This window comes from Blennius ocellaris (assembly GCF_963422515.1).
Source record: "Blennius ocellaris genome assembly, chromosome: 7".
Lineage (NCBI taxonomy): Eukaryota > Metazoa > Chordata > Actinopteri > Blenniiformes > Blenniidae > Blennius > Blennius ocellaris.
In genome coordinates, this window is record NC_137656.1 from 1,284,150 (window position 1) to 1,339,149 (window position 55,000).

The 55,000-nt window shown below is 45.8% G+C and overlaps 3 protein-coding genes across 5 annotated transcripts in view; 2 read left to right on the forward strand and 1 right to left on the reverse strand.

The window, feature by feature from the left end:
- ift81 (intraflagellar transport 81 homolog) overlaps positions 1 to 8,335 on the forward strand; it is an 18,038-nt gene extending 9,703 nt beyond the window's left edge. The window contains exons 12-19 of one of the 2 annotated variants that reach the window (XR_013936678.1): positions 575 to 703; positions 2,532 to 2,621; positions 2,793 to 2,879; positions 4,594 to 4,665; positions 4,795 to 4,880; positions 6,173 to 6,218; positions 7,188 to 7,421; positions 7,519 to 8,335. Coding sequence is in view for 1 of the 2 variants with exons in the window: in XM_080499073.1 (XP_080355199.1) it covers positions 575 to 703; positions 2,532 to 2,621; positions 2,793 to 2,879; positions 4,594 to 4,665; positions 4,795 to 4,880; positions 6,173 to 6,218; positions 7,188 to 7,370 (693 nt within the window). In the remaining variant the exon portion in view is untranslated. Of the gene's footprint in view, positions 1 to 574; positions 704 to 2,531; positions 2,622 to 2,792; positions 2,880 to 4,593; positions 4,666 to 4,794; positions 4,881 to 6,172; positions 6,219 to 7,187 lie in introns of both variants that reach the window. The other variant, XM_080499073.1, reaches the window with a different exon arrangement.
- Positions 8,336 to 10,149: 1,814 nt separating this feature from the next.
- Positions 10,150 to 40,590, forward strand: bmp2k (BMP2 inducible kinase). The gene is made up of 16 exons (XM_080499914.1): positions 10,150 to 10,930; positions 17,813 to 17,931; positions 19,002 to 19,107; positions 19,910 to 20,052; positions 22,813 to 22,934; positions 23,892 to 23,973; positions 24,892 to 25,024; positions 25,244 to 25,347; positions 25,431 to 25,510; positions 25,590 to 25,738; positions 26,802 to 26,959; positions 27,042 to 27,152; positions 28,862 to 29,079; positions 29,875 to 30,044; positions 30,696 to 30,815; positions 37,569 to 40,590. The coding sequence occupies exons 1-16, from the start codon at positions 10,777 to 10,779 to the stop codon at positions 38,987 to 38,989; spliced, it is 3,390 nt and encodes a 1,129-aa protein (XP_080356040.1). The 5' UTR covers positions 10,150 to 10,776; the 3' UTR covers positions 38,990 to 40,590.
- A 100-nt stretch (positions 40,591 to 40,690) lies between these two features.
- On the reverse strand, positions 40,691 to 51,590 carry paqr3a (progestin and adipoQ receptor family member IIIa). Of its 2 annotated transcripts, none has more exons than XM_080499082.1 (7): positions 51,395 to 51,590; positions 46,579 to 46,804; positions 46,061 to 46,223; positions 45,440 to 45,595; positions 42,744 to 42,929; positions 42,071 to 42,161; positions 40,691 to 41,975 (listed from the first exon to the last, which is right to left on the reverse strand). In XM_080499082.1, exons 2-7 carry the CDS (start codon positions 46,770 to 46,772, stop codon positions 41,821 to 41,823), a joined length of 945 nt encoding a protein of 314 aa, XP_080355208.1. In that variant the 5' UTR covers positions 46,773 to 46,804; positions 51,395 to 51,590; the 3' UTR covers positions 40,691 to 41,820. The 2 variants fall into 2 exon arrangements, with proteins under 2 accessions (XP_080355208.1, XP_080355207.1); XM_080499081.1 differs by lacking the exon at positions 51,395 to 51,590 and adding an exon at positions 47,574 to 47,739.
- Between the last annotated feature and the right edge of the window lie 3,410 nt (positions 51,591 to 55,000).

Genomic DNA, 55,000 nt, shown 5'->3' on the forward strand with positions numbered 1-55,000 from the left:
ATCTATCTATCTATCTATCTATCTATCTATCTATCTATCTATCTATCTATCTATCTATCTATCTATCTATCTATCTATCTATCTATCTATCTATCTATCTATCTATCTATCTATCTTTAAAGATTCCTGTGTTCCTTCATCAGACCTTTAGTCACATAATGACATTATGACGATGATTGACTTTGAACCTGCTGATAAAAAGTGAAATATTGAGTGGAATTTTTTTTTTAGCTTTGTCCAATCCACTTTATTTATGTAGCACATTTAAACAACAAAGCATTTCCAAAGTGCTGCACATGAGACTGCACATAAAAACAATCAAACTAAAACAATGCAAATTAGCTCCAACACTTAAATAAGTATAAAACCATAAATAAAATTAAAAACAGATTAAAAACTACAAACACATTAAAAAAACTACAAATAAGAATAAAACAATTTAAAAGAAAAATAGAAATATAGAAATATAAAAAAGCTTAAAAAGCAATAAAATACTAATACTATCTAATACTTTAGATAAGTAATAATTGTGATTTTTCTTCTGTGTGTTTTTTGTTGTTGTTTGTTTTCACAGGAGAGCCTGGAGGCGGAGAAGGGGATCTCTGGCTACAGCAACACGCAGGAGGAGCTGGAGAAAGCGTCGTCCATGAAGAGCGAGCTGGACGAGAGGAAGGGCCGGACGCTGGACGACATGTCTGAGATGGTGGTTACACAACATGGCCGCGTTGACCACATCACGTTTATTCTTGATTTTTCTGCACTTCTGACCTGGTCGGTTACGTCTTTGGCTACGATGCATTTCAGCTCTTTTTTTTTTTTTTTTATCCCCCGCCGTGGCCGATAGGCCCCGAAGGGGGATCTTGAAACAGTCTCCGTACGTCCGTACGTCCGTACGTCCGTTCGAACGTTTCTACCTATATCTCGGCAACCCCTGGGCCCACAGTGACCAAACTTCACACGTGGATACATCTCAGAGGGGGAAGGGATACTATGGTGACCTTGACCTAATTTGCATATTAAGTAGGTCACAAAGTGCTTAAAAACACATTTTGGGCTCTGGAGGCCTAGGTTTTTGAGCTAGGGCTCTGACATTTTATACACACCTACTAGTGTATTTTCATATAAACATTTCTCCTCATTTCTCAGCAGTTCCAGGGCCCACAGTCACCAAACTTCACACATGGACACTCCACCTGGGGAGAAGGGGCACCATGGTGACCATGAGCTAATTTGCATATCAGGTCACAGGGTCACTAAGTGCATAAAAAACACCTTTTGGGCTCTGGAGACGTATTTTGACATAGCTTATGAAGAAGACCTTTCAGATTCTACATAATTATCTACTAGGACCCATGGAACACCCTCTAGTGTACCAAGTGTGCTGCCTTAGAGCTGCTTTGTGAGAAAATATAAAGCCCTCCGGCGGGGGATTAGCCCAGCAACGGCCTTCTTGTTTTTTAAAGGGATTGATTCTTTTTTAATTCTTTATACGTTCAAAATAAAGTTTAATTCATTGATTTGTCACATGACAATGTCAATATAGCCATCGGACCCCTGTGTCAGACTCCTGTCTCACGAGCTGGACCAGCAATGCAGATATTTTCAGTTTACATACCAGAAATACATTTGATTATCCTGAGCCTATTGAGGTTTCTTGTTGTTAAACACTTCATTCTAATACATGTTGTAGAGATAATATAAAGCAATGATATTCAATCTGCTTAATATGAATCGATGGAAATGTGCAGTGTGTCGCTCCAACACTCACACATCCATCGGGAAATGTAAAGTACCGGTTCTGTAGTAAAGTACGTGGATATTTGACGTGGTCGTTAAGCATCCATGTCGTATTCGTGTCGCATTAAGTATTCAGCTCGCAAAAACACCGCGACGTTTCTCTTTTTTCTTAACCGACGTGGGAAACATCCACATTCTGCAGCTGAGAAAATGAGCAGACTCGTCGTCGTTCGTCACTTTAACATCCTCCGCCTCTCGTTCTTCCACGAATCCCTTCTCAGTCGAATTCAAATTCAAACTTTATTTCTATAGCCCTTTACAATCATCCAAAGTGCTTCACAACAAAGCTAAAACAACACATTAAGAAATAAATACGAGAATAAATACATAAAAACAAAAAAAAATAAAAGACAGGTGCGGACTAAGTCGCTGTTCTAAGTCACAAAATTCTGTGTAAATCAATATTTTTCTTCACTTGCTTGTATGCACAGCGCTGTGCTAACGTTTTAGGCACGTGTGGTTTTCAAAATCCTGCAAAGCTTTTGAAAATAGAGTGTATCAGTGAACAGAATGCAAATCTTTACGTCTGATGGTAATTTGTTAATAAACCAGCTATTACATGTGTGGAAGTAGAAACAAAACTTTCAGAACAATAGTCTGGAATTCACTAAATCGCCTTGCTGGTCATTTCACAGTGTAAAGTCCTGTTTTTTTTTTCACCCTCTATCTAAAACTTCCAGTTACACTTTCAATGCAGCGTGTGATTTTTTTTCTTTCTGCTCTCGTCCTCACAGGTGAAGAAGTTAAACTCCATGATCGTGGAGAAGAAGTCGGCTCTGGCGCCGATCATCAAGGAGCTGCGGCCGCTGAGACAGCGCCACCAGGTGAGCAGCGACGCGTTCGCCTCTCAGGCCTCCAGGCCCGTCGTCGGTTCTGAAGGAAACGCCAGCTGCGATCCGTAGTGTGGATATAAAGCTGAAACGCGGCTGTTGAAAAGGGCAGTTTGTCACCAAATCTCATTCTGTGACCTGTGTTTGGCGTTGCCACGGCAACAGGAGCTCAGCCAGGAGTACGAGGAGAAGAAGATGCTGTACGAGAGCTGTGCCGCTGGTCTGGAGAGCAACAGGTCTCAACTGGAGCAGGTAGGCTGCTGCACTGGAGGCTTTGATGTCTTTGATGTGTTTTATGTCTTGTTTATTGCTTTACCATCTGATTGTTTTTATTGCTTAACTTTTTTTTTTTTTATTATTGTTTTTATTGTTTTAATGTTTTTATGTTGCCTCTTATATTTTTATTTCAAGTACAGCACTTTGCCTCAGCCACGGCTGCTTAAAGCGCTTTATAAATAAAGTTGAGTTGAGTTGAGTTGAAACATCTTCGTATCTAATTTATGTTATGTTCTATTTATCTGGATTTTTTCTTTCTCTCTTCCGTATTACTTCTGTTATGTTTATTTATTTATTTATTTTTAATTCTCTTGCATCACTGGTGTCCCGGGTAACTTTCTGGGTTTTTAAGGCAAACTAAGCCCTGAGTTCTGCCATTTTTGACTATAGATATGGTGAAAACAAACAACAACAACAACAAAAAGGGTGAACTTCCAAGCACTGAATGCACAAAATTCACCTTTTGCACTGAAGCTGGAAACCGAAATAAACCATTCATACGTCCAGTTTATATGTAAACAGAATTATTGTGAAACTGAACTGCGATCACGTTTTAAAAGATTTATTTCCTCTTTGGATTTCTGTGCTGAACTGTAAACGTCACTCAGTCCTGCTGGGGTTTCAGACGTCCATCTTTGCTTTTCCGCCGCTTCAGCCGTCCTCAGAGGACTTTTACCTTCACGTTCACCAGCGACGGCTCCGTCCAGGTCCTTAAAGCAGATGGATGAATCGTCCCCCGCCTGATTGATTGATTGATTGATTGATTTGTTTATTTGTTTATTTATTTATTTATCTATTTATTTATCTATTTATTTATCTGTTTATCTGTTTGTCTGTCTGTCTGTCTGTCTGTCTGTCTGTCTGTCTGTCTATTTATTTATTTATTTATTTATTTATTTATTTATTTATTTATTTATTTATTTATTTATTTATTTATTTATTTATTTATCTATTTATCTGTCAGTCTATTTATTTATTTATTTATTTATTTATTTATTTATTTATTCATTCATCTATCTATCTATCTATCTATCTATCTATCTATCTATCTATCTATCTATCTATCTATCTATCTATCTATCTATCTATCTATCTATCTATCTATCTATCCATCCATCCATCCATCCATCCATCCATCCATCCATCCATCCATCCATCCATCCATCCATCCATCCATCCATCCATCCATTCATTCATTCATTCATTCATTCATTCATTCATTCATTTATTGATTTATTCATTCATTCATGTATTTATTCATTTATTCATTCATTCATTCATTCATTCATTCATTCATTCATTCATTCATTCATTCATGCATTTATTCATTTATTCATTCATGCATTTATTCATTTATTCATTCATGCATTTATTCATTCATGCATTCATTCATTCATTCATTCATTTATTCATTCATTCATGTATTTATTCATTTATTCATTCATTCATTCATTCATTTATTCATTTATTCATTCATGCATTTATTCATTTATTCATTCATGCATTCATTTATTCATTCATTCATGTATTCATTCATTCATTCATTCATTTATTCATTCATTCATTCATTCATTCATTCATTCATTCATTCATTTATTCATTTATTCATTCATTCATTTATTCATTCATTCATTCATTTATTATGTCTTATGCTCCAGTGACACAAAAGTTCGTGTCCTTTCTTTTGCAGGACGTTAAGGCACTGAGAGACGAGACGGCGCAGAGAGAAAACCAATACCATCACATCAACTCCACGTCGGCGGCAAGTCATCTGGAAATAACGCTAAAAACAATCCGCCGTCGGTTTTTTTCCCCCCCCAGTTGTGATCAGGTCCATTTCTAGTTTCTGCTCCGAGGATTATTCGCCGGACGTTTCACTCTTGTGTCGCAGATCGTGGAGATGCAGATCCAGCGGGCGGCCGAGGAGACGAAGGCCTACGTGTCGCCTGATCCGCAGGAGAGGAAGAAGACCATCAGGTGGCGCTCTCACTCCACAACCACCAGCTTTTTTTAATGAATTCATTCATTTTTCCATATCACATCGCGGCCGCTTTGTTCTGTCATGCAGCAGAACACACATCAGCCAGAAACTCATCACCAATATTTACATTATAACAGTGGTTTTCATCCTTTTTTGAGCCAAGACACACTTTTTTCTTTGGAAAAATCTCAAGTCACACCTCCACCTAAAACTCTGTAGCCTCTATTAGATAGATATATGGATAGATAGATAGATAGATAGATAGATAGATAGATAGATAGATAATTACTTTATTCATCCCCGAAGGGAAATTGTCTTGTTGCAGCAATCTGGTACATACGAATATTATAAAATACAATAGAATATTAATAAAAGTAAGAAATAAAAATATAACAATATGTGGGTATAAGACATAAAGTAAAACACAGAACGGAACATGGGCACTTAGAAATAATCAGGAGATAAAAGCAAGATAAATAAATAGTAAGGTGCAGTGGCAGAGCCATTAGAAGTAGGCATTATATAATAATAATAACAATAATACAGATAATAACTGTGTAATAGTGTATAATACTCGTGTATAGTACTACTAATAATGGTAGCAATAATATAACAATAACTATATATATATATATATATATCAGTAATAATAATAATAATAATAATAATACCAATAGTAATAGTGTACATATACATATATAAATATATGTATATGTACATGCAATATGCCATATGAAATATATGATATAATATAAGTATCAATGTAATTGAGTCCAGGTGGTGATGATTGAGGCTCTGATATAAAGTCAACAATATAAAGTCTTTCTCATCAAAGTTTCATCAACAGGAATCAAATAAATACAGAAACAATGTCTTTTTTTAATAGTGCCTCCGTCAGTGTGAAACCTGGACCTGATGGATGAAGAGCTGAGATCCTGGTTCACATTCTTCCTTTTCAAAAACTTCTCCATCACTGTCACTGACACAGTACTTTGATACAAGATGGTAGCAGGAGGTGGAGATGAACCACACTGACGTCTGTCACTTTACATTTCACCGGCAAAGTTCTGTGCTGCCCTCTAGTGGTGAAGAGTATTTATACATCATTACTCTGCAACACACTGTCGCTGTGAGAGCAAATGTTTTTTTAGAAAAAAAATGTGAAATGTGATAATTTCCCACGACTCACCTGACGAGATCTGGCGGAAACACCAGTGTGGTTGAAAAACACTGCGTTATACGACATACGAGCCTCAGATGTAACTTTTCCACTTCCTCTGCCTCTCAGGGACGTTTACATGAAGAACATTTCCGACCAGGAGCTGCTGGGCAAGGTGAGGAAGAGAGGAGTCCCGAGTTGTGGATGAAAAACGTCAAGACTTGACAAAAAAAAACGTCTTTTGTCGCGTGAAGAACTGGATCAGGCGTGTCGAGGACATTTATTTATCTCACAAAGTATTACAACAAAGACTTTATCAACCACAAACACTTCAATGTCACATAATAATAATAATTATAGTTATAATAATAGGTTTATTAGTGCCTTTCAAAACGCTCAAGGACGCTGTACAAAATAAAAAAATGCAGTTAAAACAAGTTGAAAACAAAAATGTTTGCAGCAGTAAAACAAGACATTTCAGGTATTTGGTTTGGCGTGAACTTCTCGGGTTAATTCCTCCCGACCAGAAGGTCCCTGGTTCAAGTCCCGGGACTTAAAGAAAGTTCAACCCGCCCACCGTGAGCCCTTGAGCAAGGCTCCAGGAATCCTTCCAAAGCTCTGGTGTTCTACTGTTTACACGTGACAAATACAGGAATTTCTTTCTTCTGCAAAATTAAACAAGTGTAATTAATAATGTGAGTTACTTGGACGACAGCAGGTAAAGCTAGTGGAGCATTTTATTCTGCAAATACTTAAAAAAAAAAAAAAAAAAGATCCACGTTGAGAATTAAACATTTGTCTTCTCGCAGATTTTTTTGTTTTTTAGAGTTCCTTCATATTCACCTCCAAAAAACAAACAAAAAAAAAAATACAAAGTTATTCAATTAGTGGAAATTAGTTCGGGATTCTTCTCTCGGGAGCCGTTTTATTACGTAACGAGATTTATTTTCTGTCTCGCTGGTAGTTGGAGTTGAAAAGCTCGTGTCGTGAATCACGTCTTCAGGTGTTAGAAACAATCAGCGTCTAAGAAATCTTCTGATTTGACAAAACGCTATATTAATAATAATAATAATAATAATAATAATAATAACCGTCTCAGTTGTTGTTGTTGATTTTGTGTCTCTCCACCTGCGCCGAGCTGCAGAAGCTGCGCGAGGAGCAGAAGCTGGTGAGGGAGAACTACGGCGAGGACATGGAGCAGATGGCGCTGTGGAGCGACCTGCAGCAGCTCCTGGAGTGCAAGAAGCTCTGCTTCATCCAGGAGCAGGACCAGGTCTCCGTGGGCCACGTGGTCCAGGACCAGGACAAGGACATGCTGCTGCTGTGAGGCCGCGACTGGGGACCAGGCCCAGTCCAGTCCGGTCCAGGTCCAGTCCAGGTCCAGTCCAAGTCCAGTCCGGTCCAGGTCTGGGTCCAGGTCCAGTCGAGTCCGGTCCAGGTCTAGTCCAGTCCAGTCTAGTCCAGGTCTAGTCCAGATCCAGTCCAGTCCGGTCCAGTCCAGTCCAGGTCCAGTCCAGATCCAGTCTAGATCCAGCTCACATCCAGTCCACATCCAGTCCACATCCAGTCCAGATATAGTTCACATCCAGTCCAGATCCAGTCCAGATCCAGTTCACATCCAGTCCAGGTCCAGTCCTGGTCCAGTCCAGATATAGTTCACATCCAGTCCAGATCCAGCCCAGATCCAGTTCACATCCAGTCCAGGTCTAGTCCAGTGTAGTCCAGTCCAGTCCAAATCCAGTCCAGATCCAGTTCACATCTAGTCCAGATACAGTCTAGTCCAGGTCCGGTCCAGATCCAGTTCACATTCAGTCCAGATCCAGTTCACATCCAGTCCAGTCAATGTCCAGTCCAAAGTTTCTAGCTTCTCCTTGTTTTTCCTCCATTAGAATATTAGATCCTAGGAGCTACATTCAGAATCTGCTGTGTCTGTGTGAGCTGGACTGGCTCCGCCCACACACACGCCCATCTGTGGGAAGAGGAGGAAGTACTTCCTCTCGTGGCGCCATGTGCCAGAGCAGAGCTGCCTGATTGTGGGAGGAGTCAAAGGGGGAGGAGCCTACCTTGATTGTGATTGGCTGAACCCCCCGATGACACTATATAGGGTTTGATTTCTGATTGGCTGCTTGGACCAACACACTTTTTAAAACCTGGAACGAGCCGGAGAGAGAGAGGACACACTTTTTAGCAGCACAAGACTCGAATTCGGACGATTGGAATTCCAATTTAAGAATTTGAAGGGATTTTTGCCGCTTCGTAACTAAAACGGTTCTTATTGTTTCAACCTGAACATCTCAGCCAATGTTATTTTTCTGTGTTTCTATTAAATCTATTTTCTTTTGACTCTGACTCGTGTTTCATCGTCTCATAAATTCCCAATTCCGATCTGGATTTGTTCCCCTTCGAGTATTTTATAGCGAGTATATCGTGTAATGTAACAAGACAAGTGCAGTTTAGAAATAAGGAAGCCTCTGAAATGTCCAGTTTAATTTAGAATCATAATCATTTTAATTGTAAAAAGATGTTTTTATCGACTAACGACGCTCATTTCTGTCCCCACGGACTCGTGTCGTTCAAAACAAATGTCTTGATGAAATTTTGTCACATTTTATTGAAGAATAAGACAAAGACGTTTTATTTCAAAGGTTCGTTCAACTTTATTGAACAGGGAAAATTAAAAAAAACTATTCTGGACCACAAATCACTCCATATTTCATCCTGTTCACTGGTGTTACTGTCTTTAAATGACTATCAATTCTACAAAAAAAAAAACATAAATATCTAATAAAACAGGATATAGAGATCATATAAATCAACTCATACCTGGAGAGGGGATTTAAAATGAAAACATGGTAGAAACAACACAAGTCATTTTGTCTTTTAGGATGAAAGGCTTTGACACGGACAATAGAATTAATTATTATTGGTTTATTTATATTTACTGACTATTTTTCTTGATAATTTTGATTTTTATATATCTATATTTGTAGATGTGTACATACATAATTACAGGGTTTTGTTTGTGTTAGAAAGAAGTTGTGACATGTTAGTTTCGTCATCATTATTGATTATTGTGTCGATTCAGTTCGTTCATTTGGTGGTTAGAGTGACACCTACTGGCAGAGAAACGTCATTACTGATTTCTGGTGCTGAGCTGTTCAAATGGATGTTAACTTAACTTCTATTTGAATACCTTCTCGTAATGAGTGATATTATTCCATATTTTTCTCATACAATTCTGGTTTTCTATTCAGTATATAGTCTGTCAGTCTCTTTAAGATAAATGTGTTATTGTTCCAACGGATGTAAGTTACTGTACTTTCTGTAAATATCTGTTAATTTACAATCGTCCTGGGAGTTCGTGGGGTTGTACTTTCTAAGACCGGTAGGTGTCGCTGTTGGCAAGAGCGACGTATCAGTTAGTCAATCTGGAAGTTAGTGTTTACAAGAGTTTGTGTCCTGTTTAGATTTAAGATGTTATGAATGCGGTTTGTTATAATAATTCTGTGGTCCATTAGTCCAATGATTGTTTGTCGTGTTTTGATATTTTGTTTTGTATAATCTAGTTTGTTAAAACCAAAATATTTTTTCTTCATTTAAATAGATGTGTTGATTCACTGAAGGAGAATTTATTAATTGGTAATTTTGGTTAATAAATGTCTGTTGGCGAAATTGAATAATTCCAGATAGTTATTGTGTACTTATTGTGATATTAGCTTCTCGTTAGTTAGTTTATATTTTGTAAAGAGACTGATCGGTTGGTCATTAGTCCCTTATTCCGGACTCCTCCATAACTTTAATCTTTCTTAATATATTACAAATTCTTCTAACCAATAAAAGCATTTCGTACTCAAAGCGTTTCACTGCACGTTATACTATGTATAATTATGTGTGACGAATAAAAGCCTTGACTTGTGGGGCACTAGCCACCCTCCATACTGTGTCACTAATCGTCCCCCATACTGTGTCTCTATGGCAGTATGCCGTCTCTCGTCCTCAGCCAATCACAGAGGCCGAGGGGGGCGGGGGGGGCTCGTGCAGGTTAGGTTGTCCCTCTCTCCGGGTAAATAACAAACCGCCCGCCGTTAGCAGAAGTGACCCGGATCCAGCCGAGCAGGAGTCCCGGGTCTGAGCAGGACTCCCTGGGTCTGAGGCCGGACCGAGCGGCACCGTTGAGCGGGGGGGGCGGAATTTTTTTTTTGGAGGTGGCTGGTCCGGGTCGGGGGGAACGCTCCGCCGCGGGCTCCCTCGGCGCGGCGCCTCGTTTAGCGGCTAAAGCAGCTAGCAAGCTAGCTCCGAGCCGCGGAGCTCCAGCGAAGTGGACCAACAAAAGTCCCGGACCCGACAAAATACCCGGATCCGGACAAGTTCCGAACGGGTCCGCTCCCGTCTCGTCCCGGTCTGGACCTGACCGGACCTCTGCTTCCAGGGCGGGCGTTTTGGAGGAAACTCCGTCCGCCGCCTCGAGCTCTTCCTTCCTTCCTCTTCGGGAGGCGATGAAGGACTGACCACCCCAGTCCCAGAACCAGGACCAAGGGGGCCGGGACGAGGAGCCACCAGGAGTTTGGGGGGGGGGGGGGGCACCAGTTGATGTCCTGTCCCGTCCACGGACACCGAGCACGGCCCCCACCCCACCCCACCCCGCCCCGCCCCGCCCCAGCAAAAGCCGCGGAGCATGCGGGGTCCGTGAGGACGACTCCGGATTAGCGTGGCGGCCTGTCAGGACGTGAGACATGAAGAAGTTCTCCAGGATGCCCCGGTCGGAGAGCGGGGGTCTGGGAGGGGGGTCCGGCGGCGGCAGCTCCGGCTCAGGGGTCCACAGCTACCTGGGCAAGGTGTTCGCGGTGGGCCGGTACCACGTGACCGTGGAGGAGCTCATTGCAGAGGGTATGTATACACACTTAATAATCATAAACACAACAAGTCGACATGTGAGTCAGAAACTAGTTAAATATTGATTCTAGTAGAATAAATGAAAAAAATCCACGTCAGTTAGATGAAACCGGATCAAAGTTTCCAAAGGGGGGGTTCACATTGGGATAGTCCACTTTCATTTGGTTCAGGTTTGGTTCACATTAGAGGCCGGATCAAACCTCCTTTGGGGGAAAAAAAACCTCAAGCAGTTACACCGTTTGGTTTGGGGGTGCTGTGGCCCAAGACAAACCCTGACCAGAGAGGAAGTAAACAAACAAACAAGAAAAAAACAAAACATGGCTCATTGATTGGTCTGGACCTGAAGCCTGTGGTGGCTAGGCTAATTAGCTCGATTTCAGTGAGAGTCTTCCTCTCGACTCCACATCTGAACGTGACATAATTTACAACTTTTTGCCTTTCTTTGTCTGTTTCCTCTGATTTGTTAGCATTTGTTTGTTTTACTACCCAGAATGCATTGTGCAATACCGCCCGCCAGAACGATTGTAAACAAACCGAGACGCAGCATTTCAAGGGGACCAGAGATGTCTTGTCGACTCCGGTTCAGAGTTCCTGGGAGATTTCACGTCGCAAAACAAATTTTTTTTTTTTTTTTTTTTTTCCCCGAGAAGACACTCTGGTCCGGATCAAACGCGGTTTTCGGCAGTCGGGGTCGTCAAAGCCTTCGCTAAATAATCGTTTTTGCAGACTGTACGAGTTGAGTCTGAGTAAAACATCGTCGATTCAGGAAAAATAAAAGAGAGACAGACTGGAGATGCCAATTTTTTTGTAAAGAGAGCTTGAAGTAGGTACTTGTACACATGTACTGGCGTTTGACGTTAGCATTCCGATGTCGCGCGAATAACTACGTCATTACTGCTACATTGCTACGTCATTACTGCTACACTTCTATTGGTTTTAGCCGATGTCTTCCCACTGCAACGTCTCCCACGATCCGATCTTTTGTCCCAGGAAACAAAAATGGCGCCTTGAATCAATTTAGTAATAGAGTACTTGTATTACGCTGCCTAACTGCCCATACAGCTGTGTTGTTGCCCCCCCCCCGGGGGCGACAACGGTCCTCCTCCTGTGTCAACATACAGCTTTGTGATGTTCCCTCGTCCAGCGTGCTCACACACGTTAACGCCGGTCTGCTTTCACGCACACGGCATAGACGGCTTCTTCTTCTTCTTCTTCTCCTCCGACAAAAGGAAAATACACACCTGTCGTAGGTTTCGCTTCTTCAAAAAGTATCTGGAGCCAAAAACATAAAGCTTTTTTTAGCTCTTTGACTGTCGGGGCTCCTGTTGTCAGACACGTTTACAGATTTTATTCTTTTATTGAAGAGTCACGCGTGTCACCTGCAATCAGTGTGAAACACACACACACACTGACTGGAGGCCGGTTTAACCACCAGCGACTCGCGGTGACCTTTGATCATTGTGCGTCAGGCTCATAAAGTCTCTCATTCCTCTCACCTTGTCCGTAAAGTCGATCCCACATCGGATCAGGAAAGTAAAGTGCTGTCGGTTCTGTAACACGGAACAGAAGAGAGTAGAAGTACTTTATTGATCTCTGGGGAAAACGATTGGCCCAATGGAGCCGGCTCTCTAACCGTCCACCGAGGCCGTTTGCTCAAGGGCACTTTTACCCGAGAATCAAACCCATGACCTTCCGCTGGGAGGACGACCACGTTACTACCTATAGCAAAGCAGAGTTTATAAACAACAACAACAACAGAGGATTCATGGAAGATGAGATATTCAAATAATACCGACTGATTTCAGTCGTTTCCATGTAAACGGAGATCGTTTTCAAAATGTCGACGTGAAACTTTTCTGAAACGAAAATGCAGAAACGAGTTTTAATGTGGCACTTTTTTTCAGCCCGCCCCCAAAATAGACTTGAGTGTTTGAACAAATATTGGACAGCTTAAAATAAAATCCACTGTGCAGTTTTGCGCCACCGGGACTTGGTAGCAGTTTGGAGATACGAGCGGCGGTCCAGCCTCAGGAGACGCTGCTCGTCAGCACATTGTGGTCATGTGACACTTCAAAGAGGAAGTTTATTAAAAAAAACAACAACAAAAATGGGCTTAGAGGAAAACACTTCCCGTGGTTTGGTGTCGAAGTCATCATCCTTATCCTGAAGAACACACACACTGTGTGTGTGTGTGTGTGTGTGTGTGTGTGTGTGTGTGTGTGTGTGTGTGTGTGTGTGTGTGTGTGTGTGTGTGTGTGTGTGTGTGTGTGTGTGTGTGTGTGTGTGTGTGTGTGTGTGTGTGTGTGTGTGTTGCAGAGGCCTCTGACTTCACTTCCTCAAACACAACAGAAAGACTGACGACTCTGTGCTTCCACTTCCTCTTTTCAGTGTTCAACTCAATATTTTCTAATCGGAACACAGATCAGAACACTTTTAACCGTCACCATGAAGACAACACAACGCATTGACTTAAGGCCGATTCGTCCTCCACAAGAACAAGACGAAGGTTCTGCAGTGTGGAGTCCTGCAGAACAAAATGGCGTCGTTTCCCTCGGCGAGCTCCTTCTGGCCCAACAAACGAGTTTGGGCCGATTCAGCCGTCCTGCTGAAGTGTGTAGGAGCTGCACTGCCGTGTTCCAGCTCTCTAGTCACTATCCGTCGTATTTTAATCATATTCAGCTCCTAACAGCTACTGTCTGAGCGCCGCAGCTCGTTAAAATGCCGTGATGCACCTGAACGCATCACGGCAGCTCCTGCAGTGAAAACCGGACAAACATGGCGGCTTGGACAAAAACTCTTTTATTACTGAAACAGTGCAGAGGAATGTGTCTCTGACAGCACAGGAGGAGAGAAATAAACTGCAGTTGAAAGGTTAAAACGCCGCTTCAAAGAGGCGTGGCTGCTGTGAGGGGGCGTGGCCTGTGAGTTCGGCAGCGTCTTATCGGGAGTACGAACAGTCCTGCCCGAAAAAGCTTCTTTTTATTTTTTATTTATTTTTTGTCCTGGTCAAAAGTAACTCCCAGGTTCTTCAAAGTGCTGCTTGGAGATCAAAGTAACTTCCATTATCTGCCTACGACAAGACATTAGTGATAAAAAACGACTTTAGAAACTGAAAGCTGCTGCGTTTCGCTGGACTTTATTCAAATCCAAACTGAACAGAGCCGGTCAGAAGGTTTCTTTGATAAGGTTTGATGCTGCTTCCTGGCCTGGGGGGGGGGGGTGGGGGGGGAGCTCATTTACATTATTAGCATACTGTACTGGTGATGAATGGCCTCATTGTGCTCCTTTGTCTTATTCCAGCAGCGGAGAAAAGCTTGTACGACGCAGTTCTTGGTGCTGTCATGCAGCTTTTGTGTCTGTTCATCCAGCCGCTCCACATGAAAGCTTTCACACCACTTTATGAGCCCCCGATGTGTGTGTGTGTGTGTGTGTGAGAAAGTCCCCTTGTTTAATTTCCTGTACCTGCAGACTAAGGCTGGTGCTAAATGACAGGAAAGTACACACTCCGTGGGTCTCCTCAGGGAAGTTTGATTTAATTTGAACACACACGCACGTTTAGAGGAGGAAACCATAAAGAGAAGGAAAAATAAACATTAAAAAAAAAACGTTATTACACTAAAGCGCGGTGCAATCAGAGCTTATTGGGACGGACGTTTTGTCTCTGACACGAAATCTGTTCAGCAGATAGGACTTACTGGTCCCAGAGTGATCGTGGATATATCAGAGCCTTTTGACATTTCAGAACTTGTGTCAAAGGAAATGTATTATTTGCGGTTGTTCCGGACTATTCTGTGTGGATTAATGGCTCAATGACCAAGACAAACAACCACAGAACTGGACTCGGGTGGCTACCGGGGGCTATGCTAACAAAGGAAGACCACCGGCGCTCATTTGTGGGAATTGTACTGAGCCTTTGAACATCATTTACAAACTGTTTTTTAACTGTCAAACCTTTAAAAAAAAAAAAAAAAATAGCTGCTGTTGTAAGAACTGCCTTTGATGTGGTTAAGGGTCAATAGACAAAGAAATTTTGCGATCACTGACTTTCTGTACCCGCCGACACACAGGAGCAAATCAAAGAATGATGAAAATGTCATTTGTCTGAGGTTCAGTCTGTCGTCCTGCCAGCGTTCGCAGACGATTGTCATAATCACTTCAAACTCGTAGGAGTCGATATGGAGGTTAAACGGACTTCCTCCCTGGGTTCGGCAGACCTTGTTGGAGCTTTAATCTTTCAGTTACGTTGGCAGCCAAGAAACAAAAGCCTCGGCCGCATTAGTCTGTATAATACCGGATCTGCAGGATTTGCTTAATTGTCAAATCAAGAAGTCACGATTAAATACCAAGGAGTTGTTGGCAGAGAGGGCAAACCTGTGATTACAGTCTAATAGTCTTTTTGGTTACAACATTTTCTTTTAAGAAAACCTCAGTTTGGCCTGTTGTGTTTATTAATTGATTGTAACTTTGACTCGTCTGAGGTGAATGCAGACTTTCAGCTTGAATTTGAAAGCGATCCGTACAGTTACTGGATTTATTATATAGTCTTCTTGAGCGTAAGGAAGCCAAATACCAGATTCTACATGTATAATCTGTCAAAAGGGTTTTCTTTCATACAGAATCCCTTTTTGAAGAGCAGATATTTATGGAGCCGTCTGTGACCCCTGGTCTACATTTCCGAACGGGCTGGAAAACAGTTTTTGGAAGAACGTATCCTCTTATTTTCCACAATTGTTCACGTTGCCTGTCGGGAGAATTCCTCTGAATGTGGAGGTCAAAGGTCACGGTGATCTCATCTCTGGGAAAAGGCTGCAGTCACTTTACCCTTTCAGTCTCCTTTTACATAAAACTCAAGACATTTTCACGAAACTACTTTTTTTTATCCACGCGAGAAGCATCTTTATTGTTTAGTCGTGTCGTTGTTTGTTGATTAGGAGTAAAGATAGTTGGTTTTTCACGAAGTGGAACACCTTCAGAGAAAATTAGTGACTGTTTACTGATCGTTATTGACGCTCAGAGCCGTCGTCTAAACGTTCTTCAGACTGAACAATAGAGCGACGTGCAGTTGTTTTTGAAGGAGTTGCTCTTATCTTGTGTGTTCATGTGAGGAGGCGGGGGGGGAGGGGTGGAGGGGGGGGGGGGTCAAGGAGGAAATAACTCTTCCCCTTCAGAAGGATCCTCCAAATAAAGACGTTCTCTCTTCAAAGTAGATTTACAGCTGAGTGAAGCACTTTAATTTTAAACTACATTCTTCCTAACAAGGGAAGAGACGATCAAGTCCAAGAGCAAGTTTTAAAACGAAATGGAAACCAGAGAGAGAGAGAGGGATGGTGGATTTTGTCGCCGGTGACGTTATCCTTCGGAAGGAGCAACATCTGGACTCGGTCCACAGAGCAGCTGTGTTTTTCTCCTCCAGTCCAGATCTGCCACTTCTCCTCGTCAAACTGTTGCAGCCGCCTCTCAAATGTCTTCCAAGTGTGCAGCCGGGCTGCTCGTGTGCCGTGAGCTCAGTGTTTGTGGTGGATCACGTGTTTATCGCGATTACAAGACGAATGAACGCATGAAAAAAGGTCGTCCCGATCAGACGCAGCGATGCTGCGCTTGCCCCTGCCCGCCGGGTCGATGCGACTTTGTGACATCACAAAGTGTGTGTGGGGAGATTAAAGAGAGAGCCTGATGGAGGACGAGACGAGAGGCCGGAGCAGAACTGATGAATTTGATCAGCTTCAGATGGTAAAACGAGCTTCTCCGGTGCGCCTTTGGTCCTCGAGGGCTGCATTTCAAACCGCCAGTACAAGTAAACGTTTAACAGGAATGTCTGTAAATATGTTGCTCGCCACATCTCCGGCGTGGCGTCACGCTCTGACGGTCCAGGACCTGATGAGGTGACACGACTTAACGTGAACCGAACCGAAACCCTGGTTCAAATTCAACCGAGGGCTGCCGGCTTCTGTTTCTCATCCCTAATTGGTACAGACGTTTGCTCGCGTTCTTGTTTTGATCTCTTTTATCTCCCGTGGCTCCGGCTGCCGAGGAGATTCTTTATCGAAAGACATTTCTGGATCAAGGCTGAGGGAGAAAAGAAGCAGATCTCCGAAGTACCGTGTGGCTGGTTTACACTTTGTTATGAGCCCAGTAGAATTTGTCTCGTCATCTGCTTGTTCTGTCCTTTTCAATTCAATCTGGGCTCCAGTAACTTTTTCACCGTGACCTGGTTTGTTCGGCCCCGGCCTTCGGATTTGTGTACACAGGCTGGACTTGTGTGAATGAATGAATGAATCCATTCTGGCTCACGAGGTCGAACTCGCTTGTGCAGCTTGTCGAAATGTCGTACGGTCTCTTCTATGAAACCTGCAGTCTCTGGTATGTCCTAACGCCTCTCAGCTGCTGGAAGGTCGCGTTTACACGTTCAAAAGTTGCAGGCATGAATGTGATGTCGGTTCAGCGGGACACAGTTGTGCCGCGGTGTCTCTCCTGGTACCGCCGACCGTCTGTTCTGGACCACAGACGCCCACACAAGTCATTTTCTTTCAATACCTGTTGGTGCCAACTGCAGTGACGTTTCCCCAATATCACATCATGGTTTCTCTCTTCTTTCTTTTTTTGCAATTGAAAATGCAGCAAATGCTCTGGTTGTATTTGGCCACGTAGAGAAGAAAATGTAGAATCCCTATTATGCACTTGAGGTCTTTTGTTTATTTTGCGTGTATGGAATTTTCTGCACTGTGCACTTTCTCCCACGGGACCGTTCAGACTCACCCCAGTTCTGTTTTTTTGTACTGGTGGAGGAGGTTTTCCACGCATCTATTAGAGACTCACCAGCTAGCGGAACCCGCAGAAATGTTTGAACGCTAAATGTTTGTGGTCCTGTGTTCTCAGGGGGCTTCTCGGTGGTCTTCCTGGCCCGTACCCACAGCGGGGTTCGCTGCGCACTCAAACGGATGTACGTCAATAACGTCCCCGACCTGAATGTGTACAAGAGAGAGATCACCATCATGGTAAGGAGGCTCATCATGTTGTTTCCTGAATGACGAGATCATGAACCCCCCCCCCCCTGGACTGAAGACACAAAGTGGTCATGAGCTGCATGTTTGGACTGTCCACTGTGAGAGCAGGTTCTTTTTGAAGACCTCTTCAACACTATGGAGGGGTACGTCGGTACAGGAAGCCCACGGTCACGTCCCGGTGCTTCGGCTGGAGACGGACGCTCGTGTTTCCTTTGACCTCAAGGGGCCACATTATGTTAAATTCACTTTCCAATGCTTTTACAACAGTAATAATCATCCCCATACCTGGAGTGTCCCCCAGAAGAGGAGAAAGTGTGTCCTCTCTCTCCCCGGCTTGTTCCAGGTTTTAAAAAGTGTGTTGCTCCAAGCAGCCAATCAGAAATCAAACCCTATGTAGTGTTTAGCCAATCACAATCAAAGTAGGCTCCTCCCCCTTTGACTCCTCCCACAATTAGGCAGCTCTGCTGTGGCACATGGCGCCACGAGAGGAAGTACTTCCTACCTCTTCCCATAGATGGGCGTGTGTGTGGGCGGAGCCAGTCCAGCTCACACAGACACAGCAGATTCTGAATGCAGCTCCTAGGATCTAATATTCTAATGGAGGAAGATCAAGGAGAAGCTAGAAACTAAGTCACCATGTGAAATTGTTGCTGCTGTATAGAAGGCCACAATTCGGCAGCTCTGCTGTGGCACATGGCACCACAGGAGGAAGTACTTCCTCCTCTACGAGGTTTGGCGGGTTCCCTTTGTGCAGAATCACAAGACGTGTTCAAACGTAGATCAGCACTCGGTGTCAAGCTTCCCGATACACCGAGCCTTTGTAATCAGTTCAGCTGATGTCGTGTCGGCACAGGTCACTTTGCTTGCCGAGGTGGTCCCCCCCCCCCCCCCCCCCCCCTTGAAACCAGGTCGAAGCCCCCGGAGGACCAGCTCTCACAGAGAACGCCAGAAAGGAAGACTCTGCCTCTTCACCTCACTGTCTTTCTGTGTCGTAGAAGAAGAGCCGAGTACCTTTGAGTTTTACTGTCCTGACGGCTCTCGTGGTCTCGTTCCCTCTGCAGAAGGAGCTGTCGGGCCATAAGAACATCGTGGGCTACCTGGACTCCATCATCAGCTCGGTGTCGGACAGCGTTTGGGAAGTGCTGATCCTCATGGAGTATTGTAAAGGTATCGAACACGTTCCGACCGATCCGACAGATCTTCACCACGTCCACCGGAACCATCTGCTGGTTTTTTCTCTTTGGGCTTCAGAAAACATGTCTTGATGGCCTGTCTCTACACTAACCACACAAACCCACGAGTTGATGCTGATGTTTTTATTTCTAATGCAACCGCACGCACGCGTGTACCCAGAACCTTGGGAGGTAAACCGGTCAGCTCCTGCTCTCTGGCCTTCTTCAAGCTATAGATTCTCTCAGTATCTGTAAATGATAAATGGATCTCAGCCATACAAGCCGCTCAGTCCGTCCATTAGGGGCAGTGTGGAGTTCACTTCCACATTTTCTTACATCCTAAAGGATGTGTTGTGGACTGTCGTCGTTCCATTCCCATCACTTTATATCATGAACCTTTTTATTGACATAGATTAGGATAGAAATCATTTTCCGGGGGTGCATTCTTGAGCATGAACATTTTTATTTACATGAGCCTGGTCTTTTATTCTCACTTTATTCATCATTATTCATCATGAGTGAGAATCAGCAGCGAGGACCGGGAGCTTCTCCTTCACACTGTGGGGATCTTGTCTGATCCCGTCGCTACTGACGACACAACGCTGCCCCGGTTTCTCCCGGTGAAGCCGCCGTAAAATACTCCCCATGGGGGAAGTTGGTTATTGATCAATCGGGAGGAACCTTGTTATCAACCGCGAGTGGTGGACATGTGAATTATTTCAGTGGACTGTGTGAGTTGTTCTGCCCCGGTGCTGACTCCTGCCCTCTCCAACCCCCCCCCCCCCCTCCCGGTGCAGCCGGCCAGGTGGTGAAGCAGATGAACCAGCGGCTGAATGTTGGCTTCAGTGAGGCCGAGGTCCTCCACATCTTCTGTGACACCTGCGAGGCGGTGGCCCGCCTGCACCAGTGCAAGACCCCCGTCATCCACAGAGACCTGAAGGTGAGCTGCACCCCCCCCTTCCCGATGATGCTGAAATCCTTAAAGTCCCAGTGAAATGTAAAACACTACTTTGCAAAAAATGATAGTTGTGGTTCTACTTCTAAGGTTCCTCCGACTCTGCCCCACCACTGTTGTCGCATAACAAAGTTATTTGAATTTTGAATCTCCAGCCGACGAAGTCGGGGGAATCCTTCTTGGTGGGCGTGACGTCAAGAGTTGTGCAGATCTCCATCTGTTGTGTTTATATCGGCTTGTTTCCCTCTTAAATATCCAAGTTTTTACAGTGTTTTGAAGTTATAGTCGGTGTTTTATGAGCCTTGATGAAAGATTGAGCCTGGAAGAGACCAGGGAGGAGAAAAGGAGCACGGGCGGCGGGAGCTGCTAGCCGTTAGCTCGCGCGGATAGCTGCTACCTCGGGCGGCTAGTAGACGATCAAGTAACACCTGGACTCATCTTCAGTGATTCAGTCAGAAAAGCGCTTTGACATGATCCAGGAAGCCGGTCGTTCTGCCAAAAGTCAGGAGCCTCAAAGCCTCAAAGGTGAAAAGTGGCGGCTGCTGAGGCGAGGAGACGAGGACGAATGGAGGACGAAGCGTCTTCTGCTTCCTCAAACATGTTCCAGACGGGGTCACCGATGGCAGAACCACCTTCTGTGTCTTCTTCATCAATCACTGGGTTTGAAATGACCATGATGATGAAATCTGGTTAAATTCAGCCTCTTCGTGGTCAAAACTCTGATCCTCCATAATGTAAACACAACTTGGGCGTGTGCACAACTCGTGATGTCACTCTGTTATTGTCAGAAGCTCCGCCCAGCAGAGGAAATAGCAACGTTTATCGGCTATTTTCTCGCAGATTGCCGCGTTTTAACATTTTACCCTTCAGCCAGTTAGCAGGAAAATGTTCCTAGAGGCGACAGCCAGAGTGTTTTGGAGGTCGAGTTTTCATTTCACTGGGACTTTAAATTAGGAGGCAAACTTGACAAATGCGAACTGGTGCACTCTCGCTAACGAGAACATTTTGCGTGTGAAACTAGACGACTTATTGAGATTTTCAGATTTCTCAGAAATACCAGTTTGTCAACCTGTGTGGTTTGTACTGAATAGATTTTGTAGTTTCAACAGTTCCGTTGATTATAAACGCTGTCCTGGAGACGTTTTGACGGTTCGTCCGGCAGCAGTTCATAACGTTTGGACCGGATTCCCAGTTGACCCGGGTGGCAGTCGGCCAGAACAGAACGAACCCCGTTTTGCCGACGCGGCAAGGTTCGCCGCTAATTTTCCCAGCGTGGTTGAATTGTGCCGGCGGAGCCCCCGGTCCCCCGGTCCCCCGGTCCTCCGGACCCGGGGGCTCCCGAACAGTGCCGTCCCTTCAGCTTCCACAGGCCCGGCCTCTGTTTGCCGCTCGGCCTGCACAGCTTACGTAACGGTGCGGGAACACAAAGGAGGCCCATCGCAACCTGGCGGGGGGAGGGAGGGAGGGAGGGAGGGGGGGGGCAGAGAGGCCTCTTAACCCCGAGCTGGCAGCGCTCGCTACACCCACATCCACCACGTAAAACTGGGTCTTCACCTCCACTTGCAGTCACTACGGATGAGTCAAGAAGTTATTTACACCTTTAAAGTTTGAAGTCAAGTCGAATTGTTGTTTTTGAGGTCATAAATGTCTAATAAAGCCACTTTTAAAGTGGAGCTCTTGAGAAAATCACACTAAATCTGGAGTTAAGAGATTATTTTTGTGAAGGTTTATCGAGTACTAAAGTATTGCAACTGGCTGAGTCGTATTTTTCGCCACGTTAAAAGACTCTCCAGTCAAATCAAAGTGAAAGAGAAGTAGAAAGCAGAAGTTCTCGTTGTACTGCAATTCAGTTCAGCGATTATTATCAGCTGTTTTTAGTTTTAGAATTATGGTCTCTTGTCGGTAAATGTCGACTTCCCCCGTAAAAAAAAGTTTTATTAAAAACTTTGTTAGTTTTAGATGAAGGCTGCAGCTGTTTAAAAGAGCTTTGGGATGAAAAAGTACAAATATCATATCTTAAACTTGTAAACATTCAATCACTTGGAGGATTTTTAAAGCTTTGTTGAATTAACTTTAGATATTTTTGATGCTCTTTCTTTATTTAGTCTTTTTTGAAGACGTAAATGCCCAATTTTCCTTATTCTGAAATTCTTTTTTTTCTCCTAATTTCTGTATAATCTTGACAGTAAATGTCTGATCCGGCCTCCATTCCCCTTAATAAATTCTCTCTTGCCTGGTAGGGATTTAAAAAAAAACAATAAAACCTCACACAGCAACCTTGACAGAAGATTTCTCTTCAATATCTTGAATATTGAGCTGAAATCCAACATTAATAAGGATAATAATTGTTCATATCTCGGGGTGATGAAGATTCACACGTGTTTTATTGATTTATCACTGTAATGTTCAACAGGAAGTCATCTTTTTTTTCCACTACATGAAAAGTAAATTACAACCAGACTAGATTGTGTAGGACCAGACGGGACAAAGAAATAAATCCTGGACCAGGTTTCCTGTCAGTAGACCCTTAAAAGTGACGGAATCGGAACCAGAAAACAAAACAACTTGGTAATTAGATGAACGTTTGAATGTTTTCTGTGAGAACAAACACAAATATTCATGTAGTCAGTGGACTTTTTAGCCCGAAATGATTTCCGAATGTGGTAAATGAAAGACACCTGACGGTTTAACCTTGAAGTCCTCTGTCGGGTTGGTTTTTTAATTTGTGTTTGTGTTTTCTCCCAGGTGGAAAACATCCTGCTGAACGACCAGGGGAACTACGTGCTGTGCGACTTCGGCAGCGCCACTCACAAAGTGCTGCTGCCGCACAAAGAGGGCGTGAGCGCCGTGGAGGACGACATCAAGAAGTACGTTGACGGAGCCGGGGGGAGCAAGTTCAGGCCACTTTAATAAATAAATATAGATATTTATTTAACATATATCAAATATAATGCAGTATATAATCTATTTGCTGCGTCAAATAGACAGACGCACGTGTAAAACGTCAAATTAAAGCACGAACGGTCTGCTCAGTCCTTTCAAAAGAACGAAGGTTTTACTCCGTCCACTGGGGGGCGCTGTGACCAAAACACTGAGATATTTGAGAATTGATGGGTTTTTTCCCACCAAATTAAGAAGAAATAAAAATACATGTTTCTTCTTTCAAATGAAGACGAAAGCATCTGTGTCAAAAACTACAATTTAGAATTTTGAAGATATTTTATGACATTTTAAGATGTTGTTACTATTTTAAGTGTTTTAACTGTTTTTCTCTCTGCTCGTGGTTTTTTGGGTTATTTTTGTTCTTTTAAAATATTTTTTATTAGGAGATAGGGCAGAGCGACACGGCATCATCGTTTCCCATCCACAAGTTAAATAAACTACCTTTGTAGTTCAACAAATAAATAATAATAATTTTGAAGAGAGTGAAAAATTGTGAAGGAAAAGTTCCCTCTCCTTTGGTCATTTTAAAAAAAAATATTGTTTGTGAAAGACTTTGGACAAAACAAATAAGAATAATAAATTAACAGCAGAAGTAATGAAAGTATTAAAGTATTAATGATGATAATACAAACAGGCAGACTACATAAAAATGTAAGAAGAACAGGAAATGAATTGATATTTAAAAAAAGGAGGTAGTGATTGGAGAGAGTTGAGTGTTTTTTGATGTATTTTCAGTTTTATTTTCACACCGGCTTTTTATTACGGCAGAATTTAAACGATTTACCGCGACGACGGAGACAAAAGCTCGTCTGACTCGTATTATTCTCTCCGGACTGGAATGTTCAGTGTTGACGAGCCCAACCTGTCGCTCCGCCCCGCAGGTACACCACCCTGTCGTACCGGGCCCCCGAGATGATCAACCTGTACGCGGGCAAGGCCATCACCACCAAGGCCGACATCTGGGTAAGGCTCTGTCTGCTGCAAGGCCACGGGCAGTTGGAGAGAATTCTCCCCGATGAAGTTTAGAGGACTTTTCTTCTTTTTCTTTTAATTCACACAATGCGAAGACGACTTGAACAGAATAGAAAGTCGTCATTGTCACCAGTACGAGATTAAAACACGGCAGCCCATCTGTGCATCATAAAATCAATAAAAGCACAAACAAAAGCTGTTAAAATATGAAACTAGACGGATAAAACAAACAGATAAGAGTTCATTCCAGTGGTTCCTTATGCAGTATCGTGCACATTAGCTGTGTTTTTGTTTTTCCAGTAAAGTGACCATAAAAAAACTGTTTATCCTTGAGTTGGGGACCAAAACAGTTTGAGATATTTGAGAATTTATGTTTTTTTTTTCACTTTTTACCACCAAATTAAAAAATAAATAAATAAAGGCCTGTGTCGAAAACTACAATTTAGAATTTTGAAGATATTTTATAACATTTTAAGATGTTGCTATTTTAATTGTTTTAACTGTTTTTCTCTCTGCCCGGGGTTTTTGGGGTTATTTTTATTCTTTTTAAATATTTTTTACTAGGAGATAGGGCCGAGCGACACGGCATCATCGTTTCCCATCCACAAGTTAATTTTTAAAGTTAAAGTGCATCATAAAATCAATAAAAGCACAAATAAAAACTGTTAAAATCTAAAACAAACAGATAAGAGTACATTCCAGTGGTTCCTCATACAGTACCGTGCACATTAGCTGTGTTTTTGTTTTTCCAGTAAAGTGACCATAAAAAAACGGTTTATTCTTGAGTTGCAAATGAGGGGAATTTGTTGAAAACGATCAGAAATCTGCCAAACGAGCGGAACACTTTTCTCTGCGCGCGATCAGATGGAGGTAAAACGCTTCTCTCTGTGTTTTTCTTTTCCCCTGCAGGCACTGGGATGCTTGTTGTACAAGCTGTGTTTCTTCTCGCTTCCATTTGGGGAGAGTCAAGTGGCCATTTGTGACGGAACCTTTATTGTTCCGGATAACTCCAAGTTCTCCTTCAAGTTGCACTGCTTGATCAGTAAGTTGCTGGTCTGAGAGTTTCTACCTGCCGTGGGTCACTTGTTTGAGTTCCGCGCACGTTTGTGTCCTCTTCCACTATCTTATGATCTTCGCAACCCCTTTGATCCTGTTTGAACCGGTCCCATTCGCTCACTTCCTCTTGTGGTTACGTTGCGCAACAGCTCCACCAAGTGGACAGAAAGACACATTGCAATCATTATTATTCTTGCTTTCCCAGGATATATGCTCGAACCCGACCAGGAGAAGAGACCAGACATTTACCAGGTGTCCTACTTTGCCTTCAAGTTAGCCGGGAAAGACTGTCCGGTGCCAAATCTCTTTGTGAGTCATCAGATCAAAGCAGGACGCTCCTCCTCCTCGCGGCCCTGCAGACGCTAACGATCCCCCGAACGCTCCTTTTCCAGAACTCTCCCATCCCGACGTCGCTCCCAGAGCCGCTGACGGCCAGCGAGGTGGCCGCCAAGAAGAGCATGACGAAAGCCAGGTACTCTCTCGCTCTCTCTCTCTCTCTTTCTCTCTCTCTCTCTCTCTCTCTTTCTCTTCATCTGCCGGTGCTTGTGCAGGATCACGGACTCCGTGGGCCCCACCGAGACCTCGATCGCGCCCAGGCAGAGGCCCAAAGCCGCCAACAGCAACACGCTGCCCCTGGCCAACACCGTGACGCCCGTCAAGATAACGGTTCCCGCAGCGCCCGTCAGCAACGGACAGAAAGGTGGGAGAGGCGTGACGGACAGCAGGGGGTCTGGGGGGGGGGTCTCGAGTTCAAACACTCTGGAGGAAACCTGCAGAGGTGGAAGAGTGAGAGTCTCAGTGGGTCCTGGTTTACTGTGTCGGTGGTACGGAAATGTTCTGGAAAAGAAATAAATAGCAAGAGGCAAAATACGCGAAATGCAATAAAAGTACAGACGCGGAGGGTGTGGGGGAAAAAAAGAAAAATATGAAAAGATTCTAAAAACTGTCATAGTTTAAAATAAGTTGGGTAAAAGAAGAACGTGGGGACTTTTTTTGGTTTCCAGGTGCCGTAGAAGGAGTTTAAGGGTTTACGTCACATATCTGCAGCTTTTATCACTAAAAAGACTTTTTTTTTAAACTTTTTTTTACTTTTTGCACCAAAGAAAATCTGTCTGAAGACACAAAACATTTTTAACTTTAAAATGAAGTTTTGTTTCTGGAAAAAATAAAACTATCTTTGGTTTCATTGATGACCTTTCATAACTATAAAGTTCCTATTTTAAAGGGTTTTAATGGAAACAATTTTAGCAGTATTACCTTTTAATAAAAAAAAAAAAAAAAAAAAAAAACTTTTTGTAAACTTAATTAAGTAGAAAAAACAATTTATCGAAACAATTTTAGCAGTATTACCTTTTAATTAAAAAAAAAACTTTTTTTAAACTTAAATAAGTAGAAAAAACAGTTTATCAAAACATTTTTAACTTTAAAATGAAGTTTCGTTTCTGGGCGGGGAAAAAAATCAGTTTCATTGCCATTTTAAAGGGTTTTAATGGAAACAAATTTAGCAATATTACCTTTTAATTAAAAAAAATAAAAGTTGTCGTTGGATATTTTAAATGAACCCCCCCCCCACCAGGTTCAAGAGAAACATCCCGGGATATTTTTGTTCAATATTATGTTGATTTGTGACTTTTAGGGTGGGAGGGGGGGCCGTGGGGGGGGGGGGGGGGGGGGGCTCCAGATGTCGCATTACTTTTTACCATCCACTGCACACGTCTTATTGTGAAAACGTTTGTATGCACCCCCCCCCCCCCCCCCTGCAGCTCCCACTCCCGGGTCGGGGCAGCCGTCCCTGCAGCCTCAGGCCAGCAGCCAGCAGCACCGGGTTCTGCAGCAGCTGCAGCCCGGGGACCTGCGGCTGCAGCAGCTGCAGCAGCTGCAGCAGCAACATGCCAACGTGCAGCAGTTCCAATACCTCCAGGTACACGCACACACACACACACACACACACACACACTGCCCCCAGTCGCCTGTCCACTAACAGCTTGCCTCTGACCCGTCAGTACCAGCAGGCTGTGCAGCAGTCCCTGCAGCTGCAGCAGCAGCAGCAGCAGCACATGATGATGCCTCCTCTGTACCAGCAGCAGGTGGCTCAGGCTCAGTATGCAGCCATGGTGAGTCCCTCCACTGAACCCCCCCCACCCCCCACCCCCACCCTCCCACGCCCCCACCCGACGAATCTGCAGAGTTTGATCGAGTGACAAACGGAGCAAATGGCGCCGCAGCGTGAAACGCCACCGAGTGGAGTATTTTATTTAATAACAGAGTGGCCTGGATCTGCCCCCCCCCCCCCTCCCCCCCCCTGCTCCCAACGCTGGCAGCCCGTCTGGCTCGGCGGCGCCGTCGCTCCACGCCGGGAGCCAAGCAGATGCTTCCCAAACTTCCCAGCGAATCCGTCCAAGTTCTGCAGAAAACTCGTATTTACAGCAGCGACTGAATCAAACACACAAACACAGGTCCTCCAAAAAAAAAAAAAAAAAAAAAAAAAAAAATGTGTACCGCAAAGGGCGCCACTTTTTTTTTTTTTTATAGCTTGTTTCCGAGCGAACGCTCACCATCTGTTTTATTTCAGAGGCAATCTGCGCCGCGCCGCGCCGCGCCGCCAGGGGACGAGAGCACTTTACCAAGAAAAACTCTGCGTTCGACTCCAGACGCTTTCGCTCGTCCACCTTTTTGTTTTTAGACGTTCGGAGACGTTTAGCCAGTTTAACTGTTTTGATAAGATAAGATGAGATACGATAAGCCTTTATGATGTCACAAAGGAGAAATGTACTTGTTACATTCTGCTCTTAAGGACTCATGAGTAGAAAAGACAAGAAATGTGCAACCAGTTAGATAAGAATAGAGGAATCTTATATACAATGACTATCAAGAACTCTAAGGGCCAAAAGTATTTACAGTAAAAAGTAATAATAAGTCAAATAAATTAGGACTAAAATAAAAAAATAAGATAAAAATCACAAACTATAATAAAGTATAATAAGTTCTAAGGGGAGCAAAGTATACAGTAAGATGAAATACAAGGAAAATAAACTATGATGGGGGGGGGGGGGCAAAGTGTAGAATAAAAGTACAATAAACATACTATAGTAAAAAATACTAGCAGTGTTGGCAGTGCAGGTTCAGTCCTAACAAGTGGTCAATTAGTGACGTAGATTTAAGTGGCGCTTGTATTTATTTTTGGATTATTATATCAAATTTTTTTTTTTTTGCCTTTTTCAATTCAACTATATTTATGTCATTTCAAGGCACTTTTACTGAAAAGAACCCAACAATTCCATACGAGAGCTTTCCCCCTCCTGTTTTAAGGTGATTTTTCCATTATTTGATCATGTTTCCCCTTCAGAACCATTCCACTGGTGGTCTTCAGCCTTTTTTTGGACATTTTGAAGCTGTTTGTTGTGATTTGAGCTGTTTGACCCTTTGTACGTCTTCTATGTTACTTTACAGGAAGTGTCAGTAGCTTCAACTAGATCTTACCAGAACCACATATTTAAAGAAACTTGTGTCGTCTTCCTTCACTTGGGAATATCGGCGCGTGACAAAAAAAAAACCCCAAAACACCTCCCCAGGCCTTCCATGTTTCCCTCGGAAGGTGAAATGACTCAAGCCTGTCGGACGTGACGGTTCAGTCTGTCTTGTTTTAACTGTCGTTCCTCCACCCCCCCACCCCCCCTCCCCCACCCCTCCACCGTCTCTCCCCCCCCCCGGCTCCCAGACCAGAGCTGGACTCTCACAGCATTTTGTCACCAGTGCACCATAAAGTCAGCGGTCCATCCCTCATTCCCGTCCCTCTCTTGTCCCTGTCGTCCGTCCCTCACAGCTGCAGCAGTACCAGCAGGCGTTCGTCCAGCAGCAGCAGCAGCAGCCGCCGTCTGTCCCCTACATGTCCTCCCCTCTGGACTTCCAGGTCCCTCTGGGCTCCTTTAGCGCCGCCCCGCTCGGAGCGGGGCCGGCTCAGATGGGGGGGCCGTCCCCTATTGGGGGGCCGTCCCCTATTGGTGGGGCGTCCCCCGCGGAGCCTCCGTACACTAACCCCAGGTAGCTATGAGACACCAAAAAAAAATGAATACAATACGTGCAATTCACGAGTTCCAACATGTTTCACCTTTAACATTCTAGATGATGATTATTTATTTATTAGTTTGTATTTATTTTCACCAGTTTTTCGCGAAAACTATTGACCCAAATTGCATGAATGTGTCGTCATCCGAGAACCAATTGATCAGATTTTGTAGACGCTAACGGCTAACCGCTTCCCAATAAATCCCCAAAATCTGTCCAACATGTTTCACCTTTAACATTCTATATAGTCACGCAGATGATGGTTATTTATTTATTTGTTAGTTTGTATTTATTTTCACCAGTTTTTCGCGAAAACTATTGACGCGAGTTGCATGAATGTGTCGTCATCCGAGAACCAATTGATCGGATTTTGTGGACGCTAACGGCTAACGGCTAACCGCTTCCCAATAAATCCCCAAAATCTGCGGGGGGGGGGAAAAAAGTCCCATACAAAGCGGATGAGAGAGGAGATCGGCGTCTGTTGCCATGGAGACGCTCCCCGCTCAGTGATGTAACGTGAGCTACCCCGTTAGCGTCGATTTGTAGCGGCCACCATGCTAGTAATGCTAACTCGGTTCCGCAACCAAATGTTTGGCTGGCGAAGGTCTGCGCTCTACCGAGTGTAGCTCTAGTTTTCTATAAACGGCAAAACTTCACCTGAGCTTGGATTTACAGTTTAGACTTGTATTGTTTTGTTTTTGTTTTTATCCTTTCGCGGCTTGTTTCCTTGAAAGCTGTGAGAAAACGGCGCGTTTTGTCGACTCTCCGCAGCAGGAGCCCCCTGCTGGCCACGGAGGAAACGCCCCCGCCCCCTCAGAGCTGCGGCAGCGCGGTGGGTAACCCCCCCGACATGTCGGGCTGGAACCCCTTCGGAGAGGACAACTTCTCCAAGCTGACGGAGGAGGAGCTGCTGGACCGCGAGTTCGACCTCCTCCGAGCCAGTGAGTCGCCGAGAGAATCAGATCGCCTCGAAATACGACTCGGGTCAACGAGTACAAAGCAGAAGTACTTCGGAAGAGCGAAGTGACAGGAAGTGACAGGAGGTGGCAGGAAGTGACAGGAAGTGACAGGAGGTGGCAGGAAGTGACTGACAGGAAGTGACAGGAAGTAACAGGAAGTGACAGGAGGTGGCAGGAAGTGACTGACAGGAAGTAACAGGAAGTGGCAGGAAGTGACTGTCAGGAAGTGACAGGAGGTGGCAGGAAGTGACAGGAGGTGACAGGAAGTGACTGACAGGAAGTAACAGAAAGTGAATGGAGGTGACAGGAAGTGACTGACAGGAAGTGACAGGAAGTGACAGGAGGTGATAGGAAGTGAATGAAGGTGACAGGAAGTGACTGACAGGAAGTGACAGGAGGTGACAGGAAGTGACTGACAGGAAGTGACAGGAGGTGATAGGAAGTGAATGAAGGTGACAGGAAGTGACTGACAGGAAGTGACAGGAGGTGACAGGAAGTGACTGACAGGAAGTGACAGGAGGTGATAGGAAGTGAATGAAGGTGACAGAATGTGACGGGAGGTGAAAGGAAGTGACAGGAAGTGGAGCGCTGCCCCCCCCCCCCCCCAGTGAGACTGTGATGTCCTCTGAACAGAGAAGCCCGCCGAGCCTCCCTCCAGCCTGGACGTGGACCGAGCGCCCCCCGCCTCCGGACGCCCGGCGTCGCAGGACCTCTTCGGCTCCATTCCCTTCGTGGCCAACGCAGGCAAGTCTTAGAGGAGAGGCGTCTTAGAGGAGAGGCGTCTCAGAGGAGAGGCGTCCCGGGGAACCGGCGCCGTGGAGCCGCCGCCGGAACCTCGTCCAGCCGCTCAGTCGGTCTGTCGGTCGCCACATCATCCGTCCTGCTGCCACCGACGGTGGAGATCCACCACTCGCTCTCCTGCTCTCCTCTTCCTCTCCTGCTCTCCTCCTCCTTCTCTCCTCCTCCTCCTCTCCTGCTCTCCTCTCTTACTCTCCACTACTGCTCTCCTCCTCCTCTCCTGCTCTCCTCTCTTACTCTCCACTACTGCTCTCCTCCTCCTCTCCTGCTCTCCTCTCTTACTCTCCACTACTGCTCTCCTCTCTTACTCTCCACTACTGCTCTCCTCCTCCTCTCCTGCTCTCCTCTCTTACTCTCCACTACTGCTCTCCTCTCTTACTCTCCACTACTGCTCTCCTCCTCCTCTCCTGCTCTCCTCTCTTACTCTCCACTACTGCTCTCCTCCTCCTCTCCTCTCTTACTCTCCACTACTGCTCTCCTCCTCCTCTCCTCTCTTACTCTCTACGACTGCCCTCCTCTTACTCTCCTGCTCTCCTCCTCCTCTCCTCTCTTACTCTCTACTACTGCTCTCCTGCTCTCCTCCTTCTCTCCTCCTCTCCTCTCTTGCGCTCCACTACTGCTCTCCTCCTCTCCTGCTCTCCTCTCCTCTTCTCTCACCGCCTTATTCTCTTTTCACTTGTTTCTTAATTTTGCACCTGGAATTCTGCTCCGGCACAACCTGAGGACACACACACACACACACACACACACACACACACACACACACACACACACACACACACACACAGTTTGGTGGAGAAATGATTAAGACGTAATTATTTATGAATAAAGAAGCAGGTGTGGGTAGAACAGCGAGGGAGCAGAGACGTTTCCAGTCTGGATTCCCGATCGTTAATCCGGAAGTCGTACGGGAACGTCGTTCCTTTTCCCGCCGCCGCCGCCGCCGGAGCTCCGCGGCTCCGTGACGTGGAAAAACATCCGGGAGGAGGAGGAACTCGTCCTCCGCCCTCTGAGAACTGAACATTTCTTCCACCCTTTTAAGTTTAACAAACCTTCCAGCTTTGATTTTTCACATGACGTCACGTTGAAACAGGCTGCGCTGCCCCCTGGTGGAAAGAATTAAGAACTGCAGTTTATTTGAGGGACTGCAACTAAAATTCCCTTTCTTGTTTTGACTTTTTAGAAAAGTCAGTCAGAAAAGTCATTCATCCCTTTTCTGGGCTTTTTCTTTTCTTTTCTTTTTCTTTTCCTTTGTGCTTCATGTTCGACCCCTCCCCCCACCCCCCCGACGCGGCGTTTCTCCGTGCGTCGCAGCAATAAGCTTCATGTACTCGCTCTGCTCCTTCAATGTGAACCGGGCTACTATTTTGATAAGTCATGTAGAAGAAACACAAACTGTTAAGACGTAGGAGGTATTTATGCTTCGGCGCTACGAGGAGATTTCTTCCTTCTGCAGTCGGTCCGTCTCTCGCCGGCAAGCTAACGATGCAATATAAGCCTAGCAGCACTTGAACTACAGGTGTGACCATGTTGTAGGTTTTGTTTCTCGTGTGACTTTCATGGACCTAAACCTTTTTTTTTTTTTATTTGAGTTTTGTTGGAGACTCTGAGCTCCAGATCAGGGATCCGCCTCCGACCCTCCAGAGTGGATCCATTTATTTTTATTATATATTATTTACACGCAGACTATCGTTTATCGTTCCTGGTAATAAAGGGCTAAAAAAAAAAAAAAAAAAAAGAGAGCGAGAGAGAGAGACAGAAAAAAGCTAAAACAGTCCAAAACAGCTCAATGTTGTTAAATTAGTAAAAAAAAAAAAATTGTGTTTACTTCAGCTTTAAACTGTTATGAAACTTCATTAATTGTTTGTATAAGTGCGTGTGTGTGCGTGTGTGTGTGTGTGTGTGTGTGTGTGTGTGTGTGTGTGTGTGTGTGAAGCAAAGCTGTGTAGAAACTTCATGAGCCTGTTATTTTTCCATTTTAAATCTTCGAAGTGGAAAGTTGGGGGGGGAAAAACGCAGAATCTCATCAGGTTCACCTGGACACACACACACACACACACACACACACACACACACACACACACACACGCGTTGCCATTCCCTGTTTTCTTTGCGGCGAGACGCCTCGCGGCTCCACTTCAGATCCATACAATCCTGCAGGGCTGTATGTGTTTTACGGTGCATGCGTTCATGTGGAGGTAAGTCTGCAGAGCAGATCTACGTTCACACCCTCCTCCCCCTCCCTCCTCCTCCTCATCCCTCCTTCCTCCTCCTCCCCCCTCACTTCTTTTCCTTTGGCGCAGTGTCATTGTCTTCAGACGGCCATACTCAGAAACATCTTGTTCATGTGTGCTGGTGGAAGGATCTCAAACCAGATGAACCACGGAAAACAAAACAAACAAAACAAAACTTAAGAAAGGGATGACCAGAGCCATTAACTACACTTTATCCTTTTTTTTTTTTTTTTTTTTAAATGTGCAAAAGCAAGACGAGCATCTGTGGGATGAACAAGCAGACGTAGACATTGAACATGTTGCATTTTGTTTACATTTCCAGGATTTTTTTAAAAATTTTTTATGCTTTGTTTTTTTGTTTTGTTTTTAATGTTCGGGGGTCGTTCTCGCCCCCGTTTTGTCGCCCTCGGCTGTGTGTCCTGTGCACGGGCAGCAGGAGGACTAGACGTTTGTTAGGAGGGTTTGGGGGGGGGGCCGGGGAGGGGGGGCTCCCGGTACGACCGCCAGGTCCTCCTACATATTCCTGTTTCCTGCAATAGACAATGTCAAAGGTCCTGTATCATACTGTGAGTGTGAATGTACATCTTTATAGAATGTTACTGATAAATAAAATCCTTGAAAAGCAACATTCCCCCTGGTTCATTCTTTGTTTAGATCCTTTTTTTTTTATTTAAAAAGAATCTCTCTCTCGCTCCACCGCCACAACACAAGATGTTCCTGATGCTCTGGTGGCCGTCTGTCCTAAACTTTACCTTCAAGTGTCTGAGGGGGACGGTCCCTCCGTCGTCTGTCCGTCAAATCCGGAGTGTTCCGCGTAGAAAACGTCGTCTTTCCTGAACGTTCGTCCTCCGTCGTCGTCTTTTTCTTCTTTTTTTTTTTATTTGAGCACGTGCAGATAAACAATACGAAACGGTAAACAATTCCATAGATGTGTGATGATGAACAAGACAAAAGTAATACAAACAAGTGCTGCATCAAATACTATTTAAATCGTGTGTGTGTGTGTGTGTGTGTGTGTGTGAAACAGGAAATAGTTTGGTATCAGAAAGGAGCAAAAAGAATTGTAAAGTCATTAAAAGATATATTGGACATTTCTCTCCCAGAGGAGGAATATTATTGGCCGAGAGGGAGAATAGGAGAAAGTGTAGGTGTGTGAATGTGTATTTACATGTGTATGTGTGTGTGTGTGTGTGTGTGTGTATACATTGTCTGATAACGTTACAGAAAACCGACACTGAAATTAAAAAAATAAACAAAATAATGAATGGATGACGAGTGAAACAAATTAAATTATGGAATTCTGAAGCAAATTAACCACAAAAAAAAGGTGAAATGATCCGTTTTGTAGAAATCGAATGAGTTTGTTTTGGAATCGAGGTTCTATTGTCAAACTCGGGGACTGAGATTCTGTAATAATTTAGTCAGACGGCAGATTTTTTTCCATAATGTTGTGGCTGGAGAACCGAGACGCTCCAGGGATCGAAGCACTTTTAGAGGATTTCGCTCCCGAAACGGACCCAGAGTGTTTCAACGCGATTCGTCACGGTGGCTCACCCGCTCCGGCCCGGGGTGGCTCCACAGCCCCTCTGGAGCGGGACGCCGTGGAACTTTCACTGGAAATACATGGAAACGAGAGAAATGAGAGATTTCTGACCTCCGCCAACGGTCGACTTAGACACATGATCCACATCCAGGTCAACTGCCTTCACTTATTTATTTATTTAGTTTGGTGATCACGTGATCTTCTGTCTTAATTTGATCATTTTCATGAAGATTTCATTAGTTTTTGAGGTTTATTCTATTTTAACCTCTCAGTGGAGGTAAGAAAAAACAAACAAACAAACAAAAAAATAAAATCACATTATGCTCGATAGGATAAATGACATATGATGTCTGACAATATCTAAAATTGCTTTTAAAAATCAAAACGGCGAAAGTCAAAATTGCTTAAATCTGTATAAACCCACGTACAGAAAACGATCCAGCGGCTCGAACGGTGAGATTTATTAAACAGAAAAGTTTTCAGACGTTAGCATGTTAGCCGTTAGCTGATATCAATGCTAACTAACGTGTAGGGAAACTTGTCGCTATGGAAACGGCTCAGTTCCCAGGTGACGAGAGGCTGCAAGGCTTTCTGGGAGGTTTATTGTATTATATTGTTGTGTTTTATAAGAAATTTAGTGTGATGAGATGAATGCAGCGTTTTTAAGTTCCTTGGATGACGACAAATCATCTACGAAAAGTTTTGAGTCGTTGTTTTTTGCGTTCAAATACATACAAACCAACAATCAAATGAATTCTAACAATAACCTTCTCGACGCGCGGATCAACACTGAAGCTTCGTCTCACCGTGAGACTTTGAGGACGTTTAATTCGTCCACAACCGGAGGTCTCAGTCCGTCGTCCCACACCGGCGTTCCTCAGGGAACGTTCCGAGTGCCACTGAATCGAGACTTACTTTGTACTTTAGAATTCAAACAGAAAACAGGAAATGAAAGAGATTATAATGGCAGTCGGTAGAGCATCAGGCCTTCGCCGCTAAACGTTTGTTTGCGGAACCGCGTTAGCATAGCTCGCGTGATTCGCCGTTAGCTCATATCGATGCTTGATCTCCATGAGGTTCTTCTCCCATCCGCTTTGTATGGGAAAGTCCCTTTTTTGTCGGTTTATCAGGAAACGGTTCGCCGTTGATGGACGCTTTGCTCCAGTTGATAAAAAGAGAACAATCACAGACGTGTTTCTAACCTCTTACTTGTATCTGCTGGAGATCCGGCGCCGCTTCGTAATCCTGAAAGGACAAAAAAACAAAAAAAAACAAATCTGCAGCAACCTGACATCTTCTCTCCTGATTAAACATGTTTCCGTTGTTTGGCGACCCACGATTACAAGTTGTAATCTGTGAGCGGTGAACAGATGCAGAGCGGCTCCTAATTCCTTTATTTTTCTTTTTTCTTTTTCTTCTCTTGTTACTGGGTCCTCGTCTTTATTCTTTCATTTATCGACAAAGCTTTTTTGGCTAATCTGCCGCCGCCGCCGCCGCGCGTTGCCAGCTTGGACGCTCCAGGATGTGGAGACATTTCCATTCTGGTGTCCTCAGCGGGGGGTCCCCCCCTCTCTCTCTCTCTCTCTCTCTCTCTCTCTCTCTCTCTCTCTCTCTCTCTCTCCTCTTAATGTGGAGCTTCCTCCAACAGGGAACAATGAATTGGCTCGTCGCGTGCGCCTCGGTTTATTTTCAATTCAATTGGAAACCGTCCACTTGCTAATGAGGCTAATTTCTGAAGTTGCTATTATGCGGAATCTCTTGGAAATAAATTGACAAGTTTTTTTTTTTTGTTTTCCTTGTTTTTTTTTTTTTACAACAAACGCAGAATTTATAGATCGGCGAGATGGAGGAGAGGAAACGACAGAACAAGGTTTTAGAGCCGGGTCGCGGCTGAGAAGTCGCAGCAGCTTTTCGCAACATATTGACTCGGCTGCTCCTTCTGCTGCAGCGTCACCAGAACCTCCTCCTCCTCCTCCTCCTCCTCCTCCTCCTCCTCCTCCTCCTCCTCCTCCTCCTCCTCCTCCTCCTCCTCCATTACTGAGGCCACATGTCAAATGAAAAACCACAAGTCTGCAACTCCTTGTGTCACAATCCACAACATCAAATTCATCGAAATGAAAACTCAGTAATCTGGATGTACATTTATATACGTAGTTATTTCAAGAAGTAGAAGACCTTTTTTTTGTTGTTGTTGCTTTTAGCAGTTTCTATTTATATGTGAGATATTTTGACCTTCTATTGAGCTTTTCTCGTCGTTATGAGAGAAATCCAACCATTTCTACTAGTTTCTCTGCACGTATATCAGACTTGCAGGTAAAACTGCACGACTTTCAGTCACTTTCACACTTTTAAAGCCTTTTCAATTCCGTTTGAGGCCATTTACAATTCTTACCAGGCCGCCGTCTTGTGACTCCGCCCCCTGGCAGCTGTCAGCTCCTCCTCCAGACCAAACATCCTCCTCCTCGGACACAAACCTTTCCTTTTTTTACTGAAACCGCTCAGAGGATTGTATTTCTGAGAACAAGTAAGCTGAGCAGTCGACGAGTTAAAGCGCCGCCTTGTCGCTGACAGCTCGGAGTGATGCGTTCAGGTGCATCACGTAAAGCCGCCCTCCGACACGTAAACGGGCTGCGGGGCTCAGAGGGTAGCGACGTTTCCTGCTAAATATGATTAATGCATGTGAGAGTTCGCCCGGGGAGGAGAAGCAGCCTGGTCCCACTGTATATGTCTGGTGGTTTCATCCGTTTTACAGCTTCTATCATAGGTTTTTAGTAGTTTTCATATCAAATGTACAGGTTTATTTGTATATTTGTATCCTGCTCATCTTGACTGTGGAGTCGCTAAAGAGTCACTAGGAGGCACTGTGGAGCCACATGCCTCAGGTTGAAGTCGAGGTGTTAACGTGTTGATGTGTTTGTGTTGTTTGTTCAGGTGCGGCGGCTCCGGCGGTCGATCAGACCGTCGACGAGGCTGCAGTTCCACCGGCGGCGGTCCCCGACGGCGACCCGCCGCCAGCGGTGGCGGCGGCGGCGGTCAAGGAGCCGAGGTCGGCGAAGAAGCACCGACCGGGCGACGAGTCGGAGAGCGACTTCGAGTCCGACCCTCCGTCGCCGAAAAGCAGCGAGGACGAGGACCCGGAGGAGGACGAGGCCGCCAACAGCGAGCACGGCGAGGACACGGAGCCGGAGAACCAGGGCCAGAGGCCGCTGCTGATGGACTCCGAGGACGAGGACGAGGACAAGCACAGCTCGGATTCGGAGAGCGACCGCCGGAGGGTCAAGAGCCTGTCCAAGAAGTCCAGAGCCGGCGGAGGAGGTCCCGAGGCCGAGGCCGACTCCAGCCCCTCCCCCGCCGCCGTCGCGCCGCCTGCGTCCGAAGCCGGAGCCGCGGCAACCGTGGACGTGTTCGGCGCCATTCCTTTCCTCAGAGGCGCCTCGCCCGGCGGGCCGCCGGAGACCGCCGACATCTTCACCAAAGCGCCTTTCAGACAAGTCGGCCAGGACCAGCGGGCCGCGGACGACTTCGACGTTTTCACCAAAGCGCCGTTTAGCCGCAACCCGTCGAAGAGCGACGCGCCGGCGGCGGCGGGCCAAACGCCGCCCGCGTCCCCCGAGGCCATCGACGTCTTCGGCTTCTCGCCGTTCCAGCCGGGGCCCGGCGGGCCGCCGCCCGCCACCTCCCGCAGCGCCGAGGACCTGTTCCGCCCGCCGCCGGGCGAGTCGGCGGCGAGTCCCCAGCAGCAGCGGCTCAAGCAGCGCAGCCTCCAGAGGCTCTCGTCCCGCCAGCGGAAGACCAAGCAGGAGCACGCGGGGGCGGGGGGCGGCGGCGGCGGCGGCAACAACGGCAAGCGGCACCACGGCACGCCCACCGGGGGGCGCAAGGGCGGCAAGCCCACGTACCGCACGCCGGAGCGCGTGCGCAGGCACCGGAGGGCCGGCCGCAGGGACTCGCAGAGCAGCAACGAGTTCCTCGGCGCGTCGGACTCCAAGGAGAACATCAGCCTGGACGTGACCATGGCCGAGGGCGACGAGAAGGGCGTCGGCGCCGCCACCGTCGCCGTGCCGCCGCTGCCGGGCGACGAGGCGCCGCTCGACCCGTTCGGGGCCGGACCCTTCCACCCGCAGTACCAGGGGCTCGGCGAGGGGCGGGGCGACCTCGCGGCCCCGGGCAACGGCAAGTCCCGGTCGTGCTCGCTGCACGGGCTGCTGGCGGAGAGCCGCAGCAGCATGGACGACTTCGGCGCCGTTCCCTTCACGGAGCTGGTGATCCCCGGCGGCCCCCAGCAGCAGCAGCAGGTGCAGCCCGGCGACCTCGACCCGTTCGGCGCCGCGCCGTTCCCCTCCAAGCAGTGAAGCTCTCCCCGACGTCTTCCTGGGTTTTTTTTTTTTTTTTTAAGATTTTTTTTGGGGGGGGGAAGAAACCGTCGCTAATGGAATCCCGACACGTTCGGATGAGAAAACCCCGAATCCTGTGGAGTCTGTCGGCGTTTCCACATATCGTTCAGCTGTAGCCGTTCGCTGAAAAGCCTTTTATGCTGCGTCACACTGAGGGGAGTGGAGGAAAAACAAAAACAACAACAAAAACAAACAAAAAAAAGACCCTACCCTGAAACCAGGCTGTGATTTGAAGCTTCGATACGCTACGTCATGGCTTCTGCCTTCTGATTCTATCCGATGTGTTCTCGTTCTGTCTCGCACCACGAAGCCTTACAAGAGCCGGGCCTTGCCTTGCTTTCACCGTACCTCTGAAACCAGCATGCAGCAGCTGAGCAGATCTGAACCACGGAGTTAAACCACTTTCTTTCTTGTCCTGACGAGACTCTTCTCTATGCATCCTGTAGCGGTCCTTATGCAGCCATACGTGGGGGGTTTTGATGGATTATCACACTTTGAAATGCTCAAAGGGATCAATTTATATTGTACTTTTAAAACAAGGGCGAAAAACAACAACAACAAAAAAGGTTTTCTCTTGTAATTCTTCAGTTTGAAGCTTTTATTCATCTCAACGTGTGGAAATAAAGCTCTGGATCGACCGCCGGCGTAGCAAACTCACATGTTCCTTCTCTTCTGTGCTCAAATCTCACGAAATGCCAAATAGTGCAATTAAAGGATATTTAAAGTCTGATCGGGAGCATCAAACACTCAAAATCACAATTCCTACAAATCTTCCGATGAGATCAGTGAAGATCATCAACACACTTTGGATCAGCGCCGTACTTCTGTGTGTCATTTGCATTAAAGTGGAAAACTATCATGTGTTACGATTCAAACACTTTGAGCGACTCTTTTTGTTCAGGTTAGAAGTTGTGACCGAGAGTTTTTTTTTTTTTTTTACTAAAGCAAAGCTACACATATTGCATTGACATGAAAAAATTTTAATCGACTGTTTTTCCAAATTAATGACATAATTATGAGAAACTATTAAAATATGTAAACAAAATTCTGAATTCATGAGGATTTTTTTAATAAAAAATAAAAAGAATCTCAGAATTATAAGATAATTCTTATAAATTCAGAAAAAACTTTTTTTTTTTTTTTTCATGTGAATGCTTCCGTATAAAACAAGTTGACCGTTTGGAAGAAAGAGGAAATGACCAAATATGGTCGGCAGAATGTTGATCCTCATTTATTCTTAAACATTCTCAACACTTCCGAGTTCACGGATGTAAGAAGTTTGTAGATCTTCATCTCTGTCTTCACCTCCTCCTCCTCCTCCTCTTCCGGAGATTTCTACCTTGATCCGGAGTGCCTGGTGGTCCTGAAACATACGGGACACATGAAAGCACCGGGCTTTGAAGTTCTTGGAAGTTTCTCTGGGTCGCAGTAAAGAACGGCGCCTTGCCTCCACCCACCGCCGCTCCGCCCTCACCGCTTCATCTTCCACTGTGTTCATCACTGCCGCGGTGCAATAAAGAAAGTTTCCTCTCAAGCCGAAGTCTGAGCTTTGATCTTTCTCTCCTCGGAATCGGGGGAGTTTTAATCGGCGTTTTAATCGTCTCCTGCTTTGATGTTGACATAAAACGTGCAGCGCTTCAAAAACTTAACGAAACAAAGTGACGTTTCTCAAAATGAATGCGAAACATTTATTTATTGACAACTTGGAAATCTTCCTAGAAAACACAGGACTTCAGAATGAAAAGCGTAACAACTGAGCATGACTCAGCAGAAATGACCAGTGTCCATTAAAAACCACTGAGCATGACTCAGCAGAAATGGCCAGTGTCCATTAAAAACCACAGAGCATGACTCAGCAGAAATGGCTAGTGTACATTAAAAACACTGATCATGATTCAGTGGTTCAGACTTTCAGTCACAAACAAACAAATCCCGCGAAACAATGCGGATTAAAGACGACAGTTAAAAGCACACGCTCCAAACCTCTGTAGAAAAACTGTTTCTATGTAAAAGTGTTAAAATAACCAGAAGAGAATCCAACTGATGAGCTTAAAATAAAACAAACAAACAACAAATCACAATTTGTCAATAGTGCAAAATAGTTTCTACTGCAACGGTTCAGCTTAGAGTGCGGAGTTCTTGTGACCATGTGATTGGCCGGGTCGGACCATGTGACCCCGGGTCGGACCATGTGATTGGCCGGGGTTCTACTCCCCAACTGCAGCAGAGGAAGACTTTCAGTCTTAATATAAAAATCAAACATCTGCAGCCACAAAACACGTTTCAGCTTTAAAATCAAGACAAACTCATGAAGGTCAGAATAATATTTGATGTTTAGAGAAGAAAACAACAAAATTTATCACGTCCGTCTTAAAGGTGCAACTTGTTTAGTGGCTGTAGATTAAAGTTTACCCGTGATCAATAGAAGCAGCGGGGCAACGTGGCGGAACCTCCGGTGGTTCTGGGAGGAGTCCAGGTGGTTCCAGGTGGTTGTGGGAGGAGTCCAGGTGGTTGTGGGAGGAGTCCAGGTGGAGCTCAGGTGGTTGTGGGAGGAGTCTAGGTGGTTGTGGGAGGAGTCCAGGTGGTTCTGGGAGGAGCCAATGTGGAGCTCAGGTGGTTCCAGGTGGAGTTCAGGTGGTTCTGGGAGGAGTCCAGGTGGTTCCAGGTGGAGTCCAGATGGAGCTCAGGTGGTTCCAGGTGGAGTCCAGGTGGAGCTCAGGTGGAGTCCAGGTGGTTCTAGGTGGAGTCCAGGTGGAGCTCAGGTGGTTCCAGGTGGTTCCAGGTGGAGCTCAGGTGGTTCTGGCCAGGTGTGGAGGCCCGTTGGGACAGGGCTCAGTGAGTCGGTGGGTCATGATGAAGCCAGACGTCTGGTGCCACCAGTAGAACATGAAGACCAGCAGGACGTGCCACACCTGGTGGCTGGAGCCCACGTAGTTCAGCTGACCTGCAAACAAACAAACAAACAAACAAACAAACAAACAGAGTGAAGGGAGGACGGTCCGCCGCGCTCCAGGTCACCTGACGGAGCGGCGCCCTCACCTGGGAAGTAGCGTTCAGGCACTTTGGAGACGTAGAAGACGATAGCTAGCGCCGCGATGGCGTACATCCCCAGAACCCGCGGAACGAACGCCTGCAGACACGTTAGCGTGTTAGCGCGTTGCTTGCATCTCAAAACATCAACATCGAAAAGGTTTTAAGGGCCGTCAGTAGGGCCGTCAGTAGGGTCATCAGTAGGGTCGTCAGTAGAACCCTCAGTAGAGCCGTCAGTAGGATCGTCAGTAGGGTCGTCAGTAGGGTCGCCAGTAGAGCCGCCAGTAGGGTCGTCAGTAGGGTCATCAGTAGGGTCGTCAGTAGAACCCTCAGTAGGGTTGTCAGTATGTCGTCAGTAGGATCGTCAGTAGAACCCTCAGTAGGGTTGTCAGTATGTCGTCAGTAGGATCGTCAGTAGAACCCTCAGTAGAGCCGTCAGTATGTCATCAGTAGGATCGTCAGTAGAACCCTCAGTAGAGCCGTCAGTATGTCATCAGTAGGGTCGTCAGTAGAGCCGTCAGTACGTCATCAGTAGGGTCGTCAGTAGAGCCGTCAGTACGTCATCAGTAGGGTCGTCAGTAGAGCCGTCAGTAGAACCCTCAGTAGGGTGGTCAGTACGCCATCAGTAGGGTCGTCAGTAGGGTCGTCAGTAGAACCCTCAGTAGGGCGGTCAGTGACCCACCTGCACCAGCGGGGCGGAGAAGCCCCCCGTCAGGCGGATCCAGTGGACGGTGGGCACGAGGCCACAGACCGCCACCGAGCTGAAGACCAGCCTCCACTTCTGCCCCAGGTAGTGAGGGTGGATCTGGGCCAGGAAGACCGCCAGGATCATGGCCAGGACCGCCACCAGGTACACCTGCCTCCAGTACTGACACGGGGGGGGGGGGGGGGGGGGGGGGGGGGGGGGGGGGCAGTTAACACCAGGTACACCCGCCTCCAGTTCTAATAAACTCACTGACGTAGATTTAATATATCTAATCAAGTCGTCAGTTTTCAGACGTTCCAGTTTCAGTGAATCTCTTCGTCGTTGGAACATAAATCATCGGCCATGTGGGTTTTGTTTCCCCCCCCCCCCTCCCGGGAGAACACGTTCCTCCTTCGGTCCTCATGGACGCAGATTTGGGAAACAATGCAGCGGCTTCAGAACTCGTGTGAGAATCAGAACGAGACGTCTCCGGATGCGAGGAGAAGGAAAACAAAAAAAGAAAAAGAAAAAGAAAAAGAAAAAAAGTGTCCCTGTTCTTCAGCAACTTCCTCCGGAGTGCGTGGACGTGTGGAGCGGCTGGTCCCGTCCCTCCTTCTGTCCGTCTTGCGTGGAGGACGAGGAGGAGGACGACGGCGACGCAGGACTCCGTCCAGTCACACGTCCTCCGAGCGGCTCAATTTCACAGTGAATAAATTTGCGGCGGGAACGAGGCCTCGCTGTGCCGCCGCCAAATCCTCCAGCTCCTCGTCGTAGGGCGAGAGAGGGAGAGGGAGGGAGGGAGAGAGAGAGAGAGAGAGAGAGAGAGAGAGAGAGAGAAATCTGTTTTTCTTCGGGGACTTGGCGTGCCTCGGGAGCGGAGCCACCCCAGAAGCACAGCCCCGCTGTTGGCAGCCGTGAGGGGGGGGGGGGGGGGGGAGGAGAGGGGGGTGGGAGGAGAGGGGGGGGGGGGGGGGGCTTCGCCGAGGACGTGCAAACGTCATATGGTGGGCAACAGGAGTGACGAACCGCTCTGTGAAAGCAGCCATCTGGTTGGGGCTGGAGCAGATTTCAGCTCCGTACCGGGGGCAACAGAACCCGGCACTTCCAATATGTGGGAGAAGAGACGAGGAGGAGGAGGAGGAGGAGAGGAGGAGAGGAGGAGGCGCAGCCAGACTTCACGCTGCTCTGTGGTGGGCGTCTGCATGCTGCTGCCGGGGGGCCGCGGTCCAAACACTGAGGAGGGTGGGGGGGGGGGGGGGGGGAGAGTCCACCAGAACCAGTCTGAAGAGTCTGCAGTCACTCGTTCACCTGCCTGTTCCTCCTCACACCAGCAGGGGGCCGAGCTGAAGCGTTACACTGCAGAACACACACCGGGAGGCTCCCAGCACGTATACACACGCACGCACACGCACGCACGCACGCACGCGCACGCACACACACGGCGGCCATGATGAGGAGTGTTGGAGTTCTCACTAAGCTAAGGAAAGGAGGCTCAATGCTTCCTTTAGCCAAAGAAACACCGATGCCTCCTTTCGCCTAGGAAACACTGATGCTTCCTTTAGAGCTTCCTTCAGTCTAGGAAACATTGATGCTTCCTTTAGAGCCTCATTTAACCTAGGAAACACCGATGCCTCCTTCAGTCTAGGAAACACTGATGCTTCCTTTAACCTAGGAAACACTAATGCTTCCTTTAGTCTAGGAAACACTGATGCTTCCTTTAGAGCTTCCTTGAGCCTAGGAAACACTGATGCTTCCTTTAGCCTAGGAAACACTGATGCTTCCTTTAGCCTAGGAAACACTGATGCTTCCTTTAGAGCTTCCTTGAGCCTAGGAAACACTGATGCTTCCTTATGAGCCTTCTTTAGCATAGGAAACACTGATGCTTCCTTAAGAGCCTCCTTCAGTCTAGGAAACACTGATGCTTCCTTTAGAGCTTCCTTCAGTCTAGGAAACATTGATGCTTCCTTTAGAGCCTCATTTAACCTAGGAAACACCGATGCCTCCTTCAGTCTAGGAAACACTGATGCTTCCTTTAACCTAGGAAACACTAATGCTTCCTTTAGTCTAGGAAACACTGATGCTTCCTTTAGAGCTTCCTTGAGCCTAGGAAACACTGATGCTTCCTTTAGCCTAGGAAACACTGATGCTTCCTTTAGCCTAGGAAACACTGATGCTTCCTTTAGAGCCTCCTTTAGCCTAGGAAACACCGATGCTTCCTTATGAGCCTTCTTTAGCATAGGAAACACTGATGCTTCCTTAAGAGCCTCCTTCAGTCTAGGAAACACTGATGCTTCCTTAACCAAAGGAGACCAGCTCATGCTGCCCCACAATTCCTTGCGGTGACGACATTTAAAGGGCCGGCTCATCGGAGCGTTTATAGGAAATCACGATGGCGGATAAACGACGCAGATCATGTTAAGTTACCAAAGCAACAATCTGCCTTGAACAACTTTAAATCCTCCAAATCCCAGATCCCAACGAGGAATTTTGTAAAACAAAGTTTTTGCGCAGCTTATTCTCACTTTGACTGGTTATTTATTCACTTCAGTTCCTCTTTTCCCTTGAAAATGGCAGAAATGTGCTTTTAGAGGTCCAATTTTTGGAAATGTGTAGTTTTTTTTTCACCACGGCCAAGCTGGACGCTCTCACACACACACACACACACACACACACACACACTCACACACACTCACGTCGTGGCAGTAGAAGGTGTAGAACACTCCGGGGACGTAGCAGCCCAGGATGCCGATGGAAACCCCGGCGCAGTCCAGCGCCATCCAGCGGCGGCTCGTCTTCTCGGAGCGGTGGCAGCAGAAGAGGTGGAAGCCCACCGAGCACAGCATGCACAGCTGGGACACACACACACACACACACACACACACTCACACTTCTGTGAAGCATGTCGCCACTGCACTCTTCATATTGTTATTTATTTATTAATTTGTTATCTCCAGACTTTCCCCTCGAGGACAACAAGAGTCGATCTCCTCTTCCAGCACTCCTCTTCTAAGCAGAGCGAACCCGTCATAAATGACATGTTGATGCACAGTCGGAGTTTAAGAGTTAATATCAGAACAGACTTCAAGGTTATTAGATTCGTTTTTTTTAAAGCCCCTGGTGGTTTTTATTCCTCTCGATCCGTCAGATTGAATCGTCTGAGCCTGTAACGGCTCTCTGCTCATCTCTTAATCTGATCAAAACACGAAGCGGGAAATCCTCTCAGTGCCGCGACCGCCACCTGTGGGATCGGGTCGCCGAGGGCGCCCCCTGCTGTCCAGCGAGCCCCGGACTGTTTTTAGTCACAAGGCGTGTACCTGGAGGCAGAAGAGGCCGATGGAGTAGATGATGTAGTCGTCCCTGGAGGCGCCCGCCGCCGGCAGCACCAGCGCCATGTTGTACACCCCGAGACAGAAAAACAGCAGGAAGCCCAGCAGGTGGCTCCAGATGTTCACCGTCTCGTTGGACAGGACGAAGAGGCTGAAACGGAGGATCGACAATCGTCACGGCAAAACACAGATCAAAGTCACCGAGCGGCCTTTCATCTCACTCCTGCGTCTTCTGGGGCCCATGCGAGAGAATTTGAACCGGAAAACACTTCCGGCGATTCAGATAATTCCCGACGGATCCACATTTAACTTCTGCGTCAAACGAGGGAAAACAAAAAAAACTCTCATGAGTGAAATAACAGATTGCCCATTGACCGCTGGAGCGTGTTCACTGTGGTGGCCATCTTGGATGAGGACCCCCTCTCTCCTCAGTAACATTCACTCCCATTGACGAAAGGAGATCTTTAACCCACCAGAACAACCTGGACTGAGCCGGGGGTCGTTACCTCTTGATGCAGAGCCTGGAGGGCAGGTAGGCCCGGTATCCGTCTGTGATGTAGGGGTTGTCCCTCAGGAACAGGGGGATCTGTTCATACGTGTACAGCCTGATGCCCCGGGGCGTCAGCACAGGCCAGTACTGATAGCTGCCCAGCTCCATGTAGTGTGCGGTGTGAGCAGGTTTCTGGACCTTCTGATGCATGGCTGACCTGGAGGCATCGGCTTTACTCTGAGCTGCAGGAGGGAAAAAAAACCCACATCAGACACCGTCTGTGGCCTTGTAATCCACCAACTGTCGTCAGCGTGGAGCCACAAGCCGTTCAAACTTTAAATTAGGATAACACTGTTGTCCAAATTGTGTGCGTGTGTGTGTGTATATATGGATATGTTGTTAATCCTGGATACTCAACATTTCTCAGCTGGAATGAAAAGACAGAAGACTCTGGATCAACTATTCAACTTTTTTTTTTTTTTTTTTTTTAGCTTTAAATGGAACATTTGGACCTTCAACTGGGAGAAAAGAGGAGTTTGGCACAATCTGGTTTAGGCCATTAAAACAGTCAAAACGTACAGAGATCTCATGTTCCTCCTGAGTTGATCCAACAACTGTGATCCCTTGACGGGAATTAAATGTGTCAAACGAAGCAGATAATATCAGACCCTCCGTGTAATCATTCTCAGAGTCTACAGATTGATTATTCATATTTTAGAATGTGGAATTTAATCCTCAAACCCTAAAATGCCTCCTCAATAATGACATGCTAACGTGCTAACAGCAACAATAGAAAACATCCTCACATAAGGTTTTTTTTCCCCTTCATAACACTACATCAGAAACCGGTGTCCATGTTAAAAAGAAAATCTAATTTAGAACCCCCCCAAAAGGTGTCAAGAGAAACAGGATCAGAGAAGCTTTAAAGTTCTGGACTTTCAGAGCTTTAAATGCCAAGAGGCTAACAGGTGCTAACAGGCTAATCTAGGAGAACCACGGAGGAAAACCAACCTTTCAACGTGCCGAACGAGCGCTGCGGGCCATGCTGGGCTTTGTGGGTGTTGCTGCGCATCTGGCAAGATCGACCGCGCCTTAACTTACGCTTTCATTTCATTTATTCTAAAAACAAACAGATTAACAACAACTAAAAAAAGAGTCAAGTTCCTTAAGGCACGCTTCATCGTGACGTCAGCACGCCGGACCCCGACTCGAGCGTGACCGCGATCTGCCTGAACATAAATCAACTAATAAACTGATAGATAGATAGATAGATAGATAGATAGATAGATAGATAGATAGATAGATAGATAGATAGATAGGTAGTAGTAGTATTGTTATTATTATTATTATTATTATTATTATTATTAGTAGTAGTAGTAGTAGTAGTAGTAGTAGTAGTAGTAGTAGTAGTATTACTATCCCTTACATGTTAATTAGACATAGTACGTATGTATGTATTTTTCCTCAAATATATTGTCCTAAAATATAATTGCCCAGGAGAAGAGCTTACTATTGCTTTTATTTTGAAAGGGTCTAGGTGGCCCTCACTTCCAAGTTATTTTTATATAGATAGATAGATAGATAGATAGATAGATAGATAGATAGATAGATAGATAGATAGATAGATAGATAGATGGAACTTTCCACAACTACTATGAAACATCACAGCGCTGCATTTGTATTTTATACATCATTAAATTTAGGTCCATACAAGTATTGTTGTCTCCATGACCTGTAGTGAGGCAAAGTGGTTCCTCCGGATAGATGAACAAATTCACCTCTGTTAAAAGCCTTTGTCAAATATTGTGGCACTTAGGCGTCTGAGATAATCCTACATTGTGGGGTGAAGCAATAAAATAATGACAATCTGTGGCAGAGCATGGAAAACACCAAACTTTCACATCTGCATCTTTGTCAGAGCAAATAGCAGTGGTTTCTGGCCAATAGAGGGTAAAATCCTGTTTTGTTTTGGGTTTTTTTTCCCAAGGATTCTGATTGGCTATGGTGGCTACAAGCTTCTCGTTACACTGCCCCCTAGAGGTTCGACATGGTGATGGTATATCTGAGCCTGGAGCATATGTGGGTCCGTTGTCAAGAAAGGTTTTTTGACGCGTGACGTGGAGTCCCCAGTCTGACAGTCATTAGCCGGCGCGCTCCGAGACCTTTCAGGTGTGATAGATGGAGGCAGATCCCCTCAGTCGCCATCATCACTCCGCTGTTTGCGCCGCGCTTTAATTACCCCGCCGTGGAGTGGAAGTGTGTTGTTCATTATCGCTGCTAACACACCTCTCAGCACATGCACTCTGGCACAGACTCAGCTGCCACAACAACTTAAGAGATGAGCGTGTGTGTGTGTGTGTGTGTGTGTGTGTGTGTGTGTGTGTGTGTGTGCAAAGACAAACAATAGAATCGCCTGCTGCCGCCGCGGTTCAACACATTAATTGATTTTGCAGGCTTGCACTTGGCAGAGATCTCAAACTAGTTATTTTACAGGAGGAAGAAATCAAAATAGAAATTGTACATTTTCTCTCTGTTCCCTCTTTTATGACGGATTCGAGTTCGTTTTCCTTTGTTTTGTTGTCAATCATAAAGACAAAGGCACAAATAAGTCGTGATGCTTTAGAGATTCCATTGTCGAGTAGGGCTGCTGATTAATTAACCCATTTTAAAAATGTTCTTAAACAAATATTGTTGCGCTTTTATTTACCCAGGTAAGTTACAAACATATTCTCACGAGGAAAAAGAAAAATACGACAGAATTACTCCTCTCACAGCATTTTATTTCAATAATTTCTATCAAACGCGGCAGAAAACGAACACAATCAGCTTAATTAATGTTTAATGAGCAATAATTGGACACAAATATAAGCTGCTCTCTCAGTTTTCAGGCTCACTTGTCTTTTTTTATACATTGAGTGTGACTTTTTTTGCCGCAAAGTTTTCTCCCCCGATGTTTTTCGTTTCTCCTGTTTCTCGGACCTCCACCATCTTGTTGACATCTGACCACGCTGTGGCTCACGTGATGCAAAAACAAGGCCAACTATTGGCTGCTTCTCCTGCCGTGCTGGTAGATTACAGCCACAAGAGGCTCATTACTGCCCCACTGTGGTCGCTACTGGAACACATTGGTTGAAGATTACAGAGAAAAAGAAAAAAAAGTGGGCCACTCACAGTAAAAAGTGTTATTAACCAACATGATGAATGAATTAGTCCACAACTCGTTTGGTTATAAATTTTAAGTGATTAAATCGACTTGTTTGAGCACAAATGTTGAGTTTAGATTTATGTCTTCCAGTCGCCAGTAATGATAAAACTCAGATCCGTTTCGACAGGATGAAGAAACCCGAAACGGCAATTTGTAGATACGCTGATCAATGTTTCTGATTTTCCACGTGTCACGGGAGGATCTGCTAAATAAAACAAGCCAAATACCTCCAATAAGCCAGAATTCAAAAGCTAAAAAGGAAAAGAAAAAGAACAGTTATTTGTGTCTCTGTGGCAAAATGTCACTCCTGTGATTAAATAAAGAAGAAAAAAAACCCACAATACAGATAAAACATGAATTCAGTTCGACTCTCCAGAGTAAATTAGTTGTAAAACTTCACAAATCATGAGTCAATGGGGTCATTACAGTGTAAATATCTCGAACCACATCATCAGTTCAACATAATAACGTTGCTGCATCGAGAGATGAATAAAGTACATGATGTCTTGATGTTTTAGTATTTTTCCTCTTCTAATCTTGAACCCAGTTTAGAGGGTGAATGTTAGTTCACTGTGTTTATTTTAATTACTCCTTTTTCCATTATGTTTGTGTGGGTTTTGTTATTTCTCTTTTCCTTTCTCTCTTCTGATCGGTGAAATATGTGGACCTGCACGATTGCACGATCACAGTTCAGTATTAAAAAGGGCAGATTATCTGTGCAGCCTTATTTAGTATATTTAAGATGTAGGATATGAAGTCATTGCCATGAATATCATCTGGAGGATGCTTATGGCCCCGGGTCTTTCAACCAGTAAAGATTTCTGCAGTGTGATTTCGCTCCAAGAGTGAAAATCCCTCTTAAACAAATCTCCAAACGCTCCAAGCAGGAAGTTAAAATAAACGCGTGAGCTGCTGAGGACAGAAGAACAGTTTCTGGTGCCGCGTCTTTCGCAAACCACCCGAGAGCGCACAGATGGCGTCTCAGTCTGATTGTCTGTTTGGGGACTAAAACAAAGTCCATGAACTTGTGATGAAACCGTGTCATATTGACGATCATGCTGTTCCAACCACAACCTGCTCGCAGGATCGGGGGAGATTTCACCAAGTGGACAAAAGCACTTTGTTCTGAGTCTCTGCACTTTCTTCAGTCCGTCTGCCGAACGACGATAGCTGGGCGAGTTAGCTAACGGCTACCGTGCTAGCAATGCTATCTCGCTTCCGCAAACAAATGTGGCGTTGGCCAAGGTCTGCGCTCTACCGAGTGCAGCTCTGGTTTAACTGGTGGTTTTAGTGGATTAACAGACTTAAATGGTTTAATAGATTTAACTGGTTTAACTGGTTTAGGAGATTTAGTTGTGTCTCCTCAGTCCTCCTGCTGGAGTTTTAGCGAATCCTCAGCTACTTCCCGATGGCATCATGTGACGGTCGGGAAGAAGAGTCGGCCCCGTGGCACGATTTCTCACGTTTGAATCCCGAAACTGAAACTCTGCCACCGACACTGTCGGAATATCGTCCATCCGAGGGATCACCGGTCAGAACTGACCGGCCCTCCATCACTGCCCGTCTGCCCTCTGACAGGCCGGACACGGAGGCGTGATCCCCGAGGGGCCGACCGGTCCGGACCCACCTGGGTCCGTCTTTACATGGACGCCATCGTGTCCGCGGAGGGAGTGCGTGACCGCTGCCTTCACGTTTGAGAATAGCGTGTGCCCTCGACTGCAGCGGCTGTTTCAGCGGCTCAAACAGAAACGGACAGGCCCCCGGGCAGCTTCTGTCCTTTGGGATTGTCTGGGTCATCAATGAAACGCTGGCTCTTCTTCTTCTGCCCCAGCCTGACGGTGAGAAAAAAAAAAACAACCTCTCATTTACCCCGACGCAGCTCACAGGGACAAACGCTCTCCGTACGCCGCCGGGCCTCCTGCTGGCTCCGGGTTCTCCGTCACGGTGAGGCGTCTTTCACTCGTTTGACTAAATGAAGAGTCACTCGAGAGAGGCTGTAGAGTCTCTAGAGAGGCTGTAGAGTCACTCGGGAGACTGTAGAGTCACTATAGGGATCGTAGAGTCACTATAGAAGCCGTAGAGTCACTAGAGAGATTGTAAAGTCACTAGAAAGACTATAGAGTCAATATCAGGACTGTAGAGTCACTAGAGAGGCTGTAGAGTCTCTAGATAGACTGGAGAGTCACTAGAGGGACTGTAGAGTCACTATAGGGACCGTAGAGTCACAATAGAGACAGTAGAGTCACCAGAAGAACCGTAGAGTCACTAGAGAGATTGTAGAGTGACTAGAGGGACTGTAGAGTCACTATAGAGATTGTAGAGTCACTAGAGAGATTGTAGAGTCAATAGAGGGACCGTAGAGTCACTAGACAGACTGTAGAGTCACTAGAGAGACTGTAGAGTCACTATAGAGACTGTAGAGTCACTAGAGAGACTGTAGAGTCACTATAGAGATTGTAGAGTCACTAGAGAGACTGTAGAGTCACTATAGGGACCGTAGAGTCACTAGAGGGACTGTAGAGTCAATAGAGGGACCTTAGAGTCACTATAGAGGAGATTTACAGTCACATGTCACAGACTTGTGTTCTACTGTGAATCTCGCCCGTTGAAGCCGTAATGAAGAGAGATATATGCTTCCCTCTCGTTCTTCTCTGAACTGAACGCTGATTGAAACGAGATCTCAGTTTCCGTCTCGGAGGCCGACCGCAGACCTTACAGGCGTCGCCTCCTCCAAATGTTATCTTTCCCGCCATGCCAGGACTCGACAGGCCCTCCGCCGAGCTCTCGCCGCCTCTCGGCGGCTTGCGCTCGTCGGCGGCCGGCTGGTCTGTTTGGCTTTATTTATAGTCGGCGCCACGAGACATCTGCTGGAGACGAGGTTCCGTCCTCTGCGTCCTGCACAGCACCGCACAGAGGGAGCCTGTCAACGTTTCTCTCTGTCTATTTCATTTATTTATTTATTTGTTTGTTTGTTTTTTTTCCAGGGCAAAGTGTTTGCCGAGGAGGGCCGGAGAGGGCCGCCGCCTCCCCTGATAGGACGCTGTCCCGTCCGATCAGCGGCAGACGGGAGGCTGGTGTGACGCCCTGTCAAGTCTCGTGTGTTACTCAGTGTTTACTTGATCTGAGGGCTGTTGTTTGTTTGGTGTCTTCAGTCTGCTCCGTGCTCGCCGCTATTTTTGGGAGCCTGACGCTTGGAAGCAGCTCGGTAGTCATCTGACCCCCCCCCACTCCACCAACCATCACCACCACCCTCCACCCCCACCCCCCTCAACCCCCCCCACTGTGTGACTGAGTGAGGCTGAAGGGGGCGCCGACTGGAGGAGCTCCTCAAAACACCCAACAGGAAGCAGATAAAACGCCACGTCGGATTACCGATCCACAGCATTTTAAGCCCCTCCCACTGAAGCGGCTCAGGAGGACGGCTGTTGTCATGGTGACCAAAGGCAACCAGCGATGAGATTCAGAAAATGTAAGGAACAGTGTGGCGATGGTGACGCCGCCGCGAACAGCGTCCGCTTACTGACCAATAGAAATCCAAGTCGGCTATAATGGAGAAGGAAATTAAAAACCCATTTGCCGTGGAGACAAAAGCTTTCAACACATCAAAGCGACGAGGACGAGGCGCCGTTAATGCCTTGCTCGTTTCTTTTCCGTACACGCGCTTTGACATTTTCTTCTTGCGCAATCACATCAACTCACGTACGTCGTAGGCTGCGTTTACCTTCGCCAACTAAAGTTCTACAAGAAGGTTATGTTTTGGTCTGCATGTACTCATTTACTGGTATTTACTCATTTTACCAACTTTTCGCAAAAAACTATTAATGCGAATTGCTTAAAATTTTCAGGGATGATTTGTCATCCCCCAAGGACCAATCCAATAGATTTTGGGACCTTACAAATATATCCCCCAAAAACGGTGAAAAAAAAGTCCCATACAAAGCGGATGAAAGAGGCGCCTCATGGAGGAGATCAAAGGTATCACCGTCTGTGTTTCACGCAGTGATGTGGCTACCCAACCTTGCTAAATAGCATCCATTTGAGCTAACGGCTATCATGCTAGCGATGCTAACTCGGTTCCACAAACAAATGTGGCGTTGACGAAGACCCGCGCTCTACCGCTGTAGCTCTAGCTCAGCTTGTTCTTCTCATGAACCACCTGCGGAGGTGGGCGGGGCTAAACTGCTCACCTGGCTGCGCTAAAGTCGCTCCACATGTTTCTTTGCCAGCGTCCGTTTGAAACTTCGGACATGTTGAGCGACTTCACCTGTTGGTTCATGAATTGATAGAAAACAAGAAAAACACCATAATGACTTGGAAACAAAAACAAGTTCCTGAGTGTGAAAACGGTTGAAACATAAAAAAAAAAACATCTGTAATAATTCAATATGTTGAGGAAAATTAAAATTGTGGATTTTTTTTTAACGCTTTGGTCAGAAATGTAAATATCTGATAAAATGTTGCAGAACAAATGAAAGAATCGTCCAGAGTTCCTCGGGTTCCCGAAGCTGAAGCAGTGATTTCTTTGCTGCGAGGGTGAAATTCATCACTCCATTAGTGGAAACACTCCCGTCCCACACAAGACAGAGTGAGTCACATGTTAAATGTTTCACGTCATGAAGAACGAGCCGTGGGAGCGAACGTCTTGTATTTAATAGCCTGGAGCCAAACGGGAGAATAAAGAAGTGATGATGGAGTAAAAGAATAAACACAAGGAAACATGTAAACTTGCATGCAACAGAAATAAACAAAGAAAATTCAATAAATAAACGGATTAAATGATGTTATGGGACGTGTTTGTCTTCCTAATCAGTTAATAGAGGGTTTTAAGACCGAGCAGGATGTTCATGCGGAATGAAAGCGGGATGTTGAGCACTTTATCTCAAACTATTAACCAAAAAAAAAAAAAGGAGAATGTTGCAGCTCTAATGCCTCCTTCATCCATCCTCCAGCATCTGGGCTCATCGCTCGTTCAGGGAATGAAATTCTGTTGTTGTTTCAACTTCTTTTGCATTATTATTTTTTTTAAATTTATTTATTTAGGGGAGGGGGGGGGGGGTGAACTTTCATCTGTATAACAATATTGAAAAGCATTAGTCTTAATCTCCAGGCTTCCTTTTACTTTTCAGTCTTGGCACATCTGGTTCTCTGACTTCCACGTTCCCGGAACAAGATCCCAAAGAAAAGGGAAAACAATTATTTTACCAGAGAGCTGGATTAGTAGCGTGAATGAGAT

Excerpts from the sequence above, each read along its gene's own strand:
- bmp2k (XM_080499914.1), top strand. The coding sequence starts at position 10,777 with ATGAAGAAGTTCTCCAGGATGCCCCGGTCGGAGAGCGGGGGTCTGGGA. Across the intron at positions 25,348-25,430 it reads GTCCGGTGCCAAATCTCTTT|AACTCTCCCATCCCGACGTC; the intron begins GTGAGTCATCAG and ends CTCCTTTTCCAG. Across the intron at positions 25,511-25,589 it reads AAGAGCATGACGAAAGCCAG|GATCACGGACTCCGTGGGCC; the intron begins GTACTCTCTCGC and ends GTGCTTGTGCAG.
- paqr3a (XM_080499081.1), bottom strand. The coding sequence starts at position 47,634 with ATGCGCAGCAACACCCACAAAGCCCAGCATGGCCCGCAGCGCTCGTTC. Across the intron at positions 46,224-46,578 it reads TCCAGGCTCTGCATCAAGAG|CCTCTTCGTCCTGTCCAACG; the intron begins GTAACGACCCCC and ends CCTCCGTTTCAG. Across the intron at positions 45,596-46,060 it reads TCGGCCTCTTCTGCCTCCAG|CTGTGCATGCTGTGCTCGGT; the intron begins GTACACGCCTTG and ends TGTGTGTCCCAG.